The sequence below is a fragment of the Amphibalanus amphitrite genome, unplaced genomic scaffold (assembly GCF_019059575.1).
Source record: "Amphibalanus amphitrite isolate SeventyFive unplaced genomic scaffold, NRLGWU_Aamphi_draft 000130F_arrow, whole genome shotgun sequence".
In the NCBI taxonomy this organism is placed as follows: Eukaryota; Metazoa; Arthropoda; class Thecostraca; order Balanomorpha; family Balanidae; genus Amphibalanus; species Amphibalanus amphitrite.
Window position 1 is genome coordinate 635,677 of NW_024881625.1, and position 71,607 is coordinate 707,283.

The 71,607-nt window shown below is 49.2% G+C and overlaps 4 protein-coding genes and 1 long non-coding RNA gene across 5 annotated transcripts in view; 2 read left to right on the forward strand and 3 right to left on the reverse strand.

Annotated features, from left to right (window-relative positions):
• Positions 1 to 494: 494 nt before the first annotated feature.
• LOC122381917 lies at positions 495 to 1,115 on the forward strand. Its single transcript, XM_043366702.1, has one exon. The coding sequence runs from the start codon at positions 495 to 497 to the stop codon at positions 1,113 to 1,115; it is 621 nt and encodes a 206-aa protein (XP_043222637.1).
• Positions 1,116 to 18,763: 17,648 nt separating this feature from the next.
• Positions 18,764 to 20,333, reverse strand: LOC122381934. The gene is made up of 2 exons (XM_043366726.1): positions 20,303 to 20,333; positions 18,764 to 19,533 (listed from the first exon to the last, which is right to left on the reverse strand). The coding sequence occupies exons 1-2, from the start codon at positions 20,303 to 20,305 to the stop codon at positions 19,078 to 19,080; spliced, it is 459 nt and encodes a 152-aa protein (XP_043222661.1). The 5' UTR covers positions 20,306 to 20,333; the 3' UTR covers positions 18,764 to 19,077.
• A 5,777-nt stretch (positions 20,334 to 26,110) lies between these two features.
• Positions 26,111 to 32,946, reverse strand: LOC122381933. Its single transcript, XM_043366725.1, has 2 exons — positions 26,404 to 32,946; positions 26,111 to 26,252 (listed from the first exon to the last, which is right to left on the reverse strand). Exon 1 carries the CDS (start codon positions 32,616 to 32,618, stop codon positions 26,991 to 26,993), a length of 5,628 nt encoding a protein of 1,875 aa, XP_043222660.1. The 5' UTR covers positions 32,619 to 32,946; the 3' UTR covers positions 26,111 to 26,252; positions 26,404 to 26,990.
• A 1,335-nt stretch (positions 32,947 to 34,281) lies between these two features.
• LOC122381935 lies at positions 34,282 to 34,849 on the reverse strand. The gene is made up of 2 exons (XR_006256607.1): positions 34,575 to 34,849; positions 34,282 to 34,423 (listed from the first exon to the last, which is right to left on the reverse strand). It is a non-coding gene; the product is annotated as an uncharacterized LOC122381935 (long non-coding RNA).
• A 36,490-nt stretch (positions 34,850 to 71,339) lies between these two features.
• LOC122381936 overlaps positions 71,340 to 71,607 on the forward strand; it is a 1,915-nt gene continuing 1,647 nt past the window's right edge. The window contains exons 1-2 of the mRNA XM_043366727.1: positions 71,340 to 71,403; positions 71,604 to 71,607. The exon at positions 71,604 to 71,607 is cut by the window's right edge and continues 1,647 nt beyond it. The gene's annotated coding sequence lies outside the window, so the exon portion shown is untranslated. The remainder of the gene's footprint in view (positions 71,404 to 71,603) is intronic.

Below are 71,607 nucleotides of genomic sequence, written 5' to 3' on the forward strand. Positions count from 1 at the left end.
AGGCTGACGACGGAGAGACACACGCACAACCGACCTTCAAGGTCGCACCGAGCTACGGTCGAGCGAGGTGGGCAACACGCCCTTAAAGACGCCTCTGATTGTAGCCACGCCGGTACCCCTGGTCGGACCCGGTATACTGACACGGACCTTGCCACTGGCTCTGGCTCAGGTTGTCTTAGCGGACACGCCTGCCAGTCCAGACGCTCTCCTAAGAGCGAGTGCTCGGCTACCGCCAGTCTGCCGGGCCCAACAGCGTTCTGCTGACACCCGCCGATACCGCTCGCCGCACCGCAAGTGCCGCAGCGATTCGGGCGCTCCAGGCGAGCGTAACGGGAGTCACACCAGTCCGCGCCGCCAGGCTCTGCCCGCTGTTGTATTCACGGACGAAGCTATTCATTCTTTAGATTGCTGACACAGATTCAGTAGATTGCACAGATCAGCTGGCCGTCCGTAGAATTACACTGGTGACCCCGACGTGATACTCCAACCCAGTCATGCCGGACGCCACGGAGTTGGACAACGCAGCACCGCGGGGCGCCCCTCCCGCGACGGTGTCCAACGGGCCTCCAGCTGAGACCGCTCAACGGCCGCTAGCTTCGTTCCGCCTGCCACCATACACGCCAGAAGAGCCCGATCTATGGCTCCTACAGGTCGAATGCGCGTTCGACATCAGCGGCGTAAGCTCCGACGAGCTCCGGTACAAACTTCTAGTCGCCAACCTGCCAGCGACTATCGCCGTCCAGGTCAAGGACGTGATAAGGACATCAAGGTCATTCACCGCCCTGTGCGACGCGCTGAAGTCTCGCCTTGCGCAATCCCGGGCCGACAGGCTGCAGTCGCTACTCAGCCGACAGCAGCTCGGCGACCAAAAGCCGACGGCGCTCCTCCGTTCCATGAGGAACGAGCTGGCCGCCGCCGGGGACGCTCCCGTGGACACGGAGCTGTTCCGGACACTCTTCAAACAACGTCTGCCGCAGCCCGTCCGCGCTGCCCTGGCCCTACTGCCGGCCGACAGCGCACTGGACGCGCTGGCAGAAGCGGCAGACCGATACCTGGACGCCAGCGGACCCGCGAACCCTCATCGACCCGCGGACCCTCATCCCGCAGGGGGCTGACCGTGGTCAGAGCTGCTGCTTAGCCGAGGTCATCTGGCCCCGGCTTTGCGGCGGCTGTGACTTCGGCCAGTAAGGGGAGTAGCGCCCCCTCGGCCCCAGCTTGACGCGCGTTTGACCTGGACTTGCTTTGGTTGCCGGATGGATTGCCTGCTGGATTGGCCCCGCAGGGGGTTGGCAGTGGCCTGGGTCGCTGTTGGACTGGGCTCCTTGGGCCCTCGCCCCGCGTCGGCCCTGGCCTCGGCCAGCAAGGGGAGTAGCGCCCCCTCGGCCCCAGCTTGACCCACGCTTGCTTACGATTTGCTCTTGATCACTGGATGGACAGATGGTACGGCCCGACTTTTCTTGGTTTCCGTGGTTTTGTTTCTCTTGAGCGGTCTTTGTTTGCTTTTGCTTTGCTTCTCACCGGATGTCCGCGTTTCGCTCGATCACAGCTTTCTGGTTCCTTTCCCCCTTTTTTTTTCGTTGTTTTTTGCACCCGCAGGAACACAGCCGATTTGGGCTAGTGTAAGGGGAGTGGCGTCCCCTCGGGTACCAGCCGGTTTTACTAGGCTAGGCGAGCCGACCCGTACCCCAGGACAACGGGATCCTGGAGGTTGAGCCCCCCACCGTGCGGAGCCAGTCGCGGTGGCTGGGCAACACGCCTCTTTGGCCCTGAGTTCTGTAAGGGCGGGACACTCAGTGGGGCGCCGCACTTGAGGAGCCATTCCCAGTCGTGATGCCGCCGGGGGTGGTGTCGGAGAGGTGTCGCCGGCGGGGTTCGGGCACTTGTGCTCGTCCTCCGTCGGTGGGGCTGATCTGTCGCTGCCCCTGGCGGTGACTCGGCTAGGCGTCAAGGGAGGAGGCGGTATCCGACCGTGGGGGGTGGTGAGTCTCTCTCTCCCCCTCGGAAGGTGCCGCCAAGTCCCGTACAGTCAGCTCGGCCGTCCCAGGCCTTGTAGCGGCGCCGTTGCGGAGCGTCGGCGGCCGAGCTGGCGGAGACCAACAGACTCGCATGGATACCTTGACCAACCCCTCCTCCCCCTCTCTCACCAATCCCTCGGCTTCGGCCGATTCTCGCCCGCCGGCCTCGGCCGACGGGCGAACGTTGCACGTTCAAAGACCGAAAAATCCCAGAATCCTCATCTTCCGGAGCGCAGACAGGGAGCTGAGCTCCTTGTCGCCCTTCCAGCGAAAGGACGGTTGTGACCGGTTTGGCAGCATCGTCCGCTGCGACCGCATGCGGGACGGAGCACTTGAGGTGGAGTTCCGGAAAAGCGAAGAGGCGACGAATGCCTTAACTGCCACTCGATTCGTGTACTCGGAAGGACGTGCCTCCGGTCGGAAGCTCGTTTCTTTGCCGCTGACGGTGGAGCCACACCGCTCCAAGAACTCCTCTCGAGGAGTTATAAACTGCTTCGACTTGAGGAACGTGAGTGACGAGGACATAGCGGACGGGCTCTCGGAGTACGGCGTGACAGCCGCCCGCCGCATCCTCACGCGAAGAGGCACGGTCCCGACAAATAACATCATTCTGACATTTGACACCACCGACATGCCGAACGAGGTCCGTGTGGGGTACATCAAGGTCCGCGTGCGCCCATACGTCCCGGCACCCATGCGCTGCTATCGGTGCCAGAGGTTCGGCCACACGAAGGACAACTGCCGGGGTAGACCCACATGCTCCAAGTGCGCTTCTCAGGACCACACTGACGATACGTGCGACTCGGAGACCCCTCGATGCGTCAACTGCGGAGAGGGGCAGAAACCGCACTCCGCGTATGACAGGTCCTGCCCTACATACGTCAAGGAGAAGGAGATCAACACCATCAAGGCTACCAGGAATCTGTCATTCAAAGAGGCCCGGGAGGTATATAACCAAAATCACCCGAAGACCTCGTATGCCCAGAAGGTGAAAGTGACAAACGCTACCGATGCCTCCCAGATGAGCGTGGCACAGCTCGTGCAGCTTCTCAAAAGATTTGGCCTCACTGTCGTAGCCACTGGTGACTCCGCGGACTCTTCGGCGCCTGGTGCGCCGCCGAGTGACACAGAGCAGACTGCTCAAGAGCCAGTGTGGGGTCCACCCAGTCCCGCTCCAGCTGCGAGCGGTGAAGGAGACGATTGGACCGTCGTCCAGCGCCGACAGGGTGGTCGGCGCCCCCCGGCGCAGGGTAAGGCGCCATCCACCCCGCCCCGCCCCCGACCGCCCACGGCGGTGCAGGAGGCTCTGCGGCAGGGAGAAGAGGAGAGGAGGGCACGAGAGGCGAGGAGGGCTCGCCTCGTTCAAAAGGCCATCGAGGCTAAGGAGGCCTCTGTTGCCGCCTCCGCCTCCGGGAGTGCCAATGCGGCTGTCGCCGCTGACACCCCGGAGACCCCTCAGGCGGGGACTCGGCCCATCATGGGTCCCCCGCCGCCTCCTCCACCTCCGCAGCGGCGGCCACCACCGCCGCTGCCAGAGACGCCTGTGTCGAGGACACAGGCCGCCGCCTCGACATCCCCGTCGGGGCGGCAACAGCCTTCCGCGGCTCCAGGGCGCCTCGCCAAGCGGCAGACGCCCCCGAGCTGGTCGCCCTCGGAGGGTGACGCCCCCCGGGCGAAAAAGCCCCAGCAGGGCTCGAGCCACGCCCGATCTGCCTCTGCTGAAGGGAGGCTACACCGAGAGGGCTCGGGGCATCCCCGTATCCGTTACGGGGGGAGCGCCTCCTCGGAGTTAGAGGACCTAGTCTAGTCTTTCAGTCTAGTCATCTCCTCTTTTATCCTTTTATCTCTCTCGCGCTATTGCGCTTTTTTACCAGGTGCATTTCTCTCGGTGCTTTTTACCTTTTTTGTGGTCAGTCAGGTATCTGTGTGCGCCTTTGCCTCATGTTATACGCGCCCTTTCTGCGCCTTTTTAACTACGCCTTTTATTCTACAGTGGAACTGTAGAGGCCTCCGGGCCAACTACCAGGACCTACAGTCTCTTATCCGTTGGCGCACACCCCTTGTTTTAGGTCTCCAGGAGACCAAGCTAGCGCCAAACGTTACCTTTGCCATCAAGGGCTACTCTGTTTTTAGAAGAGACCTGGACACCCCGACCATTGCCCATGGAGGTGTGCTTCTGGCGGTTCACCACAGCGTACCTGCGCGCCAGGTGCCGCTGCAGACTCCCCTGCAGGCGGTGGCCGCCAGAGTTGATTTCAACCACCGGGAACTAACTGTATGCTCTTTATACCTTCCACCAGGTATAGCGCTCCCGGTGGCTGAGCTGCATCGACTCGTCGATGAGCTTCCACCTCCGGTCCTGGTAGTCGGCGATTTTAATGCCCATAGCCTGGCGTGGGGATGCGACACGACTGGCACTCGTGGTCGACTTTTAGAATCTTTTATCCGCGATGAGGCGCTGTGTATTTTAAATACAGGACAGCGCACCCATTTTACAACACCCTCCGGTCAAACATCGGCTCTGGACCTGAGCTTAGTCAGTCCGCGGCTAGCTCAGCTTTTTACCTGGTCCGTCCATGACGACCCACTCGGGAGCGACCACTTCCCAGTGTGGCTGGAGCACCAGGAGTCCCCAGTGTCAGGCAACCGACCACCTAGGTGGAATGTTCGGAAAGCCGACTGGGGCGAATTCCAGGCCGCTGTAGAGGCCTCTGTTTTATCCAGAGCCGACCCCTCTGTGATGTCTACAGAGGATTTTACATGTTTACTCATTGACTCCGCAAACGGGTGCATACCCAAGACGTCGAGTCAGCCTCGTCGTCCTCCGGTCCCGTGGTGGACCAAGGAATGCGGAGATGCGATTCGTGCCAGGAAGCGCGCTTTTAAAAAGTTTGACCGGAGTAGTACTACTGAGAACCTCATCGCTTTTAAGAGAGCGCGGGCTTTTGCCCGACGCGTTTTAAAGGAGGCAAAGGCTGTTTCATGGCGCACTTACGTAAGTTCCTTAAACCGTTTTACTCCTACGACCCAAATATGGGCACGCATGAAGCGCATTGAAGGCCGGTTCAGCTCTGTTCCGCTTCCGGTTTTAAGAGTGAACAACACGGACATATCTCACCCTTCAGACGTCGCAGAGACGATAGGCCGTGCACTCTATCAGCGCTGCCGAGGAGAGCAGTCCTCACGACCTGCACCAGCCGCCGTGGACTTCAGCACAGCTGAAAATTTGGTGTACAACGAGCCTTTCTCTATGGCTGAACTCACGTCTGCCATCAGCTCGTTGCGCAGCGTCTCAGAAGGTCCGGATGCTGTCCACAACGACATGCTCCGTCATCTCCCGGCAGTTGCCCTCGAGGCGCTGCTAGCAACTTTCAATTCGCTGTGGGAGACTGGCACTTTCCCTGAGACCTGGCGGGAAGCCACTATCATTCCTATCTTGAAGGCTGGCAAGTCGGGACATGACCCTCTCCACTATCGGCCCATCTCTCTCACATCATCGCTTTCAAAGCTGATGGAGAAGATGGTCAATGTGCGTCTTAGCTGGTTTCTGGAACATCACGGTGTTTTTACAAACGCCCAGTGCGGTTTTAGAAAGCACCGCAGCCCTGTTGACCACATTTTAGCCCTCGACACCGAGATACGCACCTGTTTTACTGAAAAGAAGCACCTTGGAGCATTGTTCTTTGATATTGAGGCGGCCTATGATACAGTGTTACGACACAGAATACTTTCCAAAGTACATAAGTACGGCATACGTGGCCGAATGGGTCTCTTTATCAAGAACTTTTTATCGGGTCGTCGGTTCAAAGTCCGTGTTGGCAGCCGTCTTTCGAGCAGTTTTATTCAGGAGAACGGAGTTCCTCAGGGCGGAGTGCTCAGTGTGGCGCTGTTCGCTGTGGCGATCAATGACATTGGCGACAATCTCGCACCATCTATCGGCAAATCACTATTTGTCGATGATTTCGCAATCTGGTTTTCAGCTACGACCGCCCGTCACGTTGCCAGACAGTTGCAGCTCGCTGTAACCCGTCTGGAGAGGTGGAGCGACGACAACGGCCTTCGTTTTTCAACAACGAAGACCGTCGCTATGCACTTTTGCCGCCGCCGCTGTGACGACTTAGCCTTGGGAATCAAGCTCCATGGACAGGTGATTCCTACTCGGCCGGTGGCGAAGTTTCTTGGAATCTTTTTTGACAGTCGTTTGACGTATAGAGAACATTTTAGAACGCTTCGGGAACGATGTTTTAAATCCCTGAACGTTTTAAAATGTGTCGCCCGCACATCTTATGGTGCGGACCGCAGGACCCTTCTTCTTCTCTATCGATCGATTATACGATCGAAGCTGGATTACGCTTCCTTTGTCTATGATTCAGCGAGTGAATCCAGCAAGAAGGTCTTGGATACAGTCCATCATGCAGCACTCCGAATAGCCACCGGAGCATTCCGCACCTCGCCCAGGAGCAGCATTCTTGCTGAGGCGCACGAGCCGCCACTTTCTCTCCGCCGCCAGACGCTGGGGATGCGTTATGCTCTTAAACTACGTCAATTCCCGACGCATCCGACGTACCCGTACGTCTTTTCGCGTCACATTGCTTCACCTGGTAATGGGACGAGTCATCCATTCGGAGCACGCATGAGAGGTTTATTCTCTACATCGAATATAGACTTGCGCGGCGTTCGGCGTATCTGGGGAACGCCTTCTCCACCCTGGAGAAACGCCCCGCCGCAGGTAGACCTCTCGCTTTCCGAAGTAAAAAAGGATAGCCTGCTGTCCTATGAAGCACAAACCAGAGCCTTGGAGCATATAGACTCGTATGATGGTTTTATTTCAGTCTACACAGACGGCTCAAAAACATCCGAGGGAGCGGGTTGCTCTTTTGTCGCTGGTCGGGACACCCGCTCGTTTTCCCTTCCACCCAGCGCCTCGGTGTTTTCCTCAGAGCTAGTCGCCATCGAAAAGGCTCTGTGTTTTATTGAGGTGTCCGACGGTTTTTTCTATTTGATTTTATCAGACTCACTAAGCAGTCTGTTGGCTTTACGACGGTTTAATCCTGACGACCCGATCATTCAGGACATTTTAACTCGGCTAACTTCGGTGGAACAGTCCGGAAAAACTATCCGGTTTTGCTGGATTCCCAGTCATGTTGGAATCCAAGGCAACGAGCTTGCTGACGCCGCCGCGAGACGCGCTGCCGCAGCGCCCTACACTCGGCGATTTCCTCTGCCTGCCCGGGATTACTATCCCGTCGTACGATCTTCCATGCTCTCGCAGTGGCAAGCAGAGTGGGACTCGCGCGCGAGCAGTAAGCTGAGAGATATCAAGCCAACTCTCGAGCCTTGGTCGTCATCCATGCAAAGTAACAGACATAACGAAGTCGTCTTATGTAGGCTGCGCATCGGCCATACGTATGCCACGCATGGTCATCTCCTCCGCGGAGAAGAGCAGCCCACCTGTCGCAGGTGTACCGTGCCTCTCACTGTCTCTCACGTGCTTTTATCTTGTCCTCTCGCTGAACCGAACCGGACACGCTACCTCGGGCGCATCGCTCCGGGTACCACTATCCGCCGCTTACTGGGTGACGAGTCACCCTGGGTTTTATCCGGCAGCATCTTTTCTTTTATCCGTTCGATCAACTTCCAAGTGATTTACTCGACCTGACCCCAATCCAACTAGCCCTCTCTAGTCCTTTCATCTAGTCAGTTGTCTAGGACGACACCTTTGCGCTGTTTTATCTTACCTTGCTATTTTATATCGAGTCTTACTTTCTAGTCTTAGTATCTAGAAGGTTCTTTCTTGTGGCACACTTGTTTTATTAGTACGACGTTAAGCCGCCATCACAGCCTGAAGCACCGATTTTTTATCACCGATGTCACCACACCGATCCTGGGCACCGACTTCTTGGCCGCACACCAGCTCGTCGTCGACGTCGCCAGCCAACGCCTCCTGCGAGACGGCACCGTGTGCGCCAGCGCCCAGCGGTCACGACTGTGCTCCATCGGCGTGCGCCTCATCCACGAGCAGGCTGCTGCTCGCTATGCCGCCGTCCTCGCCCGCTACCCGGACGTAACATCGCCAGCGCCCGGCCCGGCACCAGTCAAGCACAGTGTGACACACCATATCGTCACCACCGGGCCGCCAGTGCACCAGCGGCCACGGCGACTGCGACCAGACCGGACACACATCGCCAAAACAGAATTCGACAAGATGCTACGGCAGGGCACCATCCGCCCGTCCAGCAGCAGCTGGGCCTCGCCTCTCCACATGGCGCCCAAGAAATCTCCCGGCGAGTGGCGCCCCTGTGGGGACTACAGGGTGCTGAACGCCCGCACTCTGCCGGACCGGTACCCGCTTCCCTACCTGCGAGACTTCTCGGCCGACCTGCACGGGTGTGCCGTCTTCAGCACGATCGACTTGGTGAAGGCGTTTCACCAGATACCCGTGGAACCTGCCGACGTCGCCAAGACCGCCATAACTACACCGTTCGGCCTCTACGAATGCGTCCGGATGCCATTCGGCCTCAGGAACGCTGGACAGACCTTCCAGCGTTTCATGGATGAGGTCCTCCGCGGCATACCGGGCTGCTTCGTTTACCTCGACGACATCCTGCTTGCCAGCCCGACTGCCGAACACCACCTGCAGCTCCTGGACCACGTACTTCAGCGCCTCAACACCTACGGCGTCGTCGTCAACAGGCACAAGTGCGTCCTGGGTCAGCAGCAGGTGGTGTTCCTCGGCCACTCGGTGGACGCCGACGGCGTCCGCCCGCTGCCTGGACGAGTCGAAGCCATCAGGAACTTCCCAGAGCCGACCACGCAGTCCCAGCTGCGGAGGTTCCTGGGGATGGTTGCGTACTATCACCGCTTCGTCCACCGGGCCGCCGAACTCTTGCAGCCCCTGCACGCCCTGCTCACTAACAAGGGCAAGAACTCCAAAGCGCCCGTCGCGTGGACGGACGCGACACGCCAGCGCTTCCGACACATCAAGGACGCCCTGGCCGCGGCGACGCACCTCGCGCACCAGGTCCCGGACGCGCCGCTCGCCCTCTTCGTCGACGCCTCAGACTGCGGAGTGGGCGCCGTCCTCCAACAGCACGTAGCTGGCGAGTGGCAGCCGCTAAGCTTCTTCTCTAAGACGCTTCAACCTGCAGAGAAGAAGTACAGTACGTTCGGGCGCGAGCTGCTCGCCATCTACCTGGCCGTCCGACATTTCAAGCATTCTATCGAAGGCCGGTCGGCAATTGTCTTTACGGACCACCGCCCGCTGGTAACGGCCGTCGGCTCCTCTTCCGACCGCTACTCACCACGAGAGGTCCGCCACCTGGACTACATCGGCCAGTTCGTGTCGGACATCCGCCATGTGCCTGGCAAAGACAACGTGGTCGCCGACACGCTGTCGCGCACGGTCTCGATGGTGGCCCAGCCGCGCCCCCCGCTCGCCGACTTCACTGCCATCGCCAAGGCCCAGTCCGAAGACGGCTCGCTGGAAGAACTCGAGGCCTCAGACACCTCACTGCGCCTGCGCCACATCCCGGTCGGCGATGGACTCCGTCTGCTCTGCGACGAGTCCACCGGATCGCCTCGGCCGGTCCTCCCAGAGGCGCTGCGCCGGCCCTTCGCCAAGGCTCTGCACGACCTGTCGCACCCTGGCGTCGAGGCCACCGTCAAGATCGTCTCCAAGCGGTTCGTCTGGCCCGGTATGGATCGTGACGTGCGCCGCTGGACCCGAACCTGCCTCGCCTGCCAGCGCTGCAAGATCGGCCGGCACACCAAGTCCGACGTCGGCACCTTCCAGCCGCCTCAGCAACGCTTCGACCACGTCCATGTAGACCTCGTCGGTCCGATGCCTCCATCAAGAGGCCACTCGTACCTTCTGACGTGCGTCGACCGGTTCACTCGGTGGCCAGAAGCCATCCCGCTGCCAGACATTCGCACCACCACGGTGGCTCGAGCCTTCCTCGAGCACTGGATCGCCAGGTTCGGTGTTCCATCCATCATCACCACCGACCGCGGCGCTCAGTTCGAGTCTGCCCTCTGGTCGGAGCTTCAGCGGTTCCTCGGCTGCCAGCGGACTCGGACAACCAGCTACCACCCGGCCTGCAACGGCATGGTCGAGCGGTTCCACCGTCAGCTGAAGGCCAGCCTCCGTGCCCACCAAGCTGCCTCGTGGACAGACGTGCTGCCGCTGGTCATGCTGGGCATCCGCGCCACCATCAAAACCGACCTGCAGGCGTCCCCAGCTGAACTGGTATACGGCTCTCCACTGCGACTCCCAGCCGAGTTCTTCGACAACAGCCGCACAGCAGACGCATCACCAGCCTCCTTCGTCAAGGACCTGCGACGCGCCATGGCTCAGCTTCGACCCACTCTGCCACGGACAACCAAGCGCGCCACGTACGTCCCGGAGGCGCTGAAGACGGCAAAGTACGTTTTCGTTCGGCGGGACGACCACCGTTACCCTCTGGACGCACCGTACGACGGCCCGTTCCCAGTCATCAACAGGACAGACAAGACCATCACCATCCAACGGCGACAGCGACGCGACGTCATCACCATCGACCGTTGCAAGCCCGCCTTCATGGACGAGGTGCCGGATCAACCTCAGGAGCAGCCACAGCGCGCACCTGACGTGCAGTCATCGGCCGCCCAGACAGGCGGCCCGGAGCTCCTGCTCTATGACGACACTCCGGCGGCCGCACGTCCTGCACCGCCAGCAGCGCCAACACCACGCCCGGCGCCAACGGAAGCACCAACAACACGACCGACAACACCGCGACCAGCAGCGCCATCGCGGCCAGCATCGACCACGGACATCACCACGGCAGCACAGCCCAGATCGATTCTCCGCACTCGCTCTGGACGCGAGTCACGACCACCGGATCGATTTCGACACGTCACCTTCATCGGCGACGCGTCTAGGGAGGGGGCAGTGTAGTGACGAGCTGTGCCCGATCGCGTAGTGTACATATGTTATGTTTGTTTATGTTTGTTGTCATATGTCTGTATCGTGCATATATTCTCTGTACCTAATGTGTCCGCCACTGCGCGCGTGGACCTCCAAGAACTGTGCGCCGTTCTACATGATAGCGCATGCGCACTATTCGTTACCACTTGGTACTGTTAGTACAAAGGTCGCCCAATTGTGTGCAAATACATTCGATTTCTAACCGGAGCAGGACTTTGAAGAAGAGAGGCGAAGGAAGACGGAGAAGGCTGAAGGCTGACGACGGAGAGACACACGCACAACCGACCTTCAAGGTCGCACCGAGCTACGGTCGAGCGAGGTGGGCAACACGCCCTTAAAGACGCCTCTGATTGTAGCCACGCCGGTACCCCTGGTCGGACCCGGTATACTGACACGGACCTTGCCACTGGCTCTGGCTCAGGTTGTCTTAGCGGACACGCCTGCCAGTCCAGACGCTCTCCTAAGAGCGAGTGCTCGGCTACCGCCAGTCTGCCGGGCCCAACAGCGTTCTGCTGACACCCGCCGATACCGCTCGCCGCACCGCAAGTGCCGCAGCGATTCGGGCGCTCCAGGCGAGCGTAACGGGAGTCACACCAGTCCGCGCCGCCAGGCTCTGCCCGCTGTTGTATTCACGGACGGCCCTTCTTTAGATTGCTGACACAGATTCAGTAGATTGCACAGATCAGCTGGCCGTCCGTAGAATTACATCTTAACCTGCGCCGGGACGGTGCTCGGCGCGCCAACCGCTCTGGTGGTGTCTGAACACTCCCCGCGTATAACTCGGCTCCTGGGCCACGTAGAGACACACCATAAGCGGCAATCGAAAGAGCACCAAGAATAATGAGGAAAATACTTCGGTCATTTTTTAGGCCAGGTCAATAATCAGGTCGCCAGAGGTAGTCATAGCTCAAATTTTGCTTATTTCAACTACTTTCGAAACACTGGCGCGTAACTCAGGAACCAATAGAGCGAGAGCGCCGCGGAAAAGCGCATTCGATAACCCCTTTTGCCCTCTTTCGAGAGGGTGTCTCAGATTTGACCTCAATTTAACGGTTTAGCCTTCAGGGGTTCAAATGAAAAATAGTTATTGTTACGTAACATGTCTTTTTTTAGTTAACAGACTGAAGATATTGATTTTGCCAGCACAGAGTTCCTCTCGTTGAGACGCCCCGAATGAACTATAATTTGACCTTGAGAGGTCAATTTGAAATTTGGCCTCAGGTCAAGGTCATGACCTGACCGGAAAAAGTCATGTTGCATATCAGTCGATCCGTATCGTCGAGCAGAACACATCTGGGGCGTTTCCATCGCTCTACAGGGTGTCCAGAAATAATTTGTCTCTTGTTCATTCAGCTATAATCCCAACATGCGCTTTAAAGGGACTATCCCACCTTTAACATGGGGTTTGAGTTGAGATAGCCAAGTTTGCGGCGAGGTTCAGAAACCACTATCTATCTAGGTTGCAACCCCCGCGGCCTCTTGGTGTTGAAGAAATTCGTTCCCTTCATTTGAAAATGGGCCTTGTACAAGGCCCTATCTTCAACATGGAGCGACCGTTAGTGTGACGTCACCTCGTTTAGTCATTCTGATTTAAATGGGTTTGTTCGTTGAAAATCGCTTAAAACTTGGTCTGAACTTTGTTGTGGTGCCTACAGAGTAAAAAGAATCAGCTTTATGACAGTAATGTGGCCTGGGGAAGGAGGTAATTTTGGGCTGTGACGTCACATATTTGAAAGTTTGTGTTTGGAATATGGGAAGCCTAAGATGTTTAATGAAAAATAAATGCCAGAAACGTGTTCCTGGTCATCCAATCTATAAAGTCGGGCACAATTTAACAGGTTTTAACAACATTTTAGAAGATGGGATAGTCCCTTTAAGAACTGTTGGAAAATTTGCTAGGACCGTGCCTCAGGCTATCCACAGCTGTCCGTTAGCCACATGACCTAACCCGGTCACCTGACCTTGACAGTTGACACCTGCGAGGCGCTAGGCGTCAGTGTTTGGCAGTCGTAACTCGCACCTGAACGTGGTGTCTACTATGACGAAAGAAACTATTAGACAAAGCATCATTGCTCTGAAGTTAGGTGAAGACTGGAATGAAGTAGAAAGTCAAATCAAATCCTCTGTCTTGATCCCAATCGAAAACCTATGGGGAATCATGAAGGAGAAGCTCAGCAAGATTGAACCACCTCCCGCAGAAAACGAACTTAAGAGGAACCTGTGAAAGGTGTGGCTGAACATCAGCGCGGATACTCCGGACATCTTGGTCCATGGAATGCCAAAGCAGATGAGGGAATGGGTAGTACAGGGCAGGGGATAAATCGCTAAATAAATCATGACCCGGGGATATTTGTTTGTTAACCCGCGCACCGACGGGGGTCCGCGCCAACTTAGAACCGACGGGGAGGGGGGGGGGGCAGATGAGATCTCGAGAACGAAGCGAGATAGCGCCAAGCGGTAAACGGCATGGGATACGCACGGACAAAGTCTACAATTTATACGCAGGTCATTTTCAGGTCAGGTCAAAGATGACGGCACAGGGGTCAAAAAAGTCAAAATGGCGGCGCTAGATACGGAGAGTTTTTTCTCGAATAACTTTCGAACTAGTCAAGATAGGAAAAAACTAAGGACATCATCTTGATCCTCTCGTCAATCTGCATCGAATGATATATGTATATGTTGACCTCGAAAGGTCAAAGAAAAAGGTTGACCTCAGGTCACGTGACCTCGAGGTCATCAGGTATATCATTCGATGCGCCTTGACGAGCTGAACACAATGAGACCATCTGCGCGGCTGTATCTTGTTCCTGTACGGAGTTATTGGCAAAAAACCTTTGGTGACCTTTGATGACGTCGCATGACCTTACAGCTGCCCAACAGCAAAACAGACCTCAAGGTAGTGAAGGTTGATCGTATATGAAGTCATGTATAGTATATGGGCCATTCCGACCCGTTTTAGTGGTAAAAACAGGGAGTTGATTTTTCCCCCATTGACTTATAATGGGGAGGTCGAGAAATTGACCCGACCTTAGGTCATCGATATCAAAATTCCGAGATTAACAAAATTGTAGCTACTAATAACCTTATAATATCCTGCGACTTTCAAAGGCCTCCGACATCTACTGTAGCTCTGGCACGGTGACAAAGTTGCAAAAAGTGACTTGAGGTTGGGTCATTCAAAGTGACCTGCTGACCTGACCTTAAAAGTTAGGAGATTCAAACTTGCACACCATGTGTAAAATTGATAAGAGAATAGTCGTACCAAATTTCGCGGCACTACGCGCCGCGGTTTTCCCGCTATCTACGAAAAACCTCAGGGGGGGGAGGCGGATATCCGCCCCCTCCGTCGGTGCGCGGGTTAACTCGCGCCCTGCTGGGGGTAGGTGTTTGAACAGCCCCCCCCTGTGGTTTTTCGCGAATATGGAGCGCCGCCGTTTTTGCTACACCTTACCATGCATCAATGCTACACATGTGAAAGTTCCAGACCAAGGTCATTCAAGGTCAGGTCACCAGGTCACAAGTGACCTCACCTTGTAAAAGGTTTGAATTTCTGCTTTACTTACACCGAGTGACCGACCGCTTTGAAACTTTCAGCGATTGCTAAGAGCAATAGCATGTACAAAATGTATATCTCAGAATTTTGATATCGATGACCTAAGGTCAGGTCAATTTTGCGACCTCCCCATCATAAGTCAATGGGAGCAAACAGAAATGCGCCGCTTTTGGAAGAAAGCCATTATAAACACTCCCAAACACTGCAGTACAAGTGGTTTAGACACACTGAAAACATGAAAATTGTATCCGTGACCCCTGTTTATGCCCCTGAGGTCATCTCAGGTCAGGAATGTGATCTAACAGTTTTTTGCAAATAACTTTTGATAGAGGCATGCTAGAGCGATGAAAACGCCTTAGATGTGTTCAGCTTTGCAATACGGATCGACTGATATGCAACATGATCATTTTCGGTCAGGTCATGACTTAACCCGCGACCGCCTGGGGGGGGGGGGGTCGGATCCGACCCCCCCCCCTCCGTTTTTCTTGAATAACTCATGAACCGCTTGCGCTATCAACTTGAAACTTCGCATACCTTCTCCCCCATCAATTTGACGTCTCCTGTGCAATTTTTAAGAAAAAAATTTCCAAAATTTCTGAGATATATCGATTTTAGTGATGTAACTACATGGCGTTTTCAGTCAAAAAATGGTAAATGTTTTAAAAATCGCCAAAAATCGAGGTTTTGAGCAAATTGCAAATTAAGGACATGAAAAGACGCAGCTCAACGAGTTCTTTAAAATGGCTATCTCGGAATTTCCATAAAATGCGTTTTTCACCCCTAAAAATTCAAAAAACTATATTTTTTGGAAAACAGCTAATAAAATCCAAAATTTTGAGAATTTCCAAAAAACCGGAATATATGTTATAGAGCTCTATTAGAACATTAGATGTCCCAAATTTCAACTTTCTATCTTGATTTTTGACCCCCAAATTGTAAAAAATAGCTCCAACATGCATAGGGCATGGTGACGTCATAAACATTTTAGCGAATTAGAGGCACTTCTTAACATCGCATGTGAAAACAAATGGCACCACTAGATTCCTGGGACAAAGCTCTTCTAGAAAAGTGCATTTTTATGTCAAAAATAAAAAGTTGAAAAATTGACCTTTTTTTCTCAGCCCTCGTTTAGTATAAACGATTTTTTATGCTTTCAATGCACACTTATCACCAGCACAGTGACTTGGGGTCACATATAACCATTACCATCGGATTTGGCGTGAAAAATAAGCCATAAAACATGTGTCGCACGCCCATGTAGCAGAAAGTGAAAACCGTGACCTTTCGTGACCTGACCTGACCTTGACCCGTACTTAGTATGACCCCTTTACCCACATGGTACCTTCACTAGGTCTTTGAGGTCATTTGTGGTGAGTTTCGAGCAGCAGCTATCGATTCCGCTGTCCGTAAGCCTAATCATGCAAAACCCCTGAATTTGACCTTTGACCTGACCTTGACCCGAAAGTTGACCTCAATCTTAAAATCTTAAGAGTGCTTTGGGAAGGTCTCGTAGAGACCTTTCGAACGCCGCCTCGCGGGGCTCGATACGACCATTGGTTCTCGAGATAACAGGGGGGGGGGGTCGGATCCGACCCCCCCCAGGCTGATGTGGGTACGGAAATAGCCCAGGCGGTGCCGGGTTAAGGGGCCCCGACACTTGCACGATTTTGTGGCACGCATTGGCTGGCACGAATCGAATCGTGCCCGTGCGCAAACTAGTCGTGAACTGACGTGAAGTGTGCGTTAACCCTCGCCCGTACATGCCATTTTCCCATCCTAGAACGAACATAAGGGGGGGGGGGTTGCCAGTTGCCACCCCCCCGCGCCATTTCGTTCCTGTTGGAGATAGAGCTTCGCAGTAAGACCAAAAAGAATTTTTGGGAAGAGACGAATCCAATGATACCCAGTTTTACCTTCTCAGGTCAGTCATTGACCTTCCACGTCAGGCCAAACTAAAAAATGTTGCTGTTTTGGGTCACCGTTGGATATCAAGTGCGCTGCTTATCGTATACCGATGACGATGCCGTTTTCTGGTGGCAAGCCAGCTAGAACCTCTTTGTCACACTACCAGACCAGATTTTTGCTGCTGAGGTCATTTCAGGTCAAGTTAGGTCAAGGTCAATTATATGTTTGTATGTCTGTGTGTATACTGATGTGTGCACCGAGTGTTAATGTGTCCATATTACATGAAATCATGATCTGAGAAGCTTTTACCAAAAATGCAGTCAAAAGACTTCACGAAAAGTAAATTCAGCTTGCCTAAAACGCAATTATTTTAGATGACCTAGGTTGACCTTGACATCTGTAGTTATTCGTCGAACAACATGTTCCATGATAGGTGGGAGGTCAGACTGGCAAAGAAGGCCGAAATCAAGGTGTCAAAAGCTCACAAGGCCCATAGCCAACGCAAGATGTTGAGTATTGGTCATTTGGGTCATGACATGACCTGAAGAATAAGGTCATATCTCCGAAACCAATAACTACAGAAACTTGAAATTTTCAGTGGACATCAAGAAAGGACAGAGAAGCAGCTATACTAAAAATCAGGCTTCTAGCTCTAACAATGTTGAGTGTAGATCAGAAAGACTACCTGGGGGAGGGTTGGCAACCCCCCATGTGCGGGCGAGGGTTAACTCGTCGTGACTTCGTACCATATCGGGGCAAAAACTTTGAAATGTTCAAAGTTTTGGTCACGACAAAATTTCGCAACCGGATCGTGAACTATGCGCAAACTGTTCGTGAACTCGTCGGGACGGTGCGGGAAGTGCGTTAACTATGCGCAATTTATGCGAAAAGTATTCGTGAACTCGTCGTACCAGCCCGTGCCAATGTGTGGATCTTGGTTTGCTTCGCAGCGCGAAATTTGGGATTGTTTGGTGTTTTTCCCGAGACGATTGGACGCCTAGATGGGAAGTTATGACTGAAAATGTATTTAACGGGTCATTTCAGGTCAAAGAGGTCAAACTAGGTCACACGGGCTCAGGTTAGGTCACAGAGGTCAAATAAGGTCACATGGTATCAGGTTAGATCACAGGTCACCATGAGGTCACGATGCGTCACGCCAGGTCGCAGAGGTCAGCCAAGGTCACGATAAGTCAGTCCAGGTCAAACTGGTCACATTAGGTACGGTCAGGACATGTGTGTCACTGGAGGTCACGATGGGTCTTGCCAGGACACGGAGCTTACATTGGTGAATGGGAGGTCCCATTTTTATATGGCATGCCCAAGTCGGCACAAATTGCGCAAACTTGTCATGCCAATGCGTAAAGTGCGTAAACTATGCGCAAACTATGCGGAAAGTATGCGTGAGCTCGTCGTACCAGTCCGTGTCAATGTGGACACTGATGGGCACGCATTCGTGAATTATTCGTGAAATCGTCGTGAACTGGTCGTGCACTAGTCGTGAACATTGCGGGGGCCATCCCAGTTCGTGCACGAAAATGGCACGGCTTGCCACGACAAAATCGTGACCAAAAGTCGTGCAAGTGTCAGGGCACCTTTAGACCCGGGTCAAATTTTCAAGTTGACCTTTCAAGGTCAACTTATAGTTCGTTCGATGCGTCTTGACGAGAGGAACATGATGCCGGTGATAGTAACCTCGTGCAAGGCTTCGGTCAAGTCATTAAAAAAACGAAAAAATCGGCTATTTTGCCAGTTTTTGCCCCCTGCAGGCAAAACCGTTGACGTTAGGTCAAATCTGAGAGAATTGTTCGGAAAGGACGTTAATAGGGCTATCGAATGCGCTCTTGTGCAGCGCTGTAGCTCTATTGGTTCCCGAGTTATGCGTTGTTTTCTTGGTAATTATCGACATTCGACCTGAAAATCGGCGAAATTTTGCCTTCAATGCCCCTGGTGACCTGACCAAAAAAGTGACCGAAGTGATTTCATCATTATTTTTGGTGCTCTTTCGAACGCCGCCTTCCGCGTATCGCTACGTGGCCCAGGACCCGAGTTAAGAAGGGGATGGGGTGTTCAAACATCCCCCCCCAGCAGGGCGTGGAAATCCAGTACCCCTAGAGGGGCGCGGGTTAATTGGTGTGCAAAAAACGGCGGCGCTCGAGATATTTGCGAAAATCCACGCCCCTCCCCCCGCCCGCTCTACCCGGGCTAAGTGACCTAGGGACATAATTAAATTGGTGCTTTTCAGCTTTTCCACGCCTCCCCCTCCCCACCCCTATCTGTGCGCTATCTGTTATCTTGGACCTGACGGAGAACAAAAACACGATAGACAACTTCAGCTGAGGCGAACCATGTATTTGGAAGGTTTATGCCTGGTTTATACAATGTTCGTGGGAAAATATAAAGTAAACGCTTAAGATGCGTGTTGACGTGCAAATCCAAGCAGCATGTCGTGTCGTCTGGACAAAAAAGACGGCACTTTTCAACAATACCAACCAGACAGCGACGCACCAATTGAAGGACAGTACCAAACAGAATTATCAGGTACGGCGCAAAAATGACAAGTAAACCAAGTAAACCAGATGATAACTTGCTTCTTCACCAATGAGTGTTGGGAGGGGGAGGGGCTCGGAAGCCCTGGACTGAGTTCACATCCCCGTATTGGGATGACAGTCCTGACGGTCAGCCATCTCAGCGATCAGCTTGTTGAGCTCCTGGCGTGCCGTCTGCACCTCTAGTTCGTGTTCGCCCACCTCGGCGATCACCTGGTAGAGCGCCTCCACTTGGCGTCGCACCCGTTCACTGTCGGCTTGCATCTGACGGTACCAGGCGCTCTCCAGCTGGCGCACTGCGCGCTCTTGCACAGAGCGCAAGCCATCGCGTAGCTCGCGCAACCGCTGTTCGTCGCGCAGTCTCTTGGCGTTCACGCGCTCTACCAGCTGCTTGGCGCTTTCTTCCAGCTGGGCGGCTGAAGGGAGCGGCTCGTCAGCAGGCCAACCTCGAGAGGCGTCGCCACCGCCAGCAGCGAGCGCAGCCTCATGAAGTCCAGCTGGTGCGTAGTCGGACATTATGGTGTGCGCCAGATCCGCGTGGCTGAACAGGACCTGCCGGAAGGTAAGCATCAAACTGTGCCAAGCTAACACCCGCCAATACCATCGAGTGTGTGTGCTGATTGGCTTTGATCGCCAAGCAGTCAGATCCATAAATAGGTTGACTCGTCATGTCTACAAAATGGATACTTTTAAGACTCCATTCCAAAGACTCGTGCTTATGATACCAAATAGTAATAATAGTCAAAATTGTCAAAACTGGGTCAAATAGTCAAATAAACCAAATAGTCAAAATTGGACTTCAGGTGGGACCTTTGATCGGGTTTGTATTAATCGATCAGGGCAAGTCCCCCTGAAATCTTTTGTGTGTGCAATGATAAATGAAATCGCGGTATTAAGGCTCATAATGAGATAAAGTATAGGTTTAGGTGTGATGGAAACCGTAAGCCTTTAATAATTATAACGGCATGCCAGATAACTATTGATTTCCTCGGTGTTATTTTAAATACATTAATTAGCTTGACAATTAGGTTTGTCACCACATATATCGAGGTGTGTGTTATTTACCATGACTATGAGTGAAATAATGTAAAACTTTATATAACTATTCTATTTTTTACTTATTAGGCTTGGCGCCGGACCCATTCTCATGCAACACTTACAATTAATGTGATTGAAATAAATAAACAGGCAATTGAACATTCCAATTGTTCAAACGAAGTGCGGCCCACACGACAAAGAACAATGTGTGAGTAATGATATCTTGAAACTGCTAGGTTAACGAAACTACCTTTGCTCAGGCCAAACAATTCACAGCCTCTACCATCCCCGCCCACTGGACGTTGTCGCACCTGGTCTCTAGCAGCGCCACCGCCGCAACGCAATCGCTTCCGTGGAGCCTGCGGAAGCCGTGATCGCCACGCCATATGTGGAAGGCTTTTGGTGTCAATGCATACATACATATCTCAATGAGCGTCCAGCAGCTCACTATCCAGGGCTAGCCATTAACAGTTGGTAGCGTTAGGTCAAATCAAGGCCCTAAAACATAAGGTTTGACGAAGTTTTCTACCAAAAATATACTAGAATAGCGCACGAGTCAAAGCTATTTCCGCTGTTGCTTAACAAATATGTCGCAAACAAGCTTTTTCTGTAATAAATCATTATTTCGAAGCTAAGCGACCAGTTGCTATAAATTCAATAAGCAAATACTTATTTTTTATATAAAAGCCTAGCTTATATAGTCCAACTCTAGTTGAATAATCAAGTAGCTACTGAATTTTCCAGATGTGACACATATTGCGCACTTCAGACAAATGCGTTGCTAGGGCGTTGCTAAGGACTCTTTCGCATGTTTTGCTGCGTTTTTGTTATGAAGTGAGGGAAGTGAGATGGACAGGCTTTTTGATTTTTTTTTCTGGTGTTCTAGGACCGTCTCAATTATTTAACTTGACATACTTTTCTTTCTTGCTTTTTTATCCGAGGCTCTTTCAATAATTGGTAAATTCTAGCGTGGAAATAAAAGGGTGAGCAGGCCACAGGGGTAAATGCAAGTCGACTGATAGTGAAATAAAAGGTAAAAGTGTCTGTTCCATTAGATTAGAAATTTAATGTGATGTGATGGAACATGAAGCAACAGGATCAGACGCAAGAACCACCAATTAACCCAGAACCAGCAAGCGCCATGCAATCGAGCAGCCATGGTAACGTTTGATCAGCTTTCAGAAAACATTGGAAGACGCCAGACGGTGAGCAATCAAGAGATCTTTCAAGACCAGTAGTTAGGTACTTGAAAATGAGAGCCGTCAGGAAAATCAGTAGATTCTTCAATGGCAACACATTTCAACATCTATCTGGCAATGATTTGCACCAGCGAGGTGCTATCATTGTGTTTTGTGTCTGTATCCCTATAAACTGCTCAAAGAATATTTGTCAATAAATAAACAAACAATAATGCGTCTTTTTCTACTGAAAGTAAGTCCAAGTGGCAGGGATGAATAATAAAAGGTACCTACCTAATTTATTGTCATCTATTCATTCAATTCATAGGCAGTTCAGGGCATCGATCGGCAGCGCCCTTACTGCATGGTACTGCGGATCGTCAATCGGTTTCTTGATGACTCCGACTCTGACTCAGACTTTCAAAAATCAACTGACTTTGATTTCAAATGTCGGCTCTGACCGACTCCAACTCCATGCTTCACAGCCCTAGCTGGTCTGCGGAGGCAATGGATTTTTGGTGACTCCGACTCTGACTCTGGCTTTCAAAATCGACTCTGACTCTGACTCTGGTCAGAACTGTCGACTCCGATCGACTACAACTCCGACTACGGAAACCTGAAAGGTCTGCGGAGGGGATCGAATTTCGGTGACTGACTCAGACTCCAGCTTTTAAAATCGACTCTGACTCTGACTCGACGACTCAGGTCAGAACTGTCGACTCCGACCGACTACAACTCCGACTACGGAACCCTGAAAGCAGGGCTGCGGAGTCGATGGATTTTCGGCGACTCCGACTCCGACTCCGACTTCGGCTTTCAAAAACCAGCTCCGACTTCGACTCCGACTCCGGGCAGAATGGCCGACTCCGACCGACTCCAACTCCCGACTCCGACTCCGCAGACCTAGCAGGGCTGCGGAGTCGACAGATTTTCGGTAACTCCGACTCCGACTCCGGCTCGGGTTTCTAAAATCGACTCCGACTCCGACTCCGACTCCGGTCACAACTGTCGACTCCGACCGACTCCGACTCCGACTCCGACTCCGACTCCGCAGCCCTGCCTGAAAGGTCTGCGGAGGGGATCGAATTTCGTTGACTGACTCAGATTCCAGCTTTTAAAATCGACTCTGACTGACTCGACGACTCAGGTCAGAACTGTCAATTCTGACCGACTTCATGACTCCGACTCCGGAGCCCTACTGGCAGCTATCACGCCAGGAAGCTGCAAATCGTATGTTCCGTGGCGGTTTATGGCATTAAAGTCGATAATGCGGCTGAATCGCACTATGAAACACCCTTATTGGCTGCAAGAACCACGAAAGTTAGCGCATCACCACTGGAAAACGTGACAAGTTATCCATTAATAGGCCCTGGATTTGGATATATAACATGTTGATGATCATACTAGCACACATTTGCATTATCATTTATCTCAAGGTTGCCCTTCAGGCGGCTCTAAACTATGGCAATTTCCCTATCTTCAACATGTAAATGCCCTCGGGCGTCCTCGTGGTGACGTAGGCATGGGAGTGCCAGGTTGGTAGGAACTAGACTTCGACGCCCCCTGGGTCAAATGGGCGCTCAAAAACTACTTGCCCAATGGGTTCCCATGATAAATCAACCTTTTTCAAACGGGCCTGGCACATAATCCATACCTAAGAGAAAGCGCTAAGCCGATCGTTGAGAAAGGTAGCCTCAAGCTCTCCCTACGTTTTTGTCTAGCTTTTTTGATGCGCAAGTCGTAAGAGGTCCAAGAAGCTTTGGGCGCTACCCGGTGCTCAAAAAGCCCGTCCATTAGAGCAAAAGCTCCTGCGCATAAACAGAACTACTGTATGCCTGACCTATTCAATTACAATAGGCGGAGTGGAAGCAGCGACCACGGTCCATGTAACACCAGTTTGCTCTTAAACTGACCACCCCACCTTAACATTAGTTTTGAGTTGAGATAGCTAAATTGGTGGCCATGGCCTGCCAATACCGGTTTGGGCACTCACAACATCGAAAAATGTTTTAATTCGGAGATATTCAAACTTGTAGAAGTTGGAGATATTCAAACTGTAGAATTTCAAACTTGCAGTTTTCGGATTCTAAGGGGCTAATGCATTGGAATGCCCCCTTAGAATTTGTGACGTCAGCGGAGATCTAACGATAAACGATTAACCAGGGATTTTATGCATCGGGTCCTGTTCAAGAAGTTCCTGAGCATGTTCGGTTCAAGAAAAAAAGCAAGTTTCCAAGGAAAATAATGGTTTGGCTTGCCATCAGCGAAAGAGGCAAGGCCCTATATACCAGGTAGGGTCGTCCGGCGATTCTACCTTTTCGTGACGTCAGCTCGTGACGTCATTTGGAGTCAAGTCTCGAAGCTCCGTTCAATCCCCATGTAAATGAGCGATTTTCGAAGCACTGTAGTATGAAGTCTGCACAAGATATATCAAACCTAAGTATCTTATCTGAAAGAGCAGACAATTTTCTGCAAGTTATCTATTACGTGTTTTTCGCTAAATCTTTTGCTTTTTTCACAAAAGCGTAAAATGTCCCCCCATGTCTCCGCAGCCTCCCTGCCGCTGGCCGCCGCGCGGTCGTGGTAGTGTAGTGGTTAGCGTGCCCGCGCAGTATTCCAAAGGTCCCGAGTTCGAATCTATGCGGTGCGGAACTTTAATTGCAATTCCAAGCTGAATATACGCACATCCATAATAAATTGACTTCACCCAAAATATCGGCAAGATTCTATTAAAATATAAATTCAAATATGGCGGCTTGGACTGCCGCGTGCGTTAGGCTCCGCCCAGGGGGGTGCGCTCCGGCTGTTTAGCATTACGAAAAGTGGTGACAGACGTTTGTGGAGGATTGTCGACGAACTCTTGTTCCGCGAGCAGCACTTACGCGCTAGCGGAAAATCCACCAATCAGCGCTCGGCAGTGCTCGACGCTGATTGGCCCGGCGCTCGTGACGAAATTGCGGGGGACCGCAGTTATTCTCTATGGACCCGAATAGGCTTTTGGATTTCGGAGGGGTTTCTTTAAGAGTATATGCTGTTTCGAGCTGTTTTCGAGTTGAAATATATTTCTTATGACTGTTAGCTATATAATGACACCATAAAATCATGATTTTAATAAATATTACTGATGTAATATCGGCCGAAAAGACATGCTGTCTTGGCACGGACTGCCCTGCGGCTGATGTGGGGCCTCCAGTGCCAGCGTATGGTAATAATGGGCTGACGAAGGGTTATTGGAGACTCTTAGAGCCCCACCAGGATTCAGTATAGGGTCATCAGAGGCCGGGAACGTCCATCAGGGGTCTGAGTAGGCCTGCCATAGGGGCATACATGACACATCATGGAACATGGGTCAATCTAGATCCATTAGGGGCCAAATTGAAGGGCCATCATTGTTCAGCGTGGGCCCGCAATTACCTCTGATGGGCATATGCCGTGATCCGATGGACTAACGCTGGCCCCTGATAAACCATCACCAGCCCCTGATAGGTCTACAAAGCCCCCTGCTGGGTCTAAATTGGTCACTGATATGCCCAAATGGGCCACTGAGAAACCCGTACAACATCCCCTGACTGCACCTGATGGACCAATGCCGTCCCCTCATGGGCCCACCACGGCTCTTGAATGGCCTCTTCAAGTCCCTGAAGCGCCTTTATTGGCCTAAATGGACCCCTGATTGGCTTATGTGGTCCCTACCTAATGGTCCTATATGGCCCCCATGAGCCCTCAACGTCCCTAGACAGCCTTACATTATATGCCACCGGCCCCTGGTAGGCCTGCACTGGACCCACTGCGCCTATACCGACCCATAAAGGGCCCATGTCGAGCCCTCATGGGCCTCCGATGACCACACGCCGGCATATGTGGCCCCATCAGCAGTCATGGTCCGTCTATCCCATGTACAGGTCTCGCGGGTTTTAGCGGTAGGTCGCTCGGCGAGCGGGAGGGCAACCAGTTCCGCCTCTGTATCGGTGACCATTTGCTCCGCCCAGTTACTCGCGAGCGCGTACTACGGCACATAGTAAAGTGGGGAGGGAGGGGTTAGAGTGGCAGCCTGCGTAGAGGCTAAAACCGGATTTTATCGTCTGGGCCGGCGATACGGCATGCGGTCAGTGGACGGGGAAAGGTCAGAGGTCACTCACATGTGCAGTACCGTGTCCCGTCCTCTCTGCGTGCTGACCAGCGCACGACCTCGGCCGTTGGCCAATCGGCATTGAACGGTCAAGGCCACCAGTAGCCAGCGGGCGGGGTGAGCCTGTGCAGCGCGGCGTGCCGATTGATAGGTAGTCGTCCAAAGTTTTAGCCGAAGCCGGGAGACGACTGTAATGTTATTTCTTGGGAACAGTTCTGTCATCCCGCGCCTCATAGGGTCTCCATGGTGTGTCGTTTCGGGAACTAGCGACCCGCGGCCGGGCGCCGCGAAGAGGTGCCCGCCATAGGGTTTTGGGGCTATTTTTTCACGTTTCGGTCTGAATCGTGAGAAGTACTGGTCGTAGCAAATATGTTCCCTGGTTTCTGAATTTTCAGCTCACGTGGAATGCGATAGGACAAGAGTCATTTTCTTCCAGACAAAACTGTTTCCGCGTTTTTTGGTCAAAGTTAAAATGTTCAGCAGCTTTTAACACGTTGGCCGCCGCAAAACAGGGTACACCGGAGGACTTACGATTCAATATCTCCGAAGCTATCATAGATAGCAAATATGTTCCCTGGATCTATGTAGATAATACTTTAGAGAACACTTCAGGCCAAAAATTGTTTCTCGACAACTTACACCCAGCCCGCGTTTTTGGCTTAAATGCAATGCAACACGGCAGCCGACCTTTAGGGCTCAGTTAGCGAGTTTATTTTTTAGCGAGCACTTCGAGCATTTCAGCGTTCGATGAAATGTGTTCGCGCGCCGTCAATGAGAAACGTCGTTCACGGGCTCTCAGTCCTCTATATTTTCTCCTCCATTCCTCCTCCTTCTTCCAGCGCTAACGGCCTGAGCCTGAATCAGCCGCGTACCGCCATGGCCAGACAGAGCCTCGTACAACAGGAGCCAGGAGCCTTGAGCCGTAACTAAAACACGCATACACACAAACGAAACAAGGTAAGTTCCAGACAAATAAATCCGTATCATAACATTGGTCAGTCGTATCACGATAATTTCAGAATAATAAGCAAAGCGCTTCACAATAACATCCGACATTTGGTACGATTTAGTGCTTACCGACAAATTGTCACTCTCCGGCGTAACGAACAGTGTTCATGCTTAAATTCATAGCCAAAATTCTTCCTTTTCACTCAAACAACATTTTTGCAAGTCATCAATCACATCTTTCGTCTTTATCTTTCGTAATTATTCAGATTCTAGCCAGACATTGTCAAAATCGAGCCGAAAGAAAGTAAACAAAACAAAACAATCCGGTAACCATAGCAACATAGCGTAGTTACCATAGGCGGAGGGCACCGCCGCTGAGCGGCGTCGCAACGGCACCGCCGCTGGGGCCGTGCGGCGCTAACACCCGCCCCCTTTGAACCATCCAGGTTCAAAACCAACTTCTTAACTATACATATAACAACACATAGGCACACTACACAGCCTACCGAAACAAGCGTCGCTGAGATCAGCATCAACACACGCAAGTAGAACGCATCCTATATACATTATACATGCACCGTTCCTGATGTCTATCATTGTGATTGTGTCATGAGCCTGTGTGGCGTGTCATGATCTTAAGTGTCCGGTGTTAATGACTTAGCGGTGTGCTGCTAGACTCATGCTGTCTTATACAGTGTAGCTGCAGCTCCATCGCTTCACCAAGACTGCTCTTCTGCGCCCAGAATCTTCACTACCTTCGTGACAGGTCTCAGAAACATGGTTCCTCGAGCGCGGACCTTCACAGAGCGCACACGCCCGTCCTTACCAATCAGGGTCTCCTTCACGAGACCCAGCGGCCACACACCGCGTGGTACCGATTCGTCTACCATGACGACGACGTCACCGATCCGCAGGTTCGTCCGACTTCTCGTGGCAGCGCGAGATCGCTGCTGCAGGAGAGGCAAGTATAGTCGTCTCCACGAACGCCAAAACTGCTCAGCTAGGTAAGCAGCTTGTCGCCATCTCTTGGGTCCATCCAGGTCATCTTCATTTGAAGAATCACATACCGGTGTCACACACTTCAAATGCAGGATGTGATTCGGAGTCAGAGGCACCTCGTCACGAGGGTCCGACGAAACCGGCACCAGCGGCCGATTGTTCATGATGCACTCGGTTTCGCACAAGAGTGTGTGCAACGTCTCTTCTGTGAATGTTTGGCTGGTTAACAGACCATTCAGGATCTTCCGGACGCCTCTGATGAGACGCTCCCACACACCGCCGTGGTGGGAAGCGGCAGGAACGTTGAACATCCACTCGATGCCCTTGTCCAGCATCGCTCTCTTCAACTTCTCTTCGTTCGCGTGCAGTGCATCAACTTCTTCCTTCAGCTCCTTGTCTGCTGCTGTGAAGTTCGTTCCCCTGTCGGAACGCATCAGGCGAACGTTACCGCGTCTTGCAATGAAGCGGCGCAAGGCACAAATGAATGAGTCCGCAGAAAGGCTGTCTGCGAGCTCGAGATGCACGGCTCTCGTGCTGAGGCATGTGAAAATAACTCCAAACTTCTTCACCTGACCTCTACCTCTCTTGGCGTATAGCGGCCCGAAGTAATCTACACCAGTGTTACTGAACGGGTGAGTGGCCTCCTCTACACGATCCTGTGGCAAGTCTGCCATCTTCTGTCCCTCAACTGGGCGCTGTCGTCTTCTGCACTTCACACATCTGTGCAAACACCGTCGTACTGCGCTGTTCCCTTTCAGTACCCAGTATCGAGTCCTGAGTTCAGAAAGAACATACTGACGTCCTTCGTGTCCTGCCCTCTCGTGACGATCAGCGATGATCAGGTCAGTTACCTTGTCCTTGTCTGGGAGAATCAGAGGATGCTTGGCAGCCCAGTCCAACGCAGAGTTCATCAAGCGTCCGCGCATCCTGATGAGACCGTCCTCCACGAATGGGCTCAGCCGCGACAGACGACTGGCACATCGCACCTCACGTCCCACTCCCAGGTCAGTCAGTTCTTGCAGAAAATGAGTTTTCTGAACATGCTTCACGATGATCCTCTCGGCATCTTCTATGTCAGCAGGAGTGAGCTCCCTCGCATTCGAGGCTCCCTGCTCGTCTCTGGCCTTCAGCTGCAGAGTCTTGATCGTTCGGCGGATCCATGCCACCGCTCTCGTGAGTCTCTTCCATGACGAATGATATTCAATCAGACGATCGATGGGATTGGCGCTGGAGTTGTCAGCCTTCTCGTTCTGCACAACGACAGTTGCCGAACTTGTCTTCGCTTGCTTCACTTCCGGGTCATCCGGGTGAATCTCACCGACGCACGGAGACCTTGGCCAATTCTCCTGTGAGCTCCTGAGAAATGGCGGACCGTTGTACCACATGTCGCTGTCTTGCAGTACTCCTCTTGAAACCATGTCAGCAGGATTCAGCGACGAGGGTACGTACCGCCACTGTTCGTTCTTCGATCCAGCGTGTATCGCAGCAAGTCGATTCGCCACATAGATGTGATAGCGCGAGGTCTCGTTCTCGATGTAACGCAACACGGTCGTGCTATCCGTCCAAAAGGTGACGTCATGGATCCTCATGTCCAGTGCTCGCAAGAGCTCTTGGTTCACGTCTACGGCAAGCTTGGCTGCGGCTAGTTCAAGACGCGGGACCGTAATCGCCTTGAGCGGAGCGACTCGGCCTCGGCTAAGAACCAGGGAAACGAACACTTCACCATCTCCGCGCACAGTGCGTATGTATGACGCGGTGCCATAGCCCTTCAGACTGGCGTCACTGAAGTGGTGCAGACTCACTGCATCCGCGGCACTTATGCCATACGGATCATAACATCTTGGCACGCGAACGTCTGGCAGGGACTTCAACCCATTCAGCCATCTGTTCCATTCTTCTTCAACTTCATTGGGAATGTCATCGTCCCAGCCGGTTCGTAGACGCGTCAGTTCCTGAAGAATCATCCGTCCTTGAAGAACGCGAGGAGCAGCCAGGCCTAACGGGTCGTAACAGGCTGCGGTCGCGGAGAGTATTCCGCGTCGAGTACGTGGTCTTCTGTTGAGAGCGTCTACGTCGATGCTGAATCCAAGCTCATCCCTGTGAGTATCCCAGAGTACACCTAAGACTCTCTCGCTTGAAGAGGTTTCCTGTCCAAGGTGAGTTTCAGTCTTTCCCTTGTCATCTTCTGATAGCGCGCTCAGAACTTCGGTGCTGTTGGAGTTGAACTTCGTGAGTCGGAAGCCACCCATGCTGCACAGCTGCTTCAGGTCCTGCGCCATCTTCGCAGCGGAGGCTTCTGACGTCGTCGATTGGCATACGTCATCCACATAGAAACTTCTTTGCAGTGTCTTCTTCACTTCGGGGGTGTATCCTGTGCCGAAGTCTTCTGCCGTCCGATGAAGAGCGTAGTTCGCGCAACTGGGACTGGATGTCGCTCCGAACAGATGTCTTGTCATCCTGAAGACACGTGGTGTTGAAGAAGTGTCGCCTTCTGGCCACCACAGGAAGCTCAGATAGTTCCTGTCGCTCTCCGGTACCATCACCTGAAGAAACATGGACTCGATGTCACCGGTAAAGGCTACCGTCTCTTGTCGGAAGCGGACCAACACCTCCACCAGGGAGTTCGTCAGGTTCGGGCCTTGCATGAGTACGTCATTCAGACTCACTCCATTGTATGACGCGCTGCAATCAAAAACTACTCTAAGCTTGTTTTTGGTCGGGTGATACACCCCATGGTGCGGGATATACCAGCGCTCTTCCTTTCCTTCTTCTGAGTCTGGTGCTGCTTCCTCAGCATATCCTTCATCCAGAAGCTTCTTCATCTGCTCCTTGTAGTCAGCTGCATATCTTGGATCCTTCTCGAACTTTCTTCTCAGTGATTCCAGTCGTCTTGCTGCCATCACTCTGTTGTCTGGCAGATCGGGTTTCGCATCTCGGAATGGCAGACCGATTTCGTACTTCTCTCCGTCCTTCTTGCATGTATCTTCCACCTTGAGGCACCACTTGACGTCCTCGACTGAGTAGCCTCTGCGACTATCATGGCTGTCAAGGAACTCGAGCTCGGGATCTTCCAGCATCTTGATGCGGTTGACACGCGCGACGTGTGCACCTGGTCCCCTCTTCCCCTCAACGCCACAGACCAGCCAACCGTATCTGGTTCTGACGGCGTAGGGGCCCTTCTGGCCTGGGCAGCTCACCACTTCCAATGGTTCTGACACCACGCTGGCGTTTGCACCGATGAGCAGGCCGATCTCTCTTGATGTCGTCTTCTCAGTAAAACCAGCTTCAACTCCACGTTGTCGGAGATGTGGCCACTTGTTGATGTCTTCTTGTCGTACGATGTCTTGCTTTTCCACCGGTATGTGCTCTAGAACATACAACGCTGGAAGTTCAACTTGGTTGCCACCATCTTCAGTTCCAATACTGACACCAGTGACCAACGAGGTCTTCATTCTTCGCTCTCCATTGATGGTGGACATGACTACATATGTCTTCTCGTCTGGTTGAATGCCTAACTGACTTGCCAGCTTACGTGAGATGAATGAGTGCGTACTGCCAGGATCTATGAAGGCTCCAGTCAGCACGGACCGTTCCTTGACGTTGGCTGATACTGGAAGCACCTGCAGCTTTCCACCGCCTTCACACTCTTGTGACACATGTCCTGCCGTCACGACGTTGGCGTTGGGCAGCGCATCTCTGTGCATACTTGTAGGATGCGACTTCTCGCACTTCTTACAGCGGCTTCGTTTCTGACAGTTCTTGGAGATATGTCCTTCCTGTAAGCAGCCGAAACATAGTCCATGTTGACGTATGTAGTCAGTCTTCTCTTCCTCAGTCTTCGCTCCGAAAGCTCTGCAAGTCTCCAGGTCATGAGGATGCTCGCAGTAGGCACACTTGGCCGGTTGCTTCATGTTGCTTGCGTAAGCTCGACTTCTTCGTTCTTGGCGGAGCTGATGCTCCCGATTCTTCATCTCCTTTCTTGCAGGCTGCTGTGCTTTCTGCACGGTCGTGGCTTGCGGTCGTGTGTCCTTCTTCTCTTGAGCACTGAGAACATGTCTTCCATAGACAGGGTTGGACGCGATTCTTGCTTCTGATTCGATGAACTCTACGAAGTCTCTGAAACTGACCTGCCTCTGGTCAGTCCTCTTCCTTTCTCCGTCTTCTCTTCTGTCTCGTCTCTGATCCTGTTCGATCCTGTCGACCGCTCTGCGCCAGCGATCAGCGACCCACGGCGTCTTCTGAATGGCCTGGCAGATCATCCATGAATCAAACCCACTGTCTGCCAAAGCAGGTGAGTGAAGAGCGTTGAGAGCACCTCGCAGAAACACTGAGTAGTCATCAAGGCCGTTCACATCTTCATATCTCACGCGCGGGTAGTTTTGAATCTTCTCGATCACTGATGCTCTGGACTTCATCACATTGTCATATCTCACGTTGAGTAGACGAATAGCTTCACTGTAACCATCATCACCCAGGTAGACGCAGGTGGCTACAATGTCATGAGGCTTACCTTTGGTCAGCTGCAACAGGTACATCAGCTTCTCTTCTTCCCTGTCCAGCCTACATGCAATGTTAGACTGGAAAGCTGTGATGAATGGTAGAAAGTCTTCGTCGGTTCCATCAAACGCACGTAACTCCAATGACTGAAGTCCGATTCTTCTCATCACCAGCCTGTCCGTTGTGTTGAGATCCATTTGCTGAACTGAGCCAGCCGACTTGTCATGAGATGCTCTTCCTGCACCTGCATATATGTCTTCTTTCGTTTCATTGTCTTGTTTCTTGTCATGTTTCATTTCATCTTGTGCACTTTCATGTGCTTCATCATCTTGCTTATGTTCATTTCCAACTTCATTGTCCTCTTCATGTTCAAGTGCTTCAAATCGTGCTAGCACAGCTTCTTTGGCTTCACACTCCTTTAGTTCAGCCAGCAGTTGCACTTCCTCTTGTTTTCTGCGCAAGTTTTCTATCTGTTCCTCAAGTTCATGTTTCTGCTTCAATGCATTCATCTTCGCCTTCAGTCCGGCTAATCTGGCCGCTTCAGTAGCTCTCTGTGACGTGACAGATGCTCTGCTGGACGTCGACTTGACTGATCTTGCATCAGTACCATCGTGACTTCTTACGTCCATCTGAAACGCTTCCTTTCTTGCGATCGACTCTGGATCAACATCGGCTTGACTTCTTGCATCTTCATCGGGCATCACCGCTTTCTTGTAGCACGCCTCTTCTCTCAGAACTTGCGCCAACCGCTCCTTCAGAACAGCTTTGGTCCCTCTGGAATCTTCTCCGCGGGCGTCCAGCTCACGCTTCAGGTCCCGCACTACCAGTTTCTCGATGTCAATGTCCATAGCTGATGTATGTTAATATACCTATGTGCATGTGAAAGCGTAATGCCAAATGTGTTCAGCACTGATAAACAGCAGCTGTCATAGTCGGGTGCATCTCGTGTCAATGTTCCGCGAAATGTACCAATGGCAGTACCATATTGTACCCAAGAAGCATATAACTGTCAATGTTCAAATCGTCTGACTGTCAAATGTACCTACCAATGGCAGCATCATGTGGTACCAAAAGAAACCCATTGTCAAAGCTCATATTGCCTGGCTGTGGAACGTACCAAGGCAACATCATGTTGTACCAAATCAAGCCTATCATCAAAGTTCACATTCCCTGGCGGCAAAATGTAAGGCAACACCGTACCGTACACAACATGCGTCGATCAGAGGCCTCTTGCACCAAAATACCTAGCTAGGTAGAATCGGCAAAATACCTACCTAGTAAAACTACCTACGGCGGTAACTTCTCTTGCACCATCCTACCTACCTACCTAGGTAAAGTTGACAGCTCGCGTTTTTAGGATTTGTTTTGATTGGCTGTTCGGCGACGAATTATTTGTGGGCGCAAACAAATAGTAACTAAAGAAAACAATTAAATGGATATTGTTTTTATTAATATACATTTTGGTATTATGAAATCATTTTTCATTTACGTAAATACCGATAGAAGTTATTTTGATATTAAATTACTTGAACAAATAAACTTCGTTTCCATGGCAACGAGTGAGTCTTCAACCTGGCTGTTCTGCTACGGAGGTTTATCGCCTTGGTACGGAGAAGCACCTCTGTGAACCCATGGAGCATTTGGTCAATTATATTATTATTCACTCATAAAACATTGATTTATTATTGTCTAAACATTTTGTAATGCCTAATTTACATAAGAGTACCTACCCGTGGATTATCGTGTATTGTGCCTATTGTTTCTAAATGAATCATTTTACCTAAGGTTTTGCTAGTTATTTTGGAAGCCCGCGTTTACCGTCAAACCGTCAAAAATTTCTCCGCGAGTACTTCTTTCCAGCTTTCGGTGCAAGAGGAAAACAGCCGGTCGGAGTTTAACAACTGGTAAGTTCCGATGCCGCTCGGTAGAATTTCTAGGTAGATTTTCACGGTAGCGTTTTTTGGTGGGTAGTTTGGTGCAAGAGAATTTAGGTAAAATCGGAATTTACCTAGGTAAGTAGTTTGGTGCAAGAGGCCTCAGGTTATATCTGGCCAGGCTGCGAAACGTACCAACGGCAGCACCGTTCTATGCACAACATGGGTACACTGCACTTGTACCAATGGCAACAGTTCAACATGGCAACACTGATCATCGGTACCATTTAGTACCAATAGTACACTCGTACTTCTAGCGCAGTCGGCGCAGGCTGCCAGTCGTACCAACGGCAACAGTCAACGAATGTTCCACGAGCATTAACACTGACGAATAGTGTTTTTCAAAGCAAGAGTTTATATAGTCACCGTGGAGTTTATCTGGTAGGCAATGCAATGCGCAAATGGCGACAGCATCAAAGCAAGCTGCTGAAACTAGTGGCATTGTGGCACTTATCGCGTTGTAGAACTTGAAGTCTGATGGCGCTGGAGAACTCGCTGTTTCCGCTGCCGTTCTTGAAGTCGCATTCTTGAAATTTGTCGTTACTAAATGTTCGCGCGCCGTCAATGAGAAACGTCGTTCACGGGCTCTCAGTCCTCTATATTTTCTCCTCCATTCCTCCTCCTTCTTCCAGCGCTAACGGCCTGAGCCTGAATCAGCCGCGTACCGCCATGGCCAGACAGAGCCTCGTACAACAGGAGCCAGGAGCCTTGAGCCGTAACTAAAACACGCATACACACAAACGAAACAAGGTAAGTTCCAGACAAATAAATCCGTATCATAACATTGGTCAGTCGTATCACGATAATTTCAGAATAATAAGCAAAGCGCTTCACAATAACATCCGACATTTGGTACGATTTAGTGCTTACCGACAAATTGTCACTCTCCGGCGTAACGAACAGTGTTCATGCTTAAATTCATAGCCAAAATTCTTCCTTTTCACTCAAACAACATTTTTGCAAGTCATCAATCACATCTTTCGTCTTTATCTTTCGTAATTATTCAGATTCTAGCCAGACATTGTCAAAATCGAGCCGAAAGAAAGTAAACAAAACAAAACAATCCGGTAACCATAGCAACATAGCGTAGTTACCATAGGCGGAGGGCACCGCCGCTGAGCGGCGTCGCAACGGCACCGCCGCTGGGGCCGTGCGGCGCTAACAAAATGACATATTTTTTCAGCGCAGTCGTTTCTTCATTTGCATCTAAACGCGACCTATATGATAATGTGACGGTATCGTCACACTAGAATGTGTAATTCATCGTAATTTATAGAGCTAATTCTCGGCGCACAGCAGCAGACGGACACCGACTGACCCACCATCTAAAGGCAGTTTGGCGAAGCAGTATCGTGAATCACAGCCGCGAGATGTCCCTAGCGTAGAACACCGTCTGTTTGCCCAGTTTAAATACGTGATGTTTGCCCTCTGTCAACCCCTCAGTCATGGGGCTGGGGTCGCGGATGAATGGGCGACCGCCCGCCGCGCGGGGAGGGGGCTGCTCCCCTGACCCGAACCGCCACGGCGTGGGGACGGTCCCACACTCGCGTGCCTCACGTCGCCGCCTCACACCGGTCAATTACCTACGCTGGTTTTGAGGAACCGCTCATTGTGGTGGTGGGTGATCCAACGCAGACCATGCCAGAACCCCACTGAGGGGGTGTCACCCGTGTCAGCTGGCTCAGACCCATGATATCCCCTATCCCCATACCGAAAGCGACGTTCCAAAGAGCAATATGCGTATAGTAGGTATTATTGATGTTTAATTCAAGAATGTAGGTAGGATGTAAGTACATGCATGTAAGTACATACCTAGGGGAGACCCGGGGCCGGGAGGTATGGGCCGGGGGCCCCCTGGAGGTATGGGCCATCGCAGTTTTGAAGAAGTGTTGCGTATTTTTACACATTTGATCGCGTAAACTGGTAGCAGCCATTCCGCTGTACAACCCAAGTGATTTCCAAAATTTTCCTCAGTCTTCTTTTACAATGAGCGGTGATAAAGCGTTTTTGCCCTCTTCGAGTAAAATACGGGACCTACATACCTACAGAAAATTCGTGATAAATTTGAACCAGTCTCGTTTTATGATGTCAGACCATCGGTAATATAAAGTTTAAAGCATGCAAATTTAGACTGGATAGACAATTTGAAGCTTTCTTGCAAGATTATGAGCTGAGATGCTACGCACATTCTGGCGTCCTAACCGAGAGGTTCGGTCCACCCACCCCCGTTGATCCTAAATCAATAAAATGATGATTTCATTGAATGTCCTCTTCAATTAGTTTTATTGTTGTCGCGTAAGGTCAAAAATTTAACTACAAATTTCATTCGAACAGAAAAAATATTATTTATCTTATTTCATAGAGCATGATTGAGTTTACCAAAATACATATGTGCCCACGTGACCCCCATGAAGTAAGCTGTTGGCTGCTTATGCGGTTCCTGGGCTCAAGAGAGATCAAGGTAGATACCAGTATAGCGCCTTTTGGGGCGACTAACGGAGCGAGCGAGGGGGTGAGTCTTGCACGTGCGAAATTTCGAGGGGGTACCTCCAACTGACTTGTGCACGGCACCCTACTGACCGGTTTCTAGCGATGTGCCAAATTTGAGCTCCCGTTCTCGAGATCTGGAAACGACCCCTGCACGTGCGCACGTGCAGCAGCACCCCAACTCTGGCACATGGATATGCAGTGCCTAGTGGGTGCCTACCTACATGCCAACTTTCAGCGAAATCGGCCAAGTAGTCACCGAGATATTGCAACAATTACAAAACTGACACCTCTTCGTTTTGCACGTGGCACGTGCATAAGGGGTCACCCACATGCATCGGGATTAGTCCAATACTTGGTAGAAGGAATGAAGCTACCCTACAAAAATTACCGCGTGTAAATCGGTCAAGTGGTTGCTGAGATATAAGCCTCGCAAAAGCGTCCGCACGGCCGGCCGGCCGGCCGCTCATACTCAGAAATTTCCGTTAATCTAAGGAAAGACTCCGCTCGCTTCGCTCGCTCTGTAACCAGCTACGAATATTGTTCTCATTATCGAGAAAAGAATATGAAACATGGCACCGGCCCATACCTCCCGGGCCATGGCCCGTACCTCCCGGTGTATTTTGATGGATCAAAAAAGTGCATGATTTATTGAAAGTTATCTCGAGACAAAATAGTTGATCCCAGATGCCTAATATCAGGCACACTTTGCAGGCGAAAGGCAATTTCACGTACGCAGAGTGAAAAACCGGGTCTAGCCACTTCCCACTGGAAGAAAATTGCCTTTTCACAAAACCGGCCCATGCCTCCCTGGTCTTCCCTACATGATGTGCTTAAGTACCCCAACTGTACAACTTTGCCCTTTCAGCTCGAGGCATAACCTGTTTTACTTTAAAGACAAGGAAAGACTCCGCTCGCTTCGCTCGCTCTGTAACCAGCTACGAATATTGTTCTCATTATCGAGAAAAGAATATGAAACATGGCACCGGCCCATGCCTCCCGGGCCATGGCCCGTACCTCCCGGTGTATTTTGATGGATCGAAAAAGTGCATGATTTATTGAAAGTTATCTCGAGACAAAATAGTTGATCCCAGATGCCTAATATCAGGCACACTTTGCAGGCGAAAGGCAATTTCACGTACGCAGAGTGAAAAACCGGGTCTAGCCACTTCCCACTGGAAGAAAATTGCCTTTTCACAAAACCCGCCCATGCCTCCCTGGTCTTCCCTACATGATGTGCTTAAGTACCCCAACGGTACAACTTTGCCCTTTCAGCTCGAGGCATAACCTGTTTTACTTTAAAGACATATTTTTAGTGACTTAACACTCGCACTTATAGCGGGGTCGGACGGACCCCCTCCCGGTTTTTCGCGAATAATTCGCGCAAAAAGCGGCCGATCGCGACGAAACTTTCAGTACCCTCAAGTTAATCAATTTTACACATACTTTTAAAATTATTGACCCTGACCCCAATGACCGTTGACCTGTGGTCTGATTCTCGAGACCATGTTCGACCGAATTGGTGTATGTCGGCTCACATTATCCGCGCAATTTCCAATCTTTTTGTGGTGTGGGTTTCAAGGTCACGTGAAGGTCAGATCATGGTCATTGACCTTTGATGACCTTGCTTCACTTTTTCGAGTTTTACATGTTTCTTGGGTAGTTTTTGGAGCTGATTTCGAATTCCCATTTGAAGATTTATGAAGTAGTTTTGGTGCCATCGTAACATGCTACGAAGCTGTCCATTATGGTCAACACCTGCTATGGATGGCCGGCAGGTCTCCTACTGGTTGACCTGACCTGACCTGACCTGACCCGACCTGGCCTAAATACATTAAGACATCATAGGTATGTGATCAAAACTAACATGAACTACGTGTTCAGCACCCCGCAAAATCCCTTTTCAACCTCACTTTACGAACTTCCAGCAAGTCCCGATTTTTCCGATTTTTGGGTCATTGACCTGACCTGGAAGGTCAACCAATGACATAAATAAGACCATAAATGTAGATGAGCTATGCCACGAACGATACCTTGTGATGTCTTTTCATGTTTGTCAGCCGCATGTCTTGCTCGGAGTTTATTTTGTAATAAAGGCTTACGCTAAAAAAAAAAAAAAATAAAAAAAAAATAAGACCATAAAATTGGGTATCATCGGCTTACTCTCGTCGCGGGCAACACGCTCGTTTTTTTTCTACGAAGCTCTAGCTCCATCAGAGGCCAAACGGCAAGGAGGGTCCAACGGACCCCCCCCCCCCCCCTATACGTTAGACGCTGGCAAACAAGAATGCGGGCGAGGGTTAAAACACAGGAGAAATATTATTACGAACGAACGGACCGCGCAAGCGAAGCAAAATCTTTTTAAGATAACGGAAAGATATCAGCATTTACATATACCTAACGGCCCGGCCCAGCCTGAAACGCTTTTGAGAGCCGCATATATTTCATGTCTCAGTATCCGTTGCAGTGGTTGGGCTGATCGACCTGCCGCACTTTTTGTTGGGAAGCCTATTTCTTCTACCCCATGATTAGTAGCTCTTAACCCTCGCATGTGTGCGGCGTTTGCCAGCTTCTAATGTGTAGGGGGGGGGTCGGTTGGACCCCCCTTGCCGTTTGGCCCCTGATAGAGCTAGAGCTTCGTGAAAAAACGAGCGTGTTGCCCGTGACGAGAGGAAGCCGATGATACCCAATTTTAAGGTCCTAGGTCATTGGTTGACCTTCCAGGTCAGGTCAATGACCCAAAGTCGGGAAAATCGGGACCTGTTAGAAAGTCGTAAAGTGTGGCTGCTAAGGGTTTTTTTCGGGGTGCTGATCACGAATATCGTGTTAGTTTTGATCATAGACGATGTCTTGATGCATTTAGACCAAGTCGCATGGGTGTAGCTTTGTATACTTTCGAGGTCCCATGTGGGACCCCAGTGCGAACATTTGGGACCCCAATTGTCATTTTGGGACCCCAATAGTGGAGGCCCCCGAGACGCACCAGCTACTTTACAAACGGAGGTCCGATGTTCATATAGAAGGTTCTCTGTATAAATAGGAGGGCCCTTGGACAATTCGGAGGCCCTGTTGGACAAATGGGAGGCTCCCTGGACAAATAGGAGGCCCCCTGAGCAAGTAGGAGGCCCCCTAAACAAGTAGAAGGCCCCATGGACAAGTTTTGGACATAGGAGGCCCCCTCTGTACGAATAGGAGGTCCCCTGGGCCTGGACAAATAGGAGGCCCTAGACCTAGACAAACAGGAGGCCCCTTTCACAAAAGGAGGCCCCCTGGCCAATTAGGAGCCCCCTGGACAAACAGGAGGCCCCTTTCACAAAAGGAGGCCCCCTGGACAATTAGGAGGCCCCCTGGACAAATAGGAGGCCCCCTGGACGAATAGAAGGCCCCTGGATAAATAGGAGGCCCTCTGAACAAGAAGGGGGCCCCCTGGATAAAGAGGAGGCCCCCTAAAAAAGGAGCCCTCTGGATAAATAGGAGGCTACTTTAACCAATAGGAGGCCCCCTGGACAAATAGGAGGCCCCCTGAACAAGTAGGAGGCCCGCTGGACAAATAGGAGAGCTCTTGGGCAAATAGGAGGCCCCCTAGGAAAATAACAGCCGCTTGGACAAATAGGAGGCCCCCTGGACAAATAGGAGGCCCCCTGTACAAATAAGGGGCCTCTTGAACAAATAGGAGCCCCCATGGACAAGTAGGAGGTAGAGGCCCTCTGTACGAATAGGAGGCCCCTGAACAATTAGAAGGCTCTCTTAACAAAAAGGAGGCCCTTCAAAAAAGGAGGCCCAAGCAGGAGACCTCTGGACAAATAAGAGGCCCCTGCACAATTATGAGACCCCTGGTCGAATAGAAGACCCCTGGATAAATAGGAGGGCCCCTGGACAAATAGGAGGCCCCTGAACACGTCGGAGGCCCCCTGGATAAAGAGGAGGCCCCCTGGAAAATAGAAGCCCCCTGGATAAATACTGGATCTTCTGGACAAACAGGAGGCCTCCTGGACAAATATGAGGCCCCCTAGACGACTAGGAGGCCACTTGGACAAATAGGAGGCGCCATTAACCTATAGGAGGCCCCCTAGACAAATAGGAGGCCCTCTGTAACAGTAGGAGGCTCTCTGTACGTACAAATAGGGGGCCGGCGCTCGACCTGTAGAAGCTTAGCTGTATGTACAAAAAGGAAGCTCTCTGTGCAAGTAGTCGAAGTAGGAGGCTCTCTGTACTGTATGTACCTACAAATAAGAGGCCCCCTGGGCAACTTAGAGGCTAGGTACACAAATCGGAGGTCACCTATAAAAAAGCGGGACTCTGTTGGAATACCTGTTTGAATAAATTGTTTTCCTGATATTCAAATTATTTAATCCTCGCCCGCACATGGAGGGCAGTGGTTGCCACCCCCCCCCCCCAGGTTTTTTCTGCTCTGCACTCAACATTTTGATTGCTAGAAGCCGGATATTTCGTATAGCTATAGCTGCTTCTCTATCCTTTCTTGGCGTCCATTGAAAATTCCAAGTTTCTGTGGTTTTGGTTTCGGAGATATGACCTTATTCTTTCAGGTGATGTCATAACCCAAGTGACAAATACCCAATATCTTGCGTTGGCTATAGGTCTTATGAGCTTTTGACACCTTGATTTCGGCCTTTTTTTGCCAGTCTTACCTCCCACCTATCATGGAACATGTTGTTCGATGATGTAGAGACGCTAGGGTCAGGGCCAAGGTCAGCATCGGTCATCTAAAAATTTTGCGTTTTAGGCGAGCTGAATTTACTTTCGTGAAGTTTCTTTGACTGTATATTTGGGAAAAGCTTCTCAGTTCATGATCTCATGCTATAGGGACACATTCATAATCGGTGCACACATCAGTATACACACAGACACACACAGACATACAAACACATATCATTGACCTTGACTTGACCTGAAATGACCACAGCCAGCAAAAACCTAGTCGGATAGTGTGACAAAGAGGTTCTAGCTGGCTTGGCACCACAATACGGCAGCGTCATCGGTATATGATGAGCAGCGCACGTGATATTCCAACGGGCAACGGTGACCCCAAACAGCAACGTTCTTTAGTTTGACCTGACCTGGAAGGTCAATGACTGCCTGATGAGGTAAAATTTGGTATCATTGGATTCGTCTCTTCCCAAAAAATATGTTGCTCTTGACTGCGAAGCTTAAAATTTTGTTTGAATAAATTGTGGTGATGTCGAATAAAATACCTACACAAGCAGCGGGCCAACCCATCATATACCGATGACGCTGCCGTATTGGTGCCAAGCCAGCTAGAACAGCTCTTTGTCACACTATCCGACTAATTTGCTGGCTGTGGTCATTTCACGTCAAGTTAGGTCAAGGTCAATGATATGTGTTTGTATGTCTGTGTATGTCTGTGTATGTACTGATGTACCCTGACCCTGACATCTGTACATCGCAGACGGCAGAACAACATGTTCAATGATAGGTGGGAGGTAAGATTGGCAAAAAAAACGACATCAAGGTGTCAAAAGCTCACAAGGCCCATAGCAAACGCAGGATATTGGGTATCCGTCATTTAGGTCATGACATGACCTGACGAACAAGATCATATCTCCAAACCCAAAAGCCACAGAAACTTGAAATTTTCAATGGACGCTGAGAAAAGATAGAAAAGCAGCTATCCAAAAATCAGATTTCTAGCTTAAAAAATGTTCAGTGTAGAGCAAAAAAACTAACTTGGGGTGGCAACCCTCCCCCCAGGTGCGGGCGAGGGTTAGCCCTCACACTTTCTGGGGTCGGTTAGATTCCTTGCGCAATGCTGTGTCGTTAAATTCTTTTTTTTTATAATAAAGGCTTTTTGTTTTATTGTCGAAAGTGAAAAAGCCAGAAATTTTCGTCGATTTCGGTCGACGCGGGGGATATTTACATACAATGTCATCCTGCTGGCCTGGATCCATGAGTAAGGTCAGGTGACCTACCCTTTCTTTATTAATATTTAAAAAAAAAAATCATGGCATCCGGGCTGTGACGAAAAATAAGTGGCCTAAATCCAATGAGAAAACTGGATTTGGGGGTACCCTAGGTTTGACTTCTGAGCCTCTGGTCCCCCAGTGAAAATTTCTTAGAGGAGGCCCTGGCGTGGCTCGTAAATTACCGCTTCCGCAATTGGAGGCCCCTAATTGCTTGGAGGCCCCCACTAAATGGAGGCCCCCTTGGACGTTTGGGACCCCAATGGTGATGTCAAAGTTTCACCCATGCCAAGTCGGGTCAGGTCAGGTCAGGTCAACCAGTAGGGGTCGTGACGGGTATTCATAGTACCTGTCATCCGCCTCTGACAGCTTCGTAACATGTTACTAAGGCACCAAAACTACTTCGTTAATGTTCAAATGGTTGCTAAATTCGAATTCAGCTCCAAAAACTAGCCTAGAAACATGTACAGCTCGAAAAAGTGAACCGAGGTCACCAAAGGTCAATGACCTGACCTGACCTTCAGGTGACCTTGACATCCACCCAAATGCATGGGAGCAACATCAGATCTCATGTTTGAGCGTTTGAGCGTTTTGAGCGTTTGTTTGAGCGCTAATGCGAGCCGACATACGCCGAATCGCGAATCCGGCAAAACACGGCCTCGAGAAATAGGTCACAGGTCAAAGGTCACTTGTGTCAGGGTCATGAAATTTTCAGAGTAGGTGTAAAATTGATCAACTCGAGGGTACTAAAAGTTTTGTCGCGATCGGCCGCTTTTTGCGCGAGTTATTCGCGAAAAACCATGGGGGGGTCCATCCGACCCCCCCCCCCACACACACACGTGCGAGGGTTAATACATCTACCTACATACATAGGTGATCGTCGTGGCACGCAGGGGCGGAGCTTCCTGTACAGTTGGTGGGGCGGCTGCCCCACCAACTTGCCATTTTGCCCCACCAATAAGTGTTTTGCCCCACCGACTTAAGCTGATTTGCAGGACTTTGTTGCTTTTCAAATCAATCATTGAGGAGCTTTGGAATGTCGTGCTATGCAAAATGTTACATTTGCAACGACAGGAATTGATTCAGTGTTCATTTTTAATCAACTTCACAGTCGGACAGTGTAGACTGTAGGTTTGATGCCTTTTTGCCCCACCAACTTCCCCTGAAAAGCTCCACCCATGGTGGGGCGTGTCACGCGAAAGCTGTTTTGTTGAAGTAGCAGTTTTGAAAGATCTAAACCTTTCTAGTAGAGGTTTTAGCCAACGGGTCTGCAGTGCAGGGATATTTCTATCTTGCACTCCTCTGAGAGCTAGAGTTTCGCGGAAAAAACGAGCGTGTTGCCCGTCACGAGAGGAAGCCAATGATACCCAATTTTAAGGTCCTAGGTCATCGATTGACCTTCTAGGTCAGCTCAATGACCCAGAAGTCGGAAAAATCGGGACCTGTTAGAAAGTCGTGAAGTGTGGCTGCTATGGGGTTTTCCCGGGGTGCCAATCACGAATATCGTGTTAGTTTTGATCACAGATGATGTCATTGAGCATTTAGACCAGGTTGGGTCAGGTCAGGTCAGGTCAACCAGTAGGGGTCGTCACGGGTATTCGTAATACGTGTCAACCGCCTCTGACAGCTTTGCAACATGTTACGACTTACGAAGGCACCAACACTACTTCGTAAATGTTCAAATGGTTGCTAAATTCGAAATCAGCTCCAAAAACTAGCCTAGAAACATGTAAAACTCGAAAAAGTGGACCGAGGTCACCAAAGGTCAATGACCTGACCTGACCTTCAGGTGACCTTCACATCTATCCAAATGCATGGGAGCAACATCAAACTACATTTTGAACGTTTGAAACCACAAAAAGATTGCAAACGCGCGGCTAATGCGAGCCGACATACGCCGAATCGCAATTCCGGCCAAACATGGTCTCGGAAAGTAGGTCACAGGTCAAAGGTCATTTGGGTCAAGGTCATGGAATTTTCAGGGTAGGTGTAAAATTGATCAATGCGAGGGACTGAAAGTTTCGTCGCGATCGGCCGCTTTTTACGCGAGTTATTCTCGAAAACCCTTAGGTGATGGTTGCATAACCCCCCCCCCGCGTGCCGGCGAGGGTTAAGCAGTTGAAAAAAGCACTTTTGGACAATTGACATATGATGGAGACGTGGAAGAGCAGTACAAACAGCTGCAATGCGTTCAGTTTTACAATAGGCAATCGATTGGGATGCAATATGAGTTTTACCGGTCAGGTCATGAGCTCGACCTTAAAAAATGTTCATCTTTGGAGGTCAAATTACACACCATTCTACACCATTGGACGAGAGAGACATGATGCTAGCAGAACTGATTGTTTTTAATGCCTATGTACCCACAACAATGACAACAATGCACCGCTCCCGCTGGGCTACGTTTCGCTTGCGTTCCAGGACCATAGTGACGTCACAGGAAGGGACGCAGGCGGACCGCTGATGACCCGCCCGCTGTCAAAGGGCGGGCCAGGGTTTGACGGGCGCACAATAGCGGCCGCGCGCGTGTTCCTGGAAGCGGTAGCGAAGGCACGGGCGCCGGAAGGGTTGGACGCTTTGACCCTCTCCCAGACCTCCCGCTGTTACTGCCAAGGCTTCTGCTACTGAGAAGGGAAATAAGTGACGGTGGTATTCACACAGGCTTTTCCACTAATTTCTGACGTTTCGCACGTGTCGTCAACAATCCGTCCCCTAGAGATACTTGCGCGAACACTAAGGTAACCGTACTGTTCGCTTGAAACGCCGCCAGGGAAAAACATACTGCTCCATGGTATAATTTCTTCCACGTGTGACCGGTCTGGAGCCTTTTCGCATTAGATCGATGCGTGTTTTTATCGCCATATAGGATCTCCATCGATCTTATAATTTGCGATCTGAATGATGGGGTGGAGCAAGATTAGCATGGGTCTGAGCCAGGACAGTAGAATCTGAGTTGGACCCAGATTCACCAAAATCCTACTAACTCCGACTCCGGAGGAGAATCGACATCGCTAACTGAATGGCTCAGAATCATACCCGAAGCGGAAGCCTGTCTGCCGAAAAAATAGCCGTTTTCACGACGGGCTTTCTGGCGAATGGACTTATATGGCAGTGTTCGCCATGGGCCGGGCCAGCCCAATGGGTCATGGGCTGGGCTGGGTCACGGGCTGGGCTGGGCCCTCAAATATAAATAATCGATGGGCTGTGGGTGGGCTGGGCCAAGGACTGTAAAGTGGACTCAGAGGTTCGCGGTTGAGCTAAAAACCACAACTAGCTTATTACTGTGCAAGACTAAAAAAAAACGAATGAAAACATATATGTCCAATGTGCATTGTGCATGCTGCTCCCAAAAGATTGTTTCTTTGCACCTATGGGTGACATGTAATACCTGTTTGGTGTCCATGACTTTTAATCCATTCATTTTTGACGGGCTGGTCCGGGCTGAACGGGCTAGACCGGGCTGGGCTTTAACAATTTTACTATGCATGTGTTCGTTGTAAATATTGTTATTTAGCTGGGACGGTTGCATAGTTATAGAAGACATAATTGAACACCAGCTATTACTTTATTTAATGGGAGCTTTCGAAAGCTATGCAGCTTTCTTCGTCAGCTTTCTTCGTCCAGTCGCAAATGTCTACTGTGTGTTAGACTGAAATGTGTGGTATTTTGTCATGTGCGTGTATTGTTATTGTGTGACGTGCTTGATGGTAGCGCGATCGAAAAGAAACAGCGAGAACGTTTTTCAAAAAATATCCAGATGCGCCATTTCCGCTTTTTGTGGTGTCTAATGTAACTGTTCAATTTTATATGGATCTGTTTTAGTGTTTTGTACCAAGGCTGACGAAGAAAGCTGCATAGCTTTCGAAAGCTCCCATTAAATACAGTAATAGCTGGTGTTCAATTATGTCTTCTATAACTATGCATGTGTTCGCGCTGGGCCGGGCTGTCAGCCCATGGGCCTGGGCCGGGCTGGACTGGGATTTTGCGGCCCGTGGCGAACACTGTCATATGGACTAAATCTACAAAAAATCTCTTTTACAGCAAATATGTTCATATCATGACTTTATTTTAGTGTTTTAACCCTCGCATGTGTAGGGGTATAGTTGGATGGACCCGCCCCCCGGTTTTTACTTTTTTGTGAATGGTCTCGCTCAAAAAGCGGGCGATTGCGACGAAACTTTCAGTACCCCAGAGTTGATTAATTTTATACATACTCCTTTTCTTTCATGACCTTGACCCAAATGTCCTTTGACCCCTGGCCTTTTTCTCGAGACCATGTTTGACCGAAATCGCGAAAGGCGTAAGTCAGAGCATATTATCCGCGCGTTTCCAGTCTTTTTTTGTGTTGTAAACGTCCAAACATGTCAAATGATGTTCGTCCCATGCATTACGGTGGGTGCCAAGGTCACGTAAAGGTCAGGTCAAGGTCATTGACCTTTGAGGACCTTGATTTACTTTTTCGAGTTTTACATGTTCCTGGCATCCGTTTGAACATTTACTAAGTAGTTTTAGTGCCTTCGTAACATGTTACGACGCCGTCAGTGGTAGTTGACACCTACTATGGATAGTCGGCAAGACGCCTACTGGTTGACCTGACCTGAACTGACCCGAGCTAGCCTAAATGCATGAACTCATAATCTGTGATAAAAACTAACATGAAATACGTGATCGGTACCCCAAAAACTCCATAACAGCTTCACTTTATGAATTTCTAGCATGTCCCGAATTTATGCCTTTGCACCAATCTAGTTTACTACAATCTGTTTTATTTATTTATTCATTTATTTGTTTGTTCACTTATTTATTTGCATAATCGCCAACAGAGCTATCTCCACTTAGATACAGGCAAAGACAGGCTAAGTGAGACTGAAGAGTCATGTCTTAATAGTTAATACCCAGGTAAATGCTTATTTGAAATTGTTTTAACGGACTTTCACTGGGTAGTGGGTAAAAGCTATTATTTGTCCCGGTACTCCGACTTGTATTGAAAAGTCTTTGACCCGAGGCAGGCCAGCACTGCAGCTGTGGAGCCGACATGGGGTCGCCGTGTGGTTAGAGAAGCGATCGAAATTCGAGTGTGCAATCCGTCTTTAAACCAGGGCGTGGGTAAATTCTCGCTTAGTGCTCTAAAAAACAGTAGTTTTTCTTTGGAAGAGGAAGTGTACCTATTGGCTGTGTTTTACATATGAGAATAGGCAAGTTGTGCATCACGTGCTGGATATTTAGAAATTTGATTAATGTGTTGCGAAAAATGGCTACCTGATTTTTGTCTGTTTTAAACCTATGTGTGCCCCATCGAAGACTTTTCAATACAAGTCGGAGTACCGGGACCAATAATAGCTTTTACCCACTACCCAGTGAAAGTCCGTTAAAACAATTTCAAAGACAGGCTTAAAATCAGTAAATGGAAAAACAGCGTAACATAAAATGAAACATAATAATTGAATGAGGACTTAACTCAACAAGAAATCGTTCGGGTCGGAGCTTTCGAATTGTATTACAAAGCTTCGTCAGCGTATCGTAATCGGGTTCGGTCAATTAATTAATCGGGTTCGGGTTCGGTCAAACACTCAATTTTGCGACCGATACCCCCGAACCCGATTACAATACGCTGACGAAGCTTTGTAATACAATTCGAAAGCTTCGACCCGAACGATTTCTTGTGGAGTAAAGTCCTCATTCAATTATTACATTAGCAAACTCCACATCATGTACTTTAGTGAATAAAATAGAATTGTATTTCAATTGAGACAAGTATAATAACACGGAACAAAAATGATAGACGAACGCGTTTCGGCTAAATCGCCGTCATCAGCGTCTAAAAGGAGAACAAGAGGCACACATCGAGCAAATATCACAGTTCAATCGTTTTGATTTTTACATACGCTTTTAACGTGGAGGTGCCGCGACGTTTGATCGAGGGGGTCGGGTGGCTCGTGCGTCCTAACGTGAAACACTGTTTCACGTTAGGAGATGAACTCAGTGCGTTGCTTCGAAGGTTCTTGATAACCAATAAATAGGTGCATCCGCATGCGAATTTTGAATGATCTAAGTTACGTAATTACCGAGATATAGGCCTTTAAACTTTTTCTAATTATTTAGTAGACAGTAGACACCCGTTATAACCGCTGAGTCAACTTCCAAAATGCGTCAACTGCGTCATAGGACACACGCCGTTGCTTAATCTGAAGCTGACTCGCCTATAACAAAAAATCCCGACTTCAAACTAATACCAGCCAAAATGTCCCACACCCCGGCCAAATAACCCTGCTGGTTGGGTAATTTAGCCGCTTTGAAGACCTTTGTAATACACCACAACTTCTACGAAAGTAACTCGATCATTTCAAGTTTACTGTACAGTAAGATTAACCCGCGCCGGGCCGGGGGGGTGTTTGAACACCCCCCCTTGCGGTTTTTCGCAGATATCTCAAAAACGGCGGCGCGTAGCGCCGCCGTTTTTGGCACACCTGTTCGTGCATCTTTTCCGCACATGTTGTGAAAATTTCAGACCCAGGTCACCTTAGGTCAGGTCACCAGGTCACGCCAAGTGACCTCACCTCAGAAAAAATAAGAATGTTCGTCATAGCTACACCGACTGAACGATTGCCTTGAAACTTTCAGCGATTGATTAGAGCAACACTATCTATAAAATGTATATCTCGGAATTTTGATATCGTTGACCTAAGGTCAGGTCAATTTTGCGGCCTCTCCATTATAAGTCAATGGGAGAAAATTGAAAAGCGCCTGTTTTGCACGAACGCTATTCTAGACACTCTCAAACATCGAGATGTAGGTAAAATAGACACACTGAACCAGAAAATGGCAACTGTGACCCCTCGTTATGTCCCCGAGGTCATCTCAGGTCACGAACAGAATCTAACAGTTTTTCGATGATAACTTCTGATAGAGGCGTGCTAGAGCGCTGAAAACGCCTTAGATGTGTTCGGCTCGACGTTGCGGATCGACTGATATGCAACATGACCTTTTCCGGTCAGGTCATGACCTTGACCTGAGGTCAAATTTTCAAGTTGACCTTTCAAGGTCAAATTATAGTTCATTCGACGCGTCTCGACGAGAGGAACACGATGCTGGCAAAAGTAATGTCATAGCTCTTTTGAGTCAAAAGTTATTGCCGAAAAAACGTTTTTCGTAAAAACGGCTATTTTTGGAGTTTTTGCCTTCTGGAGGCTAAACCGTTGACCTGAGGTCAAATCTGAGAACATTACTCAGAAAGGTCTGTAAAAGGGCTATCGAATGCGCCTTTTTGCGGCGCTGTAGCTCTATCGGTTCCCGAGATAGCCGCTGGCAGTTTCCAAAATGTTGAAATAGTGAACATTTGACCTTTGGTGACCTCTGGTGACCTGACCTTTGACCTGACCCAAAAAATGACCGAAGTGTTTTCGTCCTTATTTTGGACGTTCTTTCGATTGCCGCTTACCGCGTGTCGCTACGTGGCCCAGGAGCCGAGTTAGAAGGGGGGGGTGTGTTCAAACACCCCCGCGGCCCGGCGCGGAATTTCAGAGCACCGGCCCGGCGCGGGTTAAATGAATGAGACACCTGCCAGCGTTGAGGAAATGCAGAAATATATCGTCAATTTTAAGCTACATCGTTTTCTAAAAAAAGGCCAAATTACCCCATTCTTCCCTACAATAGTACCTACCTAGTACCTACACGTTTAAACCTGGCCGGCCGGGGGGGGGGGGGCAGGTGCCGCGCCCCCCCCCCCCATAGGTTTTTTTTTTCGCGATAGCTCCGACCACGCTGGCGATAGAGAACTGAAACTTGGCATATCTGACCTTTGATTCAAGCCAGATCCTTTGACACCAACCGTATTTTCAGGTCAGGTCAGGTAACTGACCTATGACGTCATAAGTGAGCCTCTGCACGGTCGTCAGATGTCGCAACTTCGCAACGCCCTCACTGCCAGAGGAGCTTTTACAGGGAAATGAAACTTGCAGGATCTAATATCCATTATGAGTCTCATAACTTGTATATCTCGGATTTTTCCTAGGTCATGAAGTCAGGTCATTTTCGTGACCTCACCATAATATGTCAATGGGAAAAAATGAAAACTGCTATTCTGGCGCCGGGGACGATCTCCAACTATCTCAAGCACACAGAATCGTGTTTTGATGCACTCCTTGCAAGGTAACATGCGTCAGTTTTGCAATGTTGACCTTTCGTGACGTCATTTATGACGTCATTAGGGTCATATTAGTTTTTCGTCAATAACTCCCGATCAATTTAAGCTAGCGAATCGGGAAAGCAACCAATGGACTCAGGAAGACCTGCCGAATCGAATGATATGCGATATTACCTACTTCGACTAATGTCGTGACCTGGGGGCGCTGACCTGACCGTGACCTGAGGTCAACACCTTAATTTGACCTCACCCAAACAAAAAAGTATACCATTCGACGCGCCTGAACGAGGCGAACACGATGCTGCCAACATCGCGGCTCTGCGGCCGTTTTTTTGCGAAGTTATTCACCAAAAACGGAACCGTACCTGGGGGCATTGACGGTTTCTCATCAATATATTAGGTATTCATTCTGAGGGATTACATATTTTTGTTAGTCCATGACAACTGCCAATAGCAATCCGCGCGTCTGAATCTGTTGTCATTTTTCTTCTGAGCGACGACATATTTAACGATATTTATCAGCGTGTTAGGGTGGGCCAACACCGGCCATGTAATAAAATGAATAGTGTGTGGGAAGGGGTAATAATAAAAATATTGCTCTCTGTGACGCCACTGTAGCTCTCGGGCGAACAGCACAGTATGGCCACAGAGAAAGTCACTCAAACCCCCTGCCAGACCAACACCATCCATATAATATTCAGGTCGGCGGCGAAATAAAATTGACCGGGTACATCGGTGATGTCCTCAATAGCATGTAACTCGGCATCAATCTGCATCAGGGGCCACGGCGGCCACCAGGTCCGGGGTCTCGGCGTCCTCAGCTCCCCTGACGTAGGCTAAAACAGTGGATGAGCGTTTGGCTAGAAGGGGGCGGATAAGCTAAACTGCCAAGTTAACCCGCGCCGTGCTGATGGTCATAGTTTTCCGTGTCTTGCTGAGGGGGAGGGGGCGTTTTCACACGTCTAACTCGGCTCCTGGGCCACGTGGTGACACGCGGTAAGTGGCATTCAAATCAGCGTCAAAATAATGAAGAAAATAGTTTGTCGTTTTTTAAGTCAGGTGAAAGGTCCGGTCGCCAAAGGTCAAATTTTGCCTAGGTATGTCAACGTTTTTTCTTCAAAAAGCGGCGCACAACTCGGGAACCAATAGAGCTACCAAGCCGATAACTCAAGAACCAATGGACGCAGCAAAACGGACGAGAGGCAAACGAAAGAACGCGACGAGACACTTCCGATGAGTACCTGAAAGTTGAATTTCAAGGTCACAGGTCAGGTCAAGGTCAGGTCAAACACATGAAATGGGCTTTCAGTAGCATGGGTCCAAAACACTTCTGGTAACCTGACCTTTGACCTGACCGAAAAGTGACCTAAGTAATTTCGCCATTATTCCTTACGCTTTTTCGAACGTCGCTTTCCCCGTATCGCTACATGGCCCAGGAGCCGAGTTAAAAGGGGGGGTGTTCAAACACCCCCGCCCACCAGCAGGGCGTGTAATTCTAGGACCCCCAGCGGGGTGCGGGTTATGAAATGCATGCATCATGGTCGTGTCGTGAAGTAGTCACGAGAAATTGCCAAGATTCCGTTCAATAGTTTGGAAACCGTAGAACGATAGGTAACCAAAAATCGAAGATGGCAATTTGATTGTTCATGGTATTGGCAGTCCAATGACGTTTACGGCATGTCTGTATGTCTATTCTGTGATTTTATACCATGATTTTTTAAACATGTGTCGTTTTTTGTCGAAAACTTAAATCATGATGTCACTACAACCTCGATATCTCAAAAAAAAATTGGACCGATTTTTTGAAACCTTTGTCACAATAGCCTTCTATCAATTCCCTACATGCACCTACCTACACAAAATTTGGCACACACACAAAAAAAAAACATCGTCTCTATGTTAAAATTCTGCACCAGCAATATTTCAAGTGTTCGTGCTTACAAACGGGCCAATTGTCTATATGGACTCTCAGCTGCTCCCGGGTCATGCGCAGCGCCTCGCCGACTGAACGTAGCCAGGCGACAAGCCAGCCCGTCACCGCAATAACGGCGCTGCCCCCCCCCCCCCCTCCTCCCGACCCCGTCCCCCGACCGGCGCGGCATTCCTCAGGCCACAATAGTGACTCCCCTCCCTCAGCTGACCCGTGCTCAGGTGCGGTGTACACTGGACAAATACCTCTGCCGGGGCTGACGGGGTCCATGTTTGAACAAGGGATTAAGGGAAGCCTTCAAACATCTCAGACGGAGTTTTCGCCGAAACTACCAGCTAGCGCCATCCACCGGTGAACGGCGGTACTAAACTTCATTCGCTAGTTCCCGAAACGACACACCATGCCCGAGCATCGGTCCCATGGGGGGGGGGAGCATTTTGCCCCCCCCCCCATAAGATCTCGAGATCACGCAAAATAACGACAAGCAGCAAACGGTGTTGGATGGCCCCAACGAGGAAATACCTTTTGGTTCAATTTCATTGACCTCGGTCAAACCGATGACGTCACAGTTCAGGTCAAATGTTGAATTTTCACCGTTTACAGGCATTTTAAGAAATGTGTTGTAAAATCGAGTAAAATGCATGTCATTCATCGATAAGGAATCGATGAATGACAATTTTTGATGGGGAATTGTTCGTCAAATACATATTTTGCTATTTGGGATCACTGATACCAGGTCAGTTCACAGAGGTCAGGTCACTGAGGGTCACAATATGAAGATAACTATTATGTGATGCATGTTTTCTGGTCCATTTTACATGACAAATGCGATTATGTGGGTCAGGCAACCCTTGGGGCCAATTTGGGTTATGTTCTGGTGAAGGTCAGGTAAAGGTCAGGTCACATCAGGTCAAATTTCTAAGTTGATATTATTGCATAAAATGGGTATCGATTCGATGCAGCTCGTCACGGGGAGTCTAGTGATGGTCTTTTGTTTGCGCTACGTGGTCTAGAATTGTTAGAAATTTAGTGAAAAAATTGACCTCATCAGTTTTAAACAGCTTTTTCGCTATAACTTGGCCAAAAAAGGAGGCATCGATCAACAATTTGTTATATAGATCGCAGAGAGCAGGGACTATCATATATAGTCAGTTTTTTTACTCGAAAAAAAACCTTTTTTGTCATTTTATAACAGACCAATTTTTCAATTTGGGGGTCAAAAGTTCAAAAGTTTGAAAATCCCGGATTGCAGTTTTGTAGTGCCGTCTTTTCTCTACGCGACCAGATAGAGAGCTTTGAAATTGCTTGTTAACTGAAGCTTTTGTGAGCGTTTCAAGATTTATTTTGCTAATTTTTGCTCGAACATGACCTCAGTTTGACCTCAATAACTCCTGACCTAAGTTAACCTAAGACTTGACGTTTTGTGTGAAAGTGTCAAATTGATGCCCGGGAAGCTATTGAAAATTTGGCGGGACTGCGCGCCGCCGTTTTCTTGCTATTCAGGAAAATACACAGGGGGCTATATTGCCCACCCCCAACGGGGCGAGGGTTAAAGGGACCATCCCACCTTAACATTAGTTTTGAGTTGAGATAGCCAAGTTTGCGGCCAGGCTCAGAAACCACCATTTATCCTGGTCGCAACCCCCGCAGCTTTATGGTGTTCAAGAAATTTCTTCCCTTTACTTGCAGGGTGGGACCAGCTTAGTCCCTATCTCTTAACCATTAGCGGTTTGTTGATGACGTCAGCAGTCATTTCAACGCCCGCCATTCCTTGAACCCGAGTTTTGCTGACCTTGAGCTCCCTTTTTTATCATCGTGAAATCCGTCGTCGGCGCTGAGAAAGCCTATTGCTTTTCATTTTAATTTGAATATTAGATGATACCCACCACTGGAACTTGGACTGATATTATACCAAGGCCGAAGATGATCAAGCTGCCTGCTATATCTGGAGCTTGGTGTTCAACTTCAACATGGAATGAAAAACAAAATATCAAAGCAAACTGGATATGGTACTGCAAGTTTAAGTCCAAAGAAATTTGAAGAGCTGACAATTGACATTAATTCTTTTCCCGCAAGGTTTCCATAGGAGATCACACCATGAAGAAATATTTTTGATGTTAACAGTTGAAAGGGGATTGATCTTCCAGTTTTGACGAAAGACGCTGCTGACTGTCTTTGGAAAAGGATGTCGGCATGAGGTGCAATTGTGCTTGTGAAGTGGTTATAACTGGTCTTTTCACAGTGTTAAATTAAATGTGCCATTGCAGCCAAGTGTGTTATCATGTAAGGTAAAATCAAAACTACAATGTTGGTTTTACGAGCATTGAGAAGGCTGGTAGGTAACACCTGCCTGTGCTCGTAAATCATGCTGCCAAAGTATTCTAAATTAATTTTATCATACACTTTTGTTGTCCAGAATGGTTGCACTATTGTTTGGTATCATATTATTCCATGTACAGTCTGTCTTAAAAGTACCGCGCAAAGTGGCGGTGGATCCATCAAGCCTGACCGAGAAAGGTCTGCTTTAATTTGAAAGTCACCGAACCAATTGAGCTGGGGAATGGACGAGGATGTCCATTGCTTCGGTGACCCAAATTTAGCAGGCCCTTCCTCAGTCAGGCTCGATGGATCCACCGCCACTTTGCGCGGTACTTTTAAGACAGACTGTACATATGGTAGTGTTACGTCCGACCAACATGTTACCAGATTTGAAGCTGTTACGTTACCTAAGTACCTAGGTACCTGTTTTTTTACTGGCGTGGTGAATGTCACCTGGATTTTGTTTTGAGGTGCAGACCTAGTAACTCTGACTACATGGGTTTGAAGCTATTATCTATTCTGTTTTTACTGGCCTGGTGAATGGCGACTGATGTTGTCCGTGGATGGCACTGAAACAAATTTTGAGTGTCAACTGCCATGTACAGTGTTTTAATACAATGCTGAGGGCTGAAAGTTGTCTTGTTTAGAGTGGTGAAAGTTCAGGATATGCCAGCCACCATGGTGGGTCAGAGTTAATGTGTTGCAGTCAGTTCGGCTTCGGCAAGCACACGGATGGGCATACGCATCAAGACCTGCTCTGCCATACTTTCAGCCAATTTTACCTAGGCAAGTCTTTTCTTTTTTTTCTGCCAAAAGCTATGACATTGTGAATTTCAGTGCTGTGGCCTGTGTGTAGCTTTCAGGAAAGCAATTCTAAATAAAGCTCTGATAAAGTGCATGAAATCAGCAATGCAGCCCTCTATTACATTTTCTACATCTTACTTGTTCCTTGCATTGAGAGAAAAATGCAATGTTATGAATTCGTTTATTCACATAATTTGACAAGCATGCAGTTACCTGCTACTATCACTGCACAAAACAGAGCAGAAAACATCAGTTGATCAAACACAAGACACAACAGAAGTTTACAACATAGGCCTGCCGAACCTGCTTCCTCCCACCACAGTTGATGCCATTTCCTAGCCTGGCTTGATGTGAGCACTGAATAGCTGCTTTGTCTAATTACAGCTCACTACCATTCAACTTAAACTACTCTCTTTAAAGTAAGAGTGAGAGCGTTCAGTGTTCATAGCAGCTCGACAGACGACAGACAACAAACATCTTGACAAACCAACCAGTATTTGATTTGGCTAATGATTTATGTGCCTGTTGTATCATGGCCAAACTACTTTAACAGCAATAATCCCTGTTTCATCTTGATCTTGCTTTTAATTCCATTTGAACTCAGATCTTGAAACAATCATCTGAAGTGATATCAGATACTGGCTTCTGTTTCTCTTGAAAGCAAGTTAAAACAACAATGATAAACTAAGGCAGGAGATGTGAGTTGTGGCAGTAGATTTTTGATTCAACATATGTCAACCTTATATTGCTTGAGACCTCTGTGACAGACAAACAAATATTTATAGTTTTTCGATAGTTTGGATTCTTGGCTTGATTTTGCAGATCAGCTGTGAACCTTGACTTTGAAATCACATAAATGTCATGGTACCCGAACGAATCCTCGCATGACATTTCTTCGTCCGCATTTCTTCGTCTACAAATCTTCGTCGGTGCATTTATTTGTCCATCAATGCTTACTCTTGCATATATTTGCGTTGAAGAAGAAATGCGAGCCGATTTTCATATACACTGATGCGAGACAAAGTAATGCGATACGAATAAATGCCCTGACGAAGATTTGCAGACGAAGAATTGCGATACGAAAAAATGCCATAAGAAGAATTGTCCTGGAATCCTTTGTTGGCCATCATATATTGACCTTGATAAGATAAACGCATCATTCGCGCAATATTTGTCGCACTTTGATACCAAATTATTGCTTCCAAATGCCGACGTAAAGAAAACCTTTATGTGACGTCATAGAAACAGCGGAGTTCCCAAAAAGTAAACAAAAATAAAAGTCTTATATCTCGAAAACGGTTGAATATTTTCCGGTAAAATTTGGTAGATGTTCATTTTCGCTCTTTGTGATTCACGCTACATCACTTTTATGCCAATTCATTAACTTTTTTGAAGGTGGGAGGGTCCCTTTAACCGTGACCTGCTGAAGTGCTGAGGCTGGAGGTCGTTTCATAACAAAGTTTTGCTTTCTGTCGCACTATATTTCCAAAAATTTGTCACAAAACTGACCAAGAAATATATTGCATGAATGAAATTGCAGTATTATTGAAAAGGAAACTAGGCGTAAAAGCTTAAGTAACATCACTGTTTGCTGATTTTTTGCGTTATCTTTAGAACAAAATCGATGTAAGCCACTAAAAAGCAAAACATAACATTTTTTATATAGGAATATGCCATAACTCGCACCCATATCGTCGTTTTCGCAGGCGCTAACGTTTGGGCGGGGATGGATCAGGCCCCACACTCCACAGTTGATCGGCTTTTGATCAAACTAGAGCTTCTTGAAAAGAAGGAGCATGTTACACGTGACGAGAGGAAGCCGATGATACCCAATTTATAGATCATAGGTCACTCGTTGATCATAATCATAGGTCATACGTTGACCTTCCAAGTCAGTTTAATGACCCAATAGTCGGAAGGGTCTAGACCTGCCTAGAAGTTTTGTCGTGAGCTTTTATGGAGCTTTCGGTATAAGAGATGAGAGAGAGAGAGAGAGAGAGAGAGAGCGAGAGAGAGAGAGAGAGAGAGAGAGAGAGAGAGAGAGAGAGAGAGAGAGAGAGAGAGAGAGAGAGAGAGAGAGAGAGAGAGAGAGAGAGAGAGAGACAGAGACAGAGACAGAGACAGAGACAGAGACAGAGACAGAGACAGAGACAGAGAGAAATTAGCATTTTTAGAAAACGGTCGGTATAGATATTAAGCGACAATGCACGGTTTTAAAATGAACGTTAATGCTTCTGACAGCTAGCCTGTTCAACGTGTTTCCATTTCCATCGCTAGTGACCTCGCCTTTAGGCCATGTGACCGGAAACCGGCATCTAAACAGCAGATATTCTAGGGGCGCAGAAACCTTGAAGATTGGCTGTGCCGCAATGTCATTCCTAGTGGTTTTGAACCTGGCTATAGATTGGCTCCATGCGCTCCGCAGATCGGCAAATTTGTAGTTAAGCAGCCCTGAAGGCACCGGCCAAGTTCCTCCGCTGGTCCCGGCCAAATAAGACACAAGGGACCAAACACAATTTCACTTGTTGGGACGTTTCTAATCTTAAGTCTAGAAACGAACGGTTAATGAGACCTGACACGCCGAATTCTGGTCTATAATGGGCTCTAGAAACTGGTCACAGATCAAAGGTCATTTTGGTCAGGGTCATGAAATTTTCAGGGTAGGTGTAAACTTTCAAGTGCAGATGGCCTGAACTTATCCTGATTCCTGATTGCATATGTATTTATTTACTTATGGTGAGAAAAATAGCTTATGGCACTGAAAGCTTCGCTGCTATCCGCCACTATTTACGCGAGTTATTCAGGAAGAACCAAGGAGAGGGGTTCATTTTATCACCCCTAATAAGAAGTAGGGTTTCCATTAAAAGTAAACGGTAAGAGCGATAAATAATATCTCCTGTATATTTCTCAATTTCATATGATGAGTTCTTTCGTAATGTTAATAAAGGCTTATTAGGTAAACAATATTGTAATTTGACCATGGCACGACATTTCCATTGTATTTTATCCCGTTCGTTCTAGCCCCTCTCGCCTGCCCCCCCCCCCCCCCACACACACCACCACCACCACTTCTTCCAAACCGGCTGAGTTGGCTGAGGCGAGGCTGGCTCAGGGGGATGTCGTCCCGGTTCTGACCGTGTATTATTCGTCAATCAGCTTAACACTACCAGTGACGTCACTGGTGGATCGCCAATCGGGGCCGTCCGGCCGGCCGGCCGGGCCCGTAGAAGGCCAAGCGCAGACGTTTTCAGAAAAGCGTAGGTCGTATAGATACAGTCGTGGATGGAGTTTTGCTGTAATTGCAAGAGTGCGTCAGGGTACCAGGACCCGGATAAAGGTCATAGTGAACCGGTATCTGATAAAACCCGCTCACGGCGTAGCAGCCGACTTCGACCCTTCGCCCTCGTAAAGCACAAAAGTTTGCCGGTCATCAGTCCACCTGCATCTCCTCATCTGCTTACTGCCTATATCGACCAGTTACTGCAGCCGTTTTGGAGCGGCTCTCGGCCGATAACACGCCGGGCGTGCGCTAGCCGCCGGTGCTAAGCGCTAACCACTGAGTGCGCGTGGCCGACTGCCGCCCCGATGGCGCTGGCCCCCGGCACCGACACCGGCGCGGCGCCGCTGATCCATGGGGGGGGGGGGGCTGCTAATTAGTTGAGCCGGAATTGGGATAGAAGCCGGTACGGGATTGGGATAGCAACTCAGCGAGACTAAGGGACTGTGTTGTGCCTTCGGTAAGCCCCCAAAATCACCGGTGTAGTGCCCTCAGGGCCGCCGGTTTTGAAGCCTTTGGAGGCACTGGTGTGGGCACTCACAGGTAGGTACCGGTGTCAGGCCCTCAGAGGCATTGGTGCGGGGCCCCCGAGGTGCCGCTGTAGGCCCTCTGAGGTGCTAGTGTGTGGCCCTCAGAGGCGCCGGTGAGGGTCCTCACAGTTGCCATTGTGGGCCCTCAGAGACACTGCAGTGTGGGGTCATCACACTCGGGTGTGGGAGTTGGGACCCTTAGAGCTGCTGGCTCGAATCCTTTATAAGCCGACAGGGGCTCTCAGAGACCGACAAGGGGCCCTCAAGAGGTCTGCGGTGTTTTCAGGAGCCCTGTGGAGTCCTTCGAGACCAGCAAGGTACTCTCAAACGCCGGTGGGGGCCCTTAGAGTCGTCGGTGTGGGGCCCTCAAAAGTCACCGGTGAGTGGCCACTGGCCGTCCGATGCGAAGGTCCCGTCTGGGGCCGTCAGAGACCCCGGCGTTCATCCCTCAGAGCCGCCGATAAATATATGGCCAAAAAGCACTGATTTGGGCCTTTGGGATTCATTCAGGAGTGCCGGTTGAACTCAGAGATGGCAGTGTGGGGCCCTCAGCTGGGCACCGGTTTGGGGCTTTCACAGACGCCGGTGAGGGCCCTCGCAGGCACCGTTGTGGGGGCCTTCAACCATTGGTTTAGGGGGTCATCGCAGGCGTGTGTGGAACCCTTAGAGCTGCTGATCCCTGATAGGCCGGTAAGGGCCCTCAGAGCCCGGCAAGTAGCCCTCAGAGGTCGCCAATAGGCCCTGAGAGGCCGGCAAGGGGCCCTCAAATGCCGACAAGGGACAATAAAAAGCCGGTGTGTGACTCTTATGGAGAAAAGTGTGGCTATTCGGAGCACATAAGGTGTTCTTTCGAGCCTTGTGGGGCCCTTCTGAGTCGAAAATGCCAGCGTGGACCCTCAGCCGCCAATTGGCGTCGCAGGGCCCCTCGGGCCCGAGAGGCCCCCTGATCCGATGGGGGCACGTGCCCCCTGCTCCCCCCTCCGGGTGCAAATAGAGAATGCAATCGGCGGTGCGGGACACAACAATTGCAATCGTTCCTTCTCCCGTCGCGAGGTCGCCCATCCGACCCATATCCCAAGATTGTCAGCCCTGGGGCTCGGGTCGGCAATGTATCGGCAAGGAAATCAGCTTTAGGTGGGTAAAAAAGTTATTAAGAGTCATTAGTTGTCGTTACGTTCAGCAATAACAACGATAAAGTGCCAAATGTACCCGACATACGGCTTGGAGCCGGGCGCCGCGCGGTCTCCTCCAGTGACGTCACGCTAATGCTTAGCGACCGGTCCATTGGAAATTGCGGGATGATTCTACCTCTCTTATACGGCCTTGGGCTGGCTGAGGCGAGCGCCTCCCCTCCCTTCATGCCAAACAGCGCCTGGCTGTCGTGACCTCTGGCCTCACCGCCCGAAGGCTCGCCCGCTGTCCAAGGACGCCCTGCGCGGGCCGCAGTGATAGCCTCTGCCGAAACCCGCCTCTATCCACCGTTCACCACGCGCTGGATTCATTCATGCCTCTGTGTTTCAGCGTCCTACCCGTTGGGTGGCACCACTGTAGTCATAGGCGACTGCAGGGAAGCCGCGGTCAGAATGCCCCAAACAGCGATTTTTGAGGTTTTCTTTTAATTTCTCCGAAACTAGCCGGCATACGATCAAACCTTTTTCCATGATCATGGAAGAGAGCTATACGAATAAATCGGTCACATCTTCAAGCCTACAAAGCTGAAGACGAAAAAGATATAGCCGGAAAGGCAAAACCTACGCTTAAAACCCGCGGGACCTGTACTTACGGTCTTTTTGGCCGATGTGACATCGGTAGTATATAGAAATGTCATGATTAAATGTCGTTATTATATATTCGAAGGTCACGGAAAGAATATCCAAGCTCAAAAATTGGCTCAAACCCAACAAAAACTGATACAAATCCCCTTCAAATGTCATAAGTCAATGAAACACCATAGGGGAATAGCTGCAGTCCCCCGCAATTTCGTCACGAGCATCGGGCCAATCAGCGTTGAGTATTGCCGAACGCCGATTGGTCGATTTCCGCTAGCTTGTAAATGCTGCTTGCGGATATAGTCTTGAACAAGTGAGGGTCGCGGCAACTAAATATTGCTTGTCACCACTTTTTCTTCAGGAGCGTTCTACCTGGTTTATATAGCCTTGGCTCCGCCCATAGCTCCGCCCACATGCGTGACGTCATTCGTGTTAGTGGACACAAGCGGAGATAGGGGACGACATGGGCCTGGAAAGAGGTGTATCCGAGCCCTTCTGTCAAAGTAGGGGTGCACTGAGTGGTGAAACCTACCGAAAAGAGTGCGTAACCAAGAGGCTTGTCTCCTTCACCGAAGAAAAACACACTGGAGCGAAGTTCTGTTCTGGCCGGACCTGGCATCGTGCCATTACGCTCGTGAAAAGCAAGAGCTGCTCCAGGAGAGGGGCATACCGTTTGTGCCGAAGCCGGACAACACGCCATGCTGCCCACAGCTGAGACCCATCGAGGACGTCTGGTCTATTTATATACACTGTGGTCTGGTCTATGATTAAGGCCAAAACATACGCAGGAGGCTGGAAAGCGACGAATGACACCCAGCTCATTCGAAAAATCAAGAACAGCATCAACGCCCTGTACCAAGAGCAAGATGATGAAGGCGGTACCAGAGCGCGTGCGACGCGCTGCACGTGCAGGAGCCAACACCTGCGTCCACTAAGCTGAGGTGCAGATCTCCAGTCTGTGAAAGTTGGATGTTGATATGCTGAATATAATGTGTTTTATAAGCAAATGAATTTTGTGCAAAATTTTAGTGCTCACCCGTTACTCGGCGGTGTTAACCAGTTGGATCGGTGGCAAAGTGCTGGGCTTTTCGGTGTTTTGGCTGCCAGTAATGAACTTGCTGCACTGGCGCACACTGGAGCGTGGAGCGGCCACGGCCAAAGTGTGGATTCTGCCGTACAACAGATCGGGCATCCACTGAGCCCACTTTATGGTCTTCCCAGCTGCCAAGCGCATCATGCACCACGACTCTTTGCTGCTGAGCTCCCTGGTGGCGCTGGTGCGACTGGTGCAGCTGTTGCTGGAATGTGCCGAGGCGGGTACAAGACACATCGACTGGGCGGAGTAGGACCTAGTCGTCCCTGAGAACATGCCACAGCAAGAAGATGGATGCGCATGCGGTGTCCACGTTTGTTGGCACGCGCGCGCTGCTGCAATGGCCGTCCCTCCAGCAGCTCCTCTGGAGGTTCCGTCCATGCGAGACGAGATTCGCCACACGATCATTGGTGTAAGTTCTGGTAATATGGTGTCGGCCCAAGATGTATGAACAGCACTTTTTTGTCACGTATGTTGAGCAAGAAAAATGGATTGTAAGAATGCGCTGTAACCACACAGTCATACGCCAGTCACTGTAACACGAATGTCTGAAAAGCTTTGTCCTTAAATATCTATTAGGCCCTTCTGAATAGGGATCATAGTTATTAGTTAGTGTTTCAATGTCACGCTATTTAGATTTAGGCTTAAAGTATCCCAAAATATTATTCTTCCCTCTTACGAAAAACATAACTCTTAGTCTTACCTTGTAGGTATCCACTGCCAGGAATTGTATGCAGTGTAGCCGAAATAAGTTATGGGCACGTGGATTTCACGGTGGTTTTGCAATAATTCACGTTTATTTCTGTTTAAGCAACTTCTGTGATTTCCCTTTTTCAGGCTAAGAATACAACTGAACTTGTGAAGCTGAGCTGGGGAAAGGCCATCAAGTGTATGATACAGAGCCACCTGTGCTACGGATTGTCAGAGACATCCACAGCACGAGTGTCCTGGAGCACATGGCAATACACCGAAAGCACCTTGGATAAAGGTATGATTCTCTCTGCCTGTGTCTGTGTGTGTCTGTCGGGCTGGCTGGCTGCCTAACCCTATTCCTGGCGGGGGGGGGGGGGCTTCAGGAGCCCCCCCTGAGGTTTTTTGGTTATATCTCCCAAACGCGTTGAGCTAGGAAGCTCAAATTTTCTGACTTTTCCTAAAAGGCTTCTACGCAACATGTCTGAAAATTTTGAGTTGATCTGACCTCAGGTCAGGTCACCAGAGGCGGTTTGGTGACGCTACCTCAGAAAAGTTTGCAATCACGCCAGAGCTAGAGTTTTTGACCGATCAATTTCTTCTCTTCAGGGTTTAGTTAGGGTACCAGTATGTGCAATTTGTATATCTCGGAATTTTGATATCGGTGACCTAAGGTCAGGTCAATTTCGCGACCTCCCCATTATAAGTCAATGGGGGAAAAATCAACTCCCTGTTTTTACCACTAAAACGGGTCGGAATGGCCCCATATACCATACATGACTTCATATACGATCAACCTTCACTACCTTGAGGTCTGTTTTGCTGTTGGGCAGCTGTGAGGTCATGTGACGTCATCAAAGGTCACCAAAGGTTTTTGGCCAATAACTCCGTACAGGAACAAGATACAGACGCGTGGATGGTCTCATTGTGTTCAGCTCGTCAAGACGCATCGAATGATATACATGATGACCTCGAGGTCACGTGACCTGAGGTCAACCTTTGACCTTGACCTTTCGAGGTCAACATATATATCATTCGATGCGGATTGACGAGAGGATCACGATGATGCCCTTAGTTTGTTCCTATCTTGACTAATTCGAAAGTTATTCGAGAAAAACTCTCCATATCTAGTGCCGCCATTTTGACTTTTTCGACCCCTGTGACGTCATCTTTGACCTGACCTGAAAATGACCTTTGTAAAAATTGTAGATCTTGGCCGTGCGTATCCGATGCCGTTTACCGCTTGTCGCTATCTTGCTTCGTTCTCGAGATCTCAGGGGGGGGGCCGAATCGGCCCCCCCCCGCCAGTTTCTTGTCCCGGCGGAGCCCGCCAGGAATAGGGCTAATCATGATGCTGATCTCCTTCATGCTCCTCTCCTCTCATTGGCAAGTTCTTCAAGTCAGGGGGTTACGGTTCTATGCTGCGACATAGGGAGGGCTCAGTAGACAGATGACGTCACGGGGTGTCAAGGTTTTGTCGATTTTTAAGACTGCTGTGAAGTAAATTATCTTTTTTAGGCTCTAAGGGAGCCTAAATGTTAATATCAAACTACCTTAGAGCAGGGGTCGGCAAATGGTGGGGCATGCCCCCTTTGGGGGTAATGGAGCCTCTCGGCGGGGGGTAATGGGGGCCTCTCAGAAAGCCTCATCTTAGAATTAATGGCTCCCTTGATGGGACAGACATCACGACTGTTTGGTCCCAGGGTTCAAAGATAAGTCCAGGTCGAACGCTAACCGTCGCCCCTCTATTGGCGTTTTCATAGCAGCTAACGTAAACGGGGAGGGGCCGATTGGACCCCAGCCTCTCGGCCTCTGAACTGGAGCTTTGCGGTAGAAAAACGAGTGTGCTACCCGTGACGATAGGAAGCCGCTGCTACCCAATTTTAACCTTCGCAATTATAGGGGGACCCCCTTTTCTTCGTTTTTTTTCGCGAATAACTCGCGCAAAAAGCGGCCGATCACGACAAAATTTTCAGTACGAGTTGATCAATTTTATACATTGGAGCTGATTTCGAAGTTCGCAACCATTTGGACATTTACGACTAAGTAATTTTGGTGCCTTCGTAACATGTTACGAAGCTGTCAGTGGTGGTTGATGCCTATACTATAAATACCCGGCAGGACGCCTATTGGTTGACCTGACCTGACCCGACCTGGCCTAAATGCACGAATACATCATCTATGATCAAAACTTAGCTGCTGGCTGAAATGAAACGGGACGCAGTGTCGGGGTACGTAGAGCCGGGTGGGTAGTATGGTAGCATCTGAGTGAGTGAATGAGCAGCGTGTTTTTGTGTGTGTTTTTATGTCATGTCATAGATGATAGATGTGTGTACACTGGGCATTGGACATACACGTAATGATATTCTCAAATATCTTATAACATTCATTTCAAAAAAACTTAGATAAAATTCGTGATCAGAACTTAGAAAAATCCCACAGCAACCCCACTTTACGAAGTTCTGACAGGTCTCGATTTTCCCGACTTTTTTTATGGTCATTACCTGACCTGGAAGGTCAACCAATGACCTAGGACCTTAAAATTGGGTATCATTGGCTTTGTCTCGTCACGGGCAACACGCTCGTTTTTTCCGCGAAGTTCTAGCTTAAAGAGTTTCAAGAGGTCAATGACAATACAATTGTGGAGAAGATCGGGACCCGCTGTTACTTCTAGAATTGAGATTTTATGACCTATCATGATCTCACGAAACAACTAACAAGTCAACGGTTATTTGTGTCAATATATGACATATTTTATAACAGAAAAGATAATTGGCTCGAGGGTACAATTTTGTCATGATACGATGATTTTACATAATAATGCGCGAAATACCCAAAGTGTCACTGAAAGGTATGGCATTCCAGTAAACTTGGTTGTGTATGCAATGCGGTCTGGTAGGTGGGGGTAATGGCCCTGCCTGGCGCCCGAAAAGGGGGCACGACACCGGAGGACCTGCCGACCACTGCCTTAGAGTATAAAATCCTCGGAAGATTAAAATTGGCGAATATTAGTAGACACCCGCTGACGTCATCTGTCAAGGTCACCGATGTAAACAAACGGCTAACCATTCTACCTCCTATATACGGCCTTGCTTCAAGTCATCTAAACTCCTGTGCATCCTAAGCTCGGCTCAGCTGTGGTTACCACTCACCTCTAAACCGTTCCTGGACCCCCTGAACCTTTCCTTTGATGCACAACATCCTACAAAGGCGTTTTCTATATGGGAGAAACGCCCTGGCAAAATATCACATTTTTAACAAGGCCCTCTAACCAGGTATAGACATCGGCCAATCGGGGCGAATCACGGCCGGCGGGAGGATGACGTCATCGGCCCATACTCCGCCGACTCCGCCCACCCACGGCAGCGAAACTGAATGGCGTTCGCGTTGTTTCGTGATCGATTTTATCCAACTGGATTGCAATAAACGTCCAGCGGTCTCTTACCCGTTTGACTCAATATCCTTGCAACCTTTCAACAGCAAAAAATTGCAGCCAACTTTCTCTTTTTGCAGTCGGTGCCGACGGTACCGACTGCTGTACCTAAGCCGTGGGCCCGCCCGTAGCAAACGGGAAGACAGAAACTAGGTGACCAAAACACAAAACCAGCTGTTTTCGTATACGTTCGTTAGCATGTCAGGTTGATATAAATGCCAAGCACAATGCACATTCGTGGCTAGACAGCACAGAAGTTAGAACCCAAAATACTGAGTTCAAGGCTCAAGCGCGGATCCAGCTTGGAGTTTGGGAGGGGAAGGGGGCAACTGTTCATCGACGGCGGACATAGGGACTGTGTGGAACTCAGTGTAGTTTTGGTTATCGGCTCGGGAACGGTCGACGGCACTGTGCTGCTGCTAGGTGCCTCCTCTGTCGTTTGACGGGGCTTTGGAACAACTGCTAAGCTTCGGCTAACCGCTGCGGCTCCGGTGCCATCGGCTCAGAGACCAACAGGCTGAACCGGCCGGAACTGATCGGGGATTCTGATTCTGTTAGGCTGATCCTGTTAGTGCGAGAGAGGCAGATGGAGCCTGGCCGGTGGGTTCTGCCTCAACGCGGGGCTGATGGGGTAAGGTGCAGCCCATATACAAAAAAAAAAAGAAATGTAAAAGTGTTGGAAATATCGCTGCAGAAAGTCAGAGCATTTAGCATGGAAACGCTATGGTCTGATGGAACTGAATGTCGTGGCGAATTTCGATGCTACCAAATTTCGGCGGGGACTTGCATCCACCTGCCGCTGGTCAGCCGTGCCACGGACGCTCCGGACTTGTCGCTGCCGGTGCCGGTGCTGGCCGAGCTGGCCGCGCTCTGGGCCGACTGCGCCAAGCCGCTGCGGCCATGGTGCCCGACATGAACCAGTAGGTAGCTGACGCCGGGGCGGCGCTCGGCGAGGCCGGTGAGGCCAAGGCCGTTTAAGAGAGGTAGACTGAAAACGTCTGCGTTTGGCCTTCTACGGGCCCGGACGGCCGCGATTGGCGATCCACCAGTGACGTCACTGGTAGTGTTAAGCTGATAAGTGAATAATACATGGGGAGAACCGGGACGACATCCCCCTGGGCTGGACTGGGAGTTCGCGGCCCGTGGCGAACACTGATTTAGAATATGTAGTTGCGTGATGCTTATGTAGTTACGCTTTTCTTGCTTCATTTTAGGGAGACAGTAAAACGCTTACGCTTTTCTCGATGGTTATAGATATAACTATTAATACGAATTAAGAAAAAAAACTTAGAAAGATAGAGATCTATGTGTTAAAATCAAAATCTCAACATTGTCAAGATGTGAGTCACGCTTTTCTTGGTTTTCACAGCAGAATCGGTTTAACAATTTCTCTTATGTGTTGTGTGAGGCCCGTTTGAAAACGATCTATTAAACAAGGGAACTCAAAGGGATAACAGTTTTAGAGCGCCCATTTTGGTCTAATGCTACCAACTGCTACCCTAACTGGCTACCCCTGGTCTTACCCCACTCAATTTACCATGCCCCAGACTAGGAATTCGTGTATAGTGAATCCGCATTCCGGACGCGCCGCGTGTTTTTAACTGGACTTGATGTAGACTTAAACCATGGATGAGATAATAATGGATTGGTGTCTTCGCAGTTTTTGGCGACATTGAGCTCAGGGCTGCCATCTAGCGGGAGAATTATCGTAAGTTAGGAGCAAGCCGAGTTAACGCCGCTGATTAGCATTGTGACACACGGGAGTGTGGTGTAGTAGCAGGCTTTTTGTGCAATTTTTCAAAAGGTTATGTCTCCAAATGTCAGTAAAAGCGAAGAAATTAATAGAGTTACCTATGTGCATGGTCAGTAAAAAGAAAAGCAATTCCATGTTATTTCCTCGTTAAACCGTGAAACAGGGAGTTATTGGAGACTTCGCCAGCACGTGTCGTGTTCGCTATTTTTCACATGAATCTTTACTTGTCCTAAATCAAACAAATTGTCTGATCAAAGAACAAAACGAACGTAAGTACTATCTATAAGTCTAATGAAAAAGTTTGACGGAATTGCTAACGTCATTGCCGCTCAATATGTCATTCAAGACGCGCTATGAAAAGGACCCAACCAGTTCTGCGTACCTAGTCGATGAAATTTCAATGACTTTGGCTCCAACTCCGATTCCGGTATCCAAATATCGACTCCGACTCCTCCGGGCAGAACTGTCGATTCACATAGACTCCGACTCTAACCCCGACTCTGTAGCCCTGGTAAGTTTATGGAGTCGATGACTTTTCGGTAACGTTCGACTCATACACCGACTACAGCTTTTAAAAATGAACCGACTCCGAGTCGGAACAGAACCGCTGGCTCTGACTACAACTCCGCAGCCCTGGCCTAAGATAGCCGCCTAAAACAACTTTGATGTGTGATCTTCTTCGTACATTGTTAATATTATTTTAAACAAGGAGTGGAAAAAGTCAGATGAAGCCTTCACAAACAAGGGTCTCCTGATGCAGCCCCCGTTCACGAGCTTCAGAATTCCTTTACCGTGACGTCATCACGGCGCATGAATTTTCCTTCACCCATAGAAATGCATGCAAAGCATGGTGTGTTTCAGGCGTGCTAAGGAGAAATCTAAGGCCTACATGTGTTCAAAAGACGTACCACTAAGCCAATGGATTCGTCTCATTACGATAAATGGGGTTGAAATCGAAACATTCGGCCTATATTTATCTAAAATGGGCCAATCAAATGGTCCCTGCAACTCATAATGATGGATTTCCTCTGCGTTGAAAAATTTGTTTGAAGTGTTTTTTCATCAGCGACAGGGGAAATCCTTCATAATTGCTACCAGATTACTACCATATTCCCTCGCGTTTCTGTTGCGCATTGCCTTACAAATCAGAGTTTTGCGAAGTTTATATTAATTTAATTGTCATATTTTGACTGATTTTGGCGATTTTCAATTATTTCAACGCAGCATGGATCAGATAGACCTCATAGTTTGCTGAAGAATGTGGCTTTTGCTTGGTTATTTTCAAGTTATCTGCGATTTGGTGCGCCGTGATCGTAGCATTATACAAATTATATCAACTTTAAAAATTGAATCAACTTTTGAAGTGAAGTTCACATGAAAAATCAAAAGTTCAAGCATAATAATTGTTTAAACATAATGATGCAACATGTGTCTCCCAGATGGAACTTATATTTCAATTGAAAACTGAAAATGGAAAACAGAAGATGGATCTGCGGAGTTACTGAGATCACAAGGTGCTCTTGATTGTTGGTAATTGAAGATGTTGAGAGAACTTGTGAATCTGCATACCATTCCTGACTTGCTTGATTGTTAAAACTATTTTAATTCTCATAATTGTGTAATGTGTAGTGACTGTGCACACTGCTCAGCACATGTGCGCAGAAATGTGCAGGTGGCTGGTAGGTGGGTTAAACTTCGGAGATGCGAATTTGGATGTCTGTTATAAAATTAATGGTTATGCCTTGTAGAGTAAGCTCTGCTGGTTTTTTTTTGGTAATTGTCTTTTTTATAATTGTAACCTACAATGCTGTTAGTTTCATTTTTATTAAAATGCTCGACCAGAATTTGCACTTGTTCATGCATGAATGGCTAAGTTTGGGGTGTTTATTCAACCCTGACTGCTCAAGTTTTTCAAAGGCACATGACACAGCACGGCTAGATCAGCTGGTACCTACCTGTTGACTATTTTTGTTTTTGGTGGTGATGTGTTTGCTGTTTGTCTTTTGCAAGGTGGTCAATGAAATAAAATAATGCATTATTTTGGAATGTTTCCTTGACAGAAGCCAGGAGCCAGATTGATGTGTGCTGGTGAATGAGATGGTTCAAAAGCATTATCTGATGTTTTTCAATGTGCATAAGCCATAACATCCCTTTCATACGCTGAAGTTTTAATAGCTTCTCAGTCTCTGTCATTTTCCTGAAATATTGGTGTAGATAAGAGATATCAGTACCTTCTCACAGGTACCTGCATTCTGCTGGATGAATATTTAATTGGTTGGACGAAATGGACAGGTAGCCTTATGATAATGTAATGTGAAATCTTATTTCTATAAAACTTTGAAACTGAAGTTCTAATTATTCATATGTGCATACATTTTTGATGACTAAGAAAGTTTTCCACAAGAGTAGAAAATGTGGGAAAGTCTATCAAATCACACATTCTGAAGGCTCATTGCTGACAGAGTGCTGCCTCAAAGAATAACTGACTTGCTGGGTTACGAATATTTCTTTATTTTAATTTTCAAATGTAATGTACAATACATTGCAGTGAAATAACAGAATAGTACAGTAAAATAGTATTGGCGACGATCAAACAACCCGTGCGCCATTGATGTCTGCAGAAATTGCTACCAGATTGCTACCAAATACGTGACGTAGCTACGGCGCCTTTATTTCCCTAGTGAACCAACCTGAGTAGTAAAGTAATCTTGTCCTGATGCGGATCAATCCACTGCTGGAACAGAAAGGCAGAAACACCACGCATCTCATTTCATCGTTTCCCTAACGACTCGCCAATGTACTAGTAGGTACTGATCAATGCAGTGCGAGCATCGATGTGACATTTGTGTACCAAGTTTGAGTGTTATCCGCCCAGCCGTTCTTGAGATATGGAAGTGGCACCCCGCACGTGCGCACGTGCTGTAGCACCCCCATGGTGACACACGGAAATGCATTGGCCATTGGGTGCCTAACTATTGACGAAGTTTTACCGTAATGGGCCCAGCCATTGCGGAGTTATTTTATGTGCAACGATTTCGACACCCCTAAGTTGGCACGTGACACGTGTCGTAACATATAAACTAAGATGTAGAAAATCGGGCGAAATTCGGAGAAGAAGGAATGGGCCTACAAAATATGTGCGACATATTGTCAAACTGATGTACCATTGTGAGTAAATTACCATAGCAAAGGTCGTAAAAGCCGACGGGACTGGGCGGTTCAATACACACCGTCTTTCGCATTTATTTTCGTTATTACCTAAAGTCTGCTGGACGTTTTTGGCTTTCAAGCATTTACGACATTTTTTGTCGTCTCAGGCCCGGTAACATTACCTCCAACTCGTGGGAACCTGCACTTCAAGCCAAAAAACACAACACACCCACGTGTGTCATAATTGTTCCCGCTGGCATCAATTTACTGCAGTGGTTTAGGTGACCACCAGCGTGGCCCGCGTGGGCCCCGTTTTTTGCCGCATCTGCGCAAGAAATGTTATTGTTTTGAACGAAAAGCGAGCCGAGGGACATGGGACGGAGTGAGTAATGTATTTTCTTTAATATTTTGGTATGTATGCTTTTGTTTATGATTAGATGATGTTTTTGCCTAAGTTTGTTATGTTGAAGTGCAAACAAAAACATTCTAGTCAGATATTATAGTCAGTTATCAGTTGGTTGCGAATGTGGCGCAGGAATGTTGAGGAAACGAGGGTTATAATATCGTGTTGTGTCTTTTCAGTTTT

Bases quoted from the DNA above. Each gene is read 5' to 3' on its own strand.
- LOC122381933 (XM_043366725.1), bottom strand. From the start codon at position 32,618: ATGGACATTGACATCGAGAAACTGGTAGTGCGGGACCTGAAGCGTGAG.
- LOC122381917 (XM_043366702.1), top strand. From the start codon at position 495: ATGCCGGACGCCACGGAGTTGGACAACGCAGCACCGCGGGGCGCCCCT.